General features: G+C 36.8%; 3 protein-coding genes and 2 long non-coding RNA genes across 6 annotated transcripts; 4 read left to right on the top strand and 1 right to left on the bottom strand.

Annotated features, from left to right (window-relative positions):
* Positions 1–25,083: 25,083 nt before the first annotated feature.
* Positions 25,084–25,637, bottom strand: LOC133682241 (uncharacterized). Its single transcript, XR_009836644.1, has 2 exons — positions 25,497–25,637; positions 25,084–25,406 (listed from the first exon to the last, which is right to left on the bottom strand). It is a non-coding gene; the product is annotated as an uncharacterized LOC133682241 (long non-coding RNA).
* Positions 25,638–25,831: 194 nt separating this feature from the next.
* LOC133682240 (uncharacterized) lies at positions 25,832–32,149 on the top strand. Of its 2 annotated transcripts, none has more exons than XR_009836643.1 (2): positions 25,832–27,970; positions 28,758–32,149. XR_009836643.1 is itself a non-coding variant. In XM_062105527.1 (2 exons), the coding sequence occupies exon 1, from the start codon at positions 27,020–27,022 to the stop codon at positions 27,944–27,946; it is 927 nt and encodes a 308-aa protein (XP_061961511.1). In that variant the 5' UTR covers positions 26,051–27,019; the 3' UTR covers positions 27,947–27,970; positions 28,758–32,149. The 2 variants fall into 2 exon arrangements, 1 of the variants encoding a protein (XP_061961511.1); XM_062105527.1 differs by having other exon boundaries at positions 26,051–27,970.
* On the top strand, positions 27,973–29,424 carry LOC133682442 (uncharacterized). The gene has a single exon (XM_062105787.1). It carries the CDS (start codon positions 27,973–27,975, stop codon positions 29,422–29,424), a length of 1,452 nt encoding a protein of 483 aa, XP_061961771.1.
* A 1,537-nt stretch (positions 32,150–33,686) lies between the features above and the next one.
* LOC133682716 (desmethyl-deoxy-podophyllotoxin synthase-like) lies at positions 33,687–35,664 on the top strand. Its single transcript, XM_062106204.1, has 2 exons — positions 33,687–34,830; positions 34,932–35,664. The coding sequence occupies exons 1-2, from the start codon at positions 33,922–33,924 to the stop codon at positions 35,553–35,555; spliced, it is 1,533 nt and encodes a 510-aa protein (XP_061962188.1). The 5' UTR covers positions 33,687–33,921; the 3' UTR covers positions 35,556–35,664.
* A 27,425-nt stretch (positions 35,665–63,089) lies between these two features.
* On the top strand, positions 63,090–66,109 carry LOC133681849 (uncharacterized). The gene is made up of 3 exons (XR_009836570.1): positions 63,090–63,337; positions 65,115–65,171; positions 65,955–66,109. It is a non-coding gene; the product is annotated as an uncharacterized LOC133681849 (long non-coding RNA).
* The last annotated feature ends 5,980 nt before the right edge of the window (positions 66,110–72,089 follow it).

Raw genomic sequence — 72,089 nt, 5'->3', positions numbered from 1 at the left:
GTGTCGGGACCAGTTCTGTGACAGCATGAACAGTGGTGGCGCGTCTTCCCACGCGCCGCCGCAAGAAATTATGGGCAGCAAGGGGGTCTAGAGCAGCTTCTTCTCCTCTTCCTTTCCCTGTCGGCGGTGACAACCACCGTCACCTGTAAAAGAAGAAAAACACAAGCAAAGTTTCGGTTCTTCCTCACCCTTTTTAGATCTACTCTCCTTCTATTTTCTCTCTTCCTCCCGGTCTGATTTTTTTTGTCTTCTCTCTTCCTTAGGTGGCAGATCAGTCGACTGTGTCTCTGTGGCGGCAGTCGTGGCGGTGGACGGATCTGCTAGTGCTTGAGGGTCTCGGCCTTGGAGGAGAAGGAAGTGTTTCCTGGGTGCAGGGAGCTGCTGCGGGCACAGCCGTGTGCGGGCTGCTGTTGGTGGCCGGTTCTGTGGAGCTGCTGGTGAAAGAAAGAGGACCGATTTGGGTCTATGAGCGCCACTGTGTTCGGGCTGGTCTGGGTCGCTTATGGTGGAGACCGGTGGCGGTGCTGAGGTGTAGCGGCAGCTGACTTCTGTTAATGAAGAAGAAAGAGAACAAGCCGGCTGTGAGAGGAGAGGATAGAGAGAGTGTTGGTTGTTATTGGGGGAAAGACTGTTCTGTGTTGAGAGGGCGAAGGTGAAGAGCTGAAATGGCAGGGTGTCCTTGGCTCTGTTCTGAAAACAACCAAGGAACCGAGGGGACGTCAGCTTTTCTGTTGGCTGGAAGAGGGGAGCCTGGTGAGGGGGGCGCCTAGTTTCTGTGAGGGAGCGGTCTGGTTAGGTGAGGTGAGGTGAGGGGCAGCTGTGTTTGGGGGAAGGAACGGTTGAGGATGCTGGTTTGGTGTTGATGAGAGGGAGATCTGCTGCCGGTTTAGGCGAGAAGAAGGGAAAGGTGCTGAGAAGGGGAACACAGTCCCCAAAGAGCCAAGCTCTAGGCTGGCGAGAAGAATAGCCAAAAAATCCTCCGGAGGGGCGGCTGGGGAAGAAGCCAGAAGAGAATCAGCTCCCTCTCCTCCTTTCTCCCCCTTTTGCCTGTGAGGTCTGGTCCTAATGAAGGAAAAGGGGGGCAGCGAGGAAGGAAGAGGGACCGGGGACCATCAGTCTTGTTGCCAGCTGCTATGGGGAAGAAGAAAAGCCAAAGGGAGGGGCCTCCTGTCGGCTGGAAAATGGAAAAGAAGGTGGGGCTGCTGTCTAGGCTCCTCCCCTGATTTTCAGCCGAAAGAGAGGGATGAAAAATGGTGTTGGACCCGGGGGGAGCGGCTGGTTTTGGGTGAGGAAAAAGAAAAGTTAAGTTTAACCCTCTTTTTTTGTGTTGCCTCTCCCAATTTACAATATCCCCCTTTGAAAATTCAATATAGCATGGTATTTATAGGAAAAGTTTTGCTAGGTTTCCAAACTAGTCCCTCAACCTTTCCTTTCCTTCTCTTTTCCTCTTTTTTTTTGTAAATTTTGATTTTTTTTTATTTTTTTTATTTTTGAAAGCGAGCAATATCAACGTCAACTCAACAAGGAAAATCAGTGATCATAAAATTTACGCGTTAAAAGTTGAACGCGTTCCAAATACCTTTGAAAATTTAAATTCTTTTGAGATGACGTTGAAAATGCTAAAAAGGATGCAAATATATCAAAAATATATATTTTTTGAATTTTCAATGTTTTTTCGCTATTTTTGGATTTTTTCTGAAAATTTACCGAAAACATGGGTCAAAAATTGGGTAGCAACAGATGACCTGACTAGGCAAAATAATTGAGGTTTCTCAATTGAGAGTCATCTTCTGATTCAACACTCATAATTGTTCTAGAATTCATGGCAGAACCTTCAATCTTTCACTTCTTCATGACTCATTCAATTCTTTCGACAATCCACACAACTTCATGTCAATATTTCAATGTTGTTGTGGTTGGTTGAGGGTTGTCGGAAACCTTTCAATAGCTTGGTAATCTTGGCAGTGCCCAGAAACATGTGGCATCGCCATTACCGACGTGTGGAATAACACATTGTCAAAACTGGAAGAGAACCTAATGAATCTAAAACTCCTTTGTCTCCTCTTTGATTCCTCACTGACAGTGCAGCAAACAGACACCTGTAGAGGGAGCTCTGCTCTATTGAAGTTTCAATCTTCTTTCTATTTTTCAGCCGAGGCCTGTCTCTTTTCCCTACTTTTGCATTTTCAAGCTAACACCGATGAGAGAAAATTATAGATGATCAGAAACTACTACATCCCTTCTTGGATTCTCCACTTGCAGATCTACAAACAGATTTCTGCAGAGAGAACTCTGCCACGATGAAGTTCTATATTTGCTCCTGTTTTCTAGCTCAAGTTTGGCTTTTCTGCCTACTACAGTGTTTCGATGCTGAAACTGGTGGGGTAACTTTTCATATCGTTTGAAACTACTACATCCCCTCTTGCATTCCCCACTTGCAGAGCCATAAACAGGTTTTTGTAGAGAGAGCTCTGCCACGTCAAAGTTCGACGACTGCTCATGTTTTCAGACTAGGTCTAACTCTTCGGCCTACTCCAGTGTTTCAGTTCTGAAACTGATGAGCCAAAGTTTTGTAGCGTTTGAAAGTACTGCATCCTCTCTTGCATTCCCCACTTGCAGAGCCATAAACAGGTTTTTGTAGAGAGAGCTCTGCCATGTCAAAGTTCGATGACTACTCATGTTTTCAGACTAGGTCTGACTCTTTGGCCTACTCCAGTGTTTCAATGCTGAAACTGATGAGACAAAGTTTTATAGCGTATGAAAGTATTGCATCCCCTCTTGCATTCCCCACCTGCAGAGCCATAAATGGATTTTTGTAGAGAGCTCTGCCACGTCAAAGTTCGACGACTACTCATGTTCTCAGACTATATCTGACTCTTCTGCCTACTACAATGTTTTGCTGGTGCCACTGGCGGGAGAAAGTTTCGAAGCATATGAAACTAATACATACCCTCTTGCATTCTCCACTGGCAGATCCACAAACAAATCTCTATAGAAAGGGCTCTGCCACATAGAGGTTTAGTGCCTAATCATGTGTTACTGAACTGGAATTGGGCTCACAGTGGGGGTAACTTCAAAGAAGGCTAATGCACCATGCACAAAAGGCTAGCAATTATTTGGTGCCATTGGAAAATGTGGAGGCGATGAATAATTATCAGTGCAACTGAACAAGAACAAAGGTTGTCATTAGCTGATGACTGAAGGCATTGCTGCAGTTATTCATGACTGAAAAGGATATGTGCAGCTTCAATTGGACGTGGAAAAGCAATGTTTCTACAGAAGACTGTGCAGACATTCCCTTTCCATTTGAAGCTCAACACTTGTTCAAGCAGATCTGAGTCTAGCTACTTCACCTTTAATGCTCTCAACTTTCTTTTGACAATGAGCCTCTCTCTGACCTCTTTCTTCATTTCCCGTCATCTTTGTTCAATCAGGTGTAGCAAAGCTCGGACGGGGAACCTATTTTTATCCCGGTACATGCATGATAAATGTATGACATGTAATCTATATGATGAACTCGCCCTTCGAGGGGTGACATATGGTCGTAACTCTTGTATGATGAAACAAGAATCTTCATTCTTGCCCCAAACTCTACAATGAAAATTTTCTGAGTGACGACCATTGGGTCACCCAAAAGTCTTGAGTTCAAGATGCTTCAAGAAGGGTTTGCCCTGATGCAAAACAATGTATACGAAGCATGCATCCTAAAGGCAGGTTCTAATTTTTTTACGTGAGACAAAGGGTAGGTTTACTACTTGGTCTCTAAACAAGGGTCTCTCGCTGTCCTAGTGATCGCCCTTGTAAAGGCAATATGGGGGTTCAACAGATAGTGGGATGGCACATGTACCAATCACTATCAGTCTAAACACTCAGCAAAGAGTTGGGGTTTACACAAACTTAAACCTTGACTCAAGTCATAAGGCAAGCTGCTAGTCCCCCACCTAACCTGAAGCTTGTGTGTGCTTTCAAAAATTAAAACATGTGATGCATGAGACAATTCTACATAATGCATGAATAAAAAAATAAGACAAAAAGCAAAAAATTTAAACACATCAAAAACACAAAGCTTAGTCCAATAAAGTTGAAAACAATACCTGTCCCCAGTGGAGTCGCCATTCTGTCGCACGTCTGAAAAATCCGCACGGTGTCGGCTTGGTGATTTAACTGTTGTGTTTTGCTTTGATTACATCGTTGGGAGTCGCCACCTAGTAATTTATTGAAGGCTACTAGGAAACCCGGGTACTGGTCTTATCAGAGATTCACGGGTAAGAGACTGGTTGTGGTTAGGGAAGGTATTAGTACCCCTAACGCACCCTACCTAAGGTAAACTGCTTCATGGACTTGATGTGTTAAAGAAGTTTTAAAAAATTATGTTCTTTCATCGAATTTTAGAAATACGACTTACATGTAAGTTCATAATGAGCAAATCAAAATCTTAAATTCTTCTTTATTCTTGCAATTTTATCATACAAAAAAACGTTCATAAAAAAATACAAACAAACACATACATTTTCACTGTATTTTTTCTTCTTTTTCTTTACTGTATCTTGTCTTTTCTTACAAATTCCAAAAACTCAAAACTAAACAAATATTACATTAAACAAAAATTACATTAAACAATTCTAAAATTACAAAACAACCATTCAAAAATCCATAACAGTGCCGGGACCAGTTCGGTGACAACATGAACAGTGGTGGCGCGTCTTCCCACGCGCTTCCGCAAGAAATTCTGGGCAGCAGGGGGGTCTAGAGCAGCTTCTTCTCCTCTTCCTTTCCCTGTCGGCGGTGACAACCACCGTCACCTGTAAAAGAAGAAAAATGCAAGCAAAGTTTCGGTTCTTCCTCCCCCTTTTTAGATCTGCTCTCCTTCTGTTTTCTCTCTTCCTCCCGTTCTGATTTTTTTGTCTTCTCTCTTCCTTAGGTGGCAGATCAGTCGACTGTGTCTCTGTGGCAGCAGTCGTGGCGGTGGACGGATCTGCCAGTGCTTGAGGGTCTCGGCCTTGGAGGAGAAGGAAGTGTTTCCTGGGTGCAGGGAGCTGCTGCGGGCACAGCCGTGTGCGGGCTGTTGTTGGTGGCCGTTTCTGTGGAGCTGCTGGTGAAAGAAAGCGGACCGATTTGGGTCTATGAGCGCCACTGTGTTCGGGCTGGTCTGAGTCGCTTATGGTGGAGACCGGTGGCGGTGCTGAGGTGCAGCGGCGACTGACTTCTGTTAATGAAGAAGAAAGAGAACAAGCCGGCTGTGAGAGGAGAGGATAGAGAGAGTGTTGGTTGTTATTGGGGGAAAGACTACTCTGTGTTGAGAGGGCGACGGTGAAGAGCTGAAATGGCAGGGGGTCCTTGGCTCTGTTCTGAAAACAACAACCAAGGACCCCGGGGGACGTCAGCTTTTCTGTTGGCTGGAAGAGGGGAGCCTGGTGAGGGGGGCGCCTAGTTTCTGTGAGGGAGCGGTCTGGTTAGGTGAGATGAGGTGAGGGGCAGCTGTGTTTGGGGGAAGGAACGGTTGAGGATGCTGGTTTGGTGTTGATGAGAGGGAGATCTGCTGCCGGTTTAGGCGAGAAGAAGGGAAAGGTGCTGAGAAGGGGAACACAGTCCCCAAAGAGCCAAGCTCTAGGGTGGCAAGAAGAAGAGCCAAAAAATCCTCCGGAGGGGCGGCTGGGGAAGAAGCCAGAAGAGAATCAGCTCCCTCTCCTCCTTTCTCCCCCTTTTGCCTGTGAGGTCTGGTCCTAATGAAGGAAAAGGGGGGCAGCGGGGAAGGCAGAGGGACCGGGGACCATCAGTCTTGTTGCCAGCTGTTGTGGGGAAGAAGAAAAGCCAAAGGGAGGGGCCTCCTGTCGGCTGGAAAATGAAAAAGAAGGTGGGGCTGCTATCTAGGCTCCTCCCCTGATTTTCAGCCGAAAGAGAGGGATGAAAAATGGTGTTGGACCCGGGGGGAGCGGCTGGATTTGGGTGAGGAAAAAGAAGTGTTGCCTCTCCCAATTTACAATATTGTATTTATAGGAAAAGTTTTGCTAGGTTTCCAAACTAGTCCCTTAACCTTTCCTTTCCTTCTCTTTTCCTCTTTTTTTTTGTAAATTTTGATTTTTCTTATTTTTTTATTTTTGAAAGCGAGCAATATCAACGTCAACTCAACAAGAAAAATCAGTGATCATAAAATTTACGCGTTAAAAGTTGAACGCGTTCCAAATACCTTTGAAAATTTAAATTCTTTTGAGATGACGTTGAAAATGCTAAAACGATGCAAATATATCAAAAATGTATATTTTTTGGATTTTCAATGTTTTTTCGCTATTTTTGAATTTTTTCTGAAAGTTTACCGAAAACATGGGTCAAAAATTGGGTAGCAACAACATGCATAATCTTTTTTAAAAAAACAAAAAGTAATTGTGCTTAAAATATGTATACAACCAACCATGATTCAACTTAATAATAACAACATCATAAATTACATCATACATATGTTAATAAGTCAAACATTACAATTCTTAAAAATAAAAGTGTATGACAACAAAATATTAGTTCTTCCAACCACGTCAATCACTTAACAAAATTATTTATCCATGCATCTACTTTCCGGTTCAAGGGTGCGATGAATCTGAAAACATGATCCTATTAAACATAATTAAAATTGCACATTTTGACAAATAATTGATTAAGGACTCACTATTTATGTACATTGAAATAATTCTCGTATCATTAAACGAATTATCTTATCTTTAGTAATTTAATAATTTCATAAAGTCTTTTCCAGATAAAAAGATAAATTTTCAAAAAAATACCTAAAGTATTTACAATAATCCCACATATTTAACTTCACTTCAAATCAATTAAATTTTACTATTTATCTATTACACCAAGTAATTATCCCATTAACCCAGAAGTTAATTCTCTTACATGTCCATTCAACAGGAAATTATTTCCAGTAACCAGGAAATAATCTCCTCGACTCGCCCATTCAACGGGGTATACTAAAATTACAATCTATCAAAATTTCTTCTACAATCATTTAAAAATAAGCTATTAAATTACTTCAAGGTATCAAACATCTACCTGGTGTTTGTGCGTATGAAGAAGTCTCTTGTTGCTGATTAGGTCATGCGACATTGTTCATTCATTTGAACTAGTAAAATTCTAATACCAATTACATATTTATTGATTAAATCCAACACTCTTAATTAAGTTCAATTAAACTTTTAATTCGAGGAGAATAAAACCCCCTTTTAAATTAATTAATTATCTATTTTTTTACAAAAATCATTATTCAATTTAACCTATCAACATCAATTATCTTCAATGTGACAAGATTTCTCAATAATATTATCAAAACTCAAATTTCTAATTTTCTTCTTCTTTTAGCCGAAATTAACTTAAGGAAGAAAGTGAAGAATTTTCTTTTCTCTTTGAAAAATTCTTACTTATTTCACTTAATAACAATTATAAACCTATATCTTCCTATATGTTCCAAACAATTGCATTAAAACCTTAAATTCCCTAAATGTTTCCTCTTTTGGCTGAAAGTTCAATGAAAAAGGGGGGAAATAATTTTGTTTCTTTTATTTAAAATAAACACTTACCCAATTATAATTCATGCTTTCTAACATGGTTTAATCATAATTTGTATTATTCCAATAATTTATAACATAAACCCACAATTTCACATAATCACAATTTTACATAATCCTTCATCAAATATAAAATTAGAGGAATAAATCACCTGGAGCATGTTATTTACCTCACTTTGATAAGGATTTAAGGAAAGAATGCAAGAAAAATCACGTTTTCTTTTCCTCCCTCTTCAAATCCTAGCTTGAATTTCTTCTTCCAAAACACTCATCACCTTAAAATCATCCTTTCTTGATGTTTAACTAATTAATCACTCTAATTACTCATTTTTATTGGTGAAACCAACAAGAACTTAAGTAGAAAAATCACACAATTTCTCCCCCTTTCTTTGATTCAAACTATTGGCCAAGAGAGAAAAAAATGGAGCATTTATAGTCTAGTTATTTATATATTTACACATTGACTCTCATTACCTCTTATTTCTATTTTTGTCTCTCAATTTTTTTTACTTAATTTACACCATGACATCTTATCTTTTATTCTATTGTATAATACCTGAAATCCTTTTATTTAATATATTCGGTACTTTTTTTATTTTGTTTAAATTATAATTTATTGGATTTTCACAATATTATGTGTTTTTAGTTTTCAAGATGATGTTTTCAATAAAAAATTTCTTTTAAGAATTGATTGTCAAACCGCAAAATATGTTTTAGAAAAAGATGTTAAAAATATGATTTCAAAATAAATATTTGTAAGATAGGAAGCTATTCCTTCAAACTTTGATTTTGGCATAGAATTTATTAGAGGAAAAAATAACTCTTAAACTTATTTTCTTTCCATGGAATTTCTTCTGAGTCACTACAAGAAAACCAAAGAATCATATGCAAAGGTTCCTGCAAGCCTTTCAAACCAATCCATTATTATGAGATCTCCAAATCCAAGAGTCAAAGCCCTTTCAAATAAACCTCCTTTACATGCAAACCATAGATTTACTCCTCTCTCAGAATCAAACTTTCCTCCTTTCAATTCTCCATCAAAATCTTATTGTCAAGCTACAAAATTTCCTGCCTTTGCAGTGTTTCCTTCGTAACCTCAAACTCATTAAAAAACTCGTCCAAATCCCATCTTTGTACCATATTTATAGCCAGAGTTTATCTCAGACAACATACCTACCATCACGAAAAAACTTTTCCCTCCAACTTTCAAATTTAAATAGAGATCCTCCATAAGACCCAAGAATTCTATGAGATTATACTCATTGATATGGACTCAATCAAAATAACTCATACTCCTGCAAAAAATGATCTCTCAAAAATCACCTTTTCAAAAATCAAAATCCTCCGTGTACTTTCTCTTACAAACTGGAATCAATCCATCTACACCGATAAACAATTCTCTCAACCCTACAATCCACCTTCATATAATCATCTCGATTACCAAGAAGCTTGGTTTAGAGTCCTTTTCCTTCAACCCTTCAATCACTCAAGGTTTATTCATTTTGACAATTTTTCTCATGATATCCCAGCCTGGTTCTATGATTGGTGGGTTAACTTTTCTCCAGTAGAATTTTTTCTAGAGCCAATCTCTCAAGGATACACCTTTTTCAAAACAAAATTGAAAAGTTCCCAACTTCCAAAAATGTTGATGTTTATTCTCCTATTCAGAATCCCATGGATCATGTGTTGGCATTTTACACTTCAACAAAGACTTCCAGATCCTTTTCCACCAACAATCATTAAGAATGTCAAATTAAAATTGAAATGACCCGGCTTTTTCAAGGCCAAAACTAATGGTTTTTTTTTTCTCTCGATATTTCTCGAAATGATATTTTATGAATTAGTAATTATGTTCCTTCCTTATCATGGCATCATAGGGATGTAGTTCTCGTAAAACAATATTCTCATACAGCAAATACTCAATACACATGTCCATAATATTATATTTTCATATTCATACATTTACATTACGTCATATTGGCATACCCGTGTGTTTGCATTCATGTTCTAATCTCATTATCAACACGAGTTTATAATCGACAATCTTACACAACTAGTATTTTCTTTCATATGATCCTCATAAAAGAAAATACCACATAAATGTATTCATAGCATCGTATCTACATGTTCGCACATCCCCATCCGTGCTCCATTACAAGTCCTTACAAAAGTGCTGAATGACAAATATTCAACAAAACAGCTAAATCATACTATTACATAGCACATTTCAAAATATGTGAACATGTGGAATTAGCTTTCCTACGCACCTTGATTGTGTGATGTCCTTGTTACAAAACAACATAGATACAAGAATTGTAAATAATCTAATATAATAATAAACATCTAGAAGTACATTGTCGTTGCTTTTTGTTATTAACTTAGAATGGGAAGATTCCTTCTTATACTTCTTATATACATTGTACATCTCTTATTATTTCGTTAACTGTACTTTTCTCACTCACACACCCCAACCTCTCTACTTATATACTTAGGTTGTGGGGGCAAAGTTTAACATCGATCGAGGTTAAATACTTCGCCTTAACCCAGTCATCCACATTGGATACTTTTAGTCGTAGCTAATCGCAACATTTGAACTCGGCCATCCATCCTGGATGCCATTAACAAAAACTAATCATGAAATCAACCCCCGTCATTCCTATGGATACCATTAACTAAAGCCAATTTTCACAATCAATTCAGTCATCCACCATGGATACCATTAGCCAAAGCTAATCAATAAACGCAATCTGGTCATCCATCATGGATGTCATTAGCTGAAGCTAATTATCAATCACAACCTGGTGATCCGTCTCGAATGTCATTAGCCAAAACTAATCAACAATCACAACCCAGTCATCCATCTCGGATGCCATTAACCGAAGCTAATCATCATTTATCTCGATCATCCATTAATGGATGCCATTTGCCGAAGCTAATCAACATTCACAACTCGGTCATCCATCTCGGATGCCATTAGCCAAAGCTAATCATCATTTATAACGGTCATCTACTTAGGATGTCATTAGCCGAAGCTAATCAATCATTTGTTCTGGTCATCCATCTCGGATATCATTAGCCGAAGCTAATCATCATTTATCTCGGTCATCTACTTAGGATGTCATTAGCCGAAGCTAATCAATCATTTGTCCTAGTTATCCTTATTTTTCCCGGTCATCCATTTCGGATGCCATTAGCCGAAACTAATCAATCATTTGTTAAGATCATCCATTCGGATGCCATTAGCTGAAGCTAATCAACAATCATAACCCGATCATCCATCTCGAATGCCATTAGCCGAAGCTAATCAATCATTTATCCTAGTCATCCACTTAGAATGTCATTAGCCAAAGCTAATCAATCATTTGTCTTGGTCATCCATTTGAATGCCACTAGCCGAAGCTAATCAATCATTTGTCATGGTCATCCATTCTAGTGCTATTAGCCGAAGCTAATCAACAATCACAACCCGGTCATCCATCTTGGATGTCATTAGCCAAAGCTAATCAATCATTTTTCTTGGTCATCCATTGAGATGCTATTAGTTGAAACTAATCAATCATTTATCTCGGTCATCCACTTAGGATGCCATTAGTCGAAGCTAATCAATCATTTGTCCCGGTCATCCTTTTAGATGCCATTAACCAAAGCTAATCATCAATCACAATCAATATCCTATAATCAGTTTGACATTCATTACCAGCCCATTTTCATAACAACTCAATCAACATCTCATAGTCGGTTTAATATTCATCGCAATGCAATAATATATTCATTTCAAAATATTAGCATTTTCTTCATCATTTCAACATTCATAAAGAACTTCATCAAACATTTCATCATCGTTACATCATTCATAAGGGATTCAATAATAGATCATCCATAAGTAAATCATTTCAAAACACTGATATCATACGAGAAAAAGGTGGAAACCACCTACATGCTCCACCTAGGGGTTGTCCTTGTCCTAACAAAGGTCCAATCCCAGCCACACCAACTAAGACATCAATGGCCACAAGTTAGGACATTCGTATTCAGTGATCACCTAATTTGTCACCATGCATATTTAAACATATACAAGTTCATATTTCAGTGTTACACATATCACAATCACACAGTGCAACCATCTTAACCATTGGCCTAATTCAAATATGTAAAACTTTTGCAGCAATTATTAGCGAAACCTGGTTCATTGATGACGCAGATTCGCTAGCGGCAGATTCACTGAACGCAGAATCATCAGCGACTAGATAGCTGGTGTCACCCTGATTTGGCAGTGAAGCAGGTTTGTTACAAATAATACGATTCGACAACAAAAACTGATTCATTACGGACAACATAATTCGACAGCGAAAACAGATTCGCTGCTGGCACCCTAATTTGGCAGTGAAACTGTCTAGTTGCAATTTGGCGCCAAAAATTGATTCGCTGTGGACAACACTATTCGGCAGCGAAATTTGATTCGCTACTCACACCACAATTCGGCAGCGACACTGTCTCGCTGAAAATTCAGCAGCGAAAGCTAATTCACTACTGGTAATAAAATTTAGTAGCGAAAACTGATTCGTCGTAAACAACACTATTCGGTAGCGAAAGTTGATTCACTGTAATTCGGCAGCGAAAACTGATTTGCTGCGGACAACACTATTTAACAACGAAAGCTGATTCGATGCTGGCTCCATAATTTGGCAGCGAAAATTGATTCGCTGCAGACAACTTAATTTCAGTAGTGAATGCTAATTCGCTACAGACAACTCCATTTCAGTATCAAAATTTTGATTCACTGTAGACAACAACCTTTCGGTAGCAAATGCTGATTCACTGCAAACAACACAATTTCGACAGCGAATCATATATTCGCTGCAGAGAACACCCTTTCGGCATCAAATCACAAATTAGTTATAGAGAACACCCTTTTGGCATCAAATCAAAAATTCGCTGCAGACAACACCCCTGTCAGCAGCAAACACTGATTCGCTTCAGACAACTTAATTTTGACAGCGAATGTTGATTCACTATGAACAACACAATTTCAACAGCGAATATTAATTCATTGCAGACTACACAATTTTGACAAGGAACACTAATTCACTATAGACAACATAATACTGATTCGTTGTAAACAACGCAATTTCAGGAGCGAATGCTAATTCGCTGTAGACAACACGATTCGGCACCAAAAACTGATTTGCTACAAGCAACACCATTCAACAATGAAACCTAATTCGCTACAGACAATATAATTCGGCAGCGAAAATTCCTTCACTGCAGATAACAGAAATCAACACCGAAGCTAATTCGCTGCAGACCACACAATTTGGCCGCGAAACTCATTCGCTGCATACAACACAATTCGACTGCAAAACAGGTTCGCTGTAGGCAACATAACTCGGTAAGACAACTAATTCGCTCCAGGCCACACAATTCAACATCGAAAACTGGTTCCTAGAGGCCACATAATTCGGCATCGAAAACTGGTTCGCTGTAGGCCACACAATTCGGTAGCGAAAGCTAGTTTGTTGCAAGCCACATAGTTCGTTGCAGGCCACACAATTTAACATTGAAAACTGGTTCCTACAGGCCATATAATTCAGCATCGAAAACTGGTTTGCTGCAGGCCATACAGTTCACTACAGGCCACACAATTCGGCAGAAAAACCTAGTTCGCTGCAAACACCACCATTAGGCAGCGAAAATTGATTAGCTGTAAGCAACATCATTTCAGCAACGAATGTTGATTCGCTTCGGACAACACTATTTTTGCAGCGAATTCTAATTCACTACAGACCATATAATTTCAACAGCGAATGCTAATTCACTGCAGACTGTAATTCGGCAACAAAAATTGATTCATTGTAGGCAACACCATTCGACAGTGAAACCTAATTCGCTGCAAAAACCACCTTTCAGCAGCGAAAACTAATTCAATGCAGACAACACAAATTGACAGTGAAAACAAATTCACTGTAGACAACACGATTCGACAGCGAAAATTCCTTCGCTGTAGATAACACAAATCAACAGCCAAACTAATTTGCTGCAAACCACATAATTCCATAGTGAAACAAATTCGCTACAGACAACACAATTCGGCAGCGAAAATTCCTTCGCTGTAGACCACACAATTCAGCAGCGAAACAAATTCCTTCGCTGCACATAATTAGGGGTGTTCATTTTTCAGTTTGGTTCGGTTTTTATAAAAAAAAGTAACGAAGCTGAATTTTAAAAAAAAACCACAACCGAATCGAAACCGGTTCAAACCGACCGATATCGGTTTAGTTTTTTAGAGCAAAAACTAGTCCAAACTGGTTTGGCTCAGTTTTTTCTGTTTGGCTCGGTTTCGGCTCAGTTTGGCTCGATTTTTTTGGTTTGGCTCGGTTTTTTATCTGGCTTTTTTCGGTTCGGGTTTGGTTCGGTTCGGTTTTTTTAGTTCCAGGCATAAAAACCTAAACTGAATCGAACCGGTTGGTTTTTTCAAAATTTTAATTGGTTTAATCAGTTTTTTTTCAGGGTTCAGTTTTTTCGGTTATTTTTTTTTCTAGTTTTCTCGATTTAATCGGTTTTTCGGTTTTTTCGAACACCCCTACACATAACACAAATCGGTAGCGAAACTAATTAACTGCAGACCACATAGTTTCAGCAACGAATGCTAATTTGCTATAGATAACACAACTCAGCATAAAAAACTAATTTGTTATAGGCAGCACCATTTGGCAGCGAAACCTGATTCGCTGTAGACACCACCTTTCGATAGTGAAAACTAATTAGCTGCATACCACACATTTCGGCAGCAAAACTATTTCATTGCAGACAGCACAATTCGATACTGAAAATTCCTTCGCTACGAAGATAACACAAATCAGTAGCAAAACTAATTCGCTGCAGACCACACAATTCGGTAGAGAAACTAATTCGCTGCATACCACACAATTCGGCAGCAAAAAAAATTCCTTCGCTGCAGATAATACAAACAACAATGAAACTAATTCGATCCAGACCACACAATTTCAGCAACGAACGCTAATTCACAGTAAACAACACAATTCGACATCAAAACTTGATTTGTTGTAGGCAACACCATTCAACAACGAAACTTGATTCGCTGCAGACACCACCTTTCAACAGCGAAAACAAAGTTGTTGTAGACCACACAATTCAATAGTGAAACCACTTCGCTGTAGACAACACAATTCGGCAATGAAAATTCCTTCGCTGCGGAGATAACACAAATCAGCAGCAAAACTAATTCACTGCAAACCACACAATTCAGTAGCAAAACAAATTCGTTGTAGACAACACAATTCGGAAATGAAAATTCCTTTGCTGTAGATAACAAAAATCGACAGCGAAACTAATTCGCTGCAGACCACACAATTCGACAATGAAAAAAATTCCTTCCCTGCAGATAACATAAATTGATAGTGAAACGAATTCGCTACAGACCACATGATTTAGCAGCGAAACTAATTCGCGGAAGACAACACAATTCGGCATAAAAAATTCCTTCGTTGTAGATCATACAAATCTGCAGCAAAACTAATTCGCTGCAAACCACACAATTCAACAGTGAAAAAAATTCCTTCGCTGCAGATAACACAATTCGACAACGAAACTAATTCGCTGCAGACAACACAATTTGAAAAAGAAAATTCCTTCGCTATAGAACACAAATTAGCAGCGAAACTAATTCACTGCAAACCACACAATTCAGGAACGAAACTAATTTGCCATATAGAACTCAATTCAACAGCGAAACTGATTAACTGAAGACAATATAATTCGGCAGCGAAACTAGTCCGCTACAAGTAACACAAATCAACAATGAAACTAATTCTATATATAACATCATCCTAACATATTATCATGCCATTTAATCAAACATAAGTAGGATTTTTTATGTTATAATAACAACATTGTTCCAGATTTGACTCCAGGTTTCATATAATCACAATCCATGTTTTCTAGCACTTTATTGTGCATTCATTTTAACTCTTTCCACAGTCAGCCCTCCCCTTCAGTTTGTGTAACCAAAACTATCCATTTCCTTCCTTCTCTTGCTATACAGTCGGCCTTTAGGCTCCTCTCTCCTTTTTTTTTTGTCTACTTCTCCTTACTCACTTCTCTCTCAATGCTTAGGGAAAGTTGCATACAGGCTGCTTGGGTTTGGTTTTCTGCTTGGAGGAGGGATGTGTGTGCTACAGTTATCGCTTCTTCCAGTTCTAGAGGAAGGTCTAGGCTCTAGCTTCCACCATGTTTTCGGTCACTTCTCCTCCCCTCTAGCTCTTTTCTCACGCTGCACCCTAGGAGATCTGTATGCAGCTGGTCAGTTTTAGTCTTCTCTTTGGGAGAGAGGAATGTTCCCAATAGAGTTACAACTGGATCTTGGGGAAAGGAAGAAGGCAAGAGCATGCAGCCCGTTTTGGAAAAAGTGCCCTTTCTCTCTCCTTGCTGCATTTATACCTGTCTTAAATGTAAATGGGTGTTTGGAGGGCTGGATAAGGTTGTTCCCATCCCTTTTTTGGGTTAATCTAAGGCTGGTCATGTCCTCTATTATTCTCACCTACAATAGCCTGGTCCAACATGAATTTTATTGGGTTTTACAGCGTCGCTGCCGATTCAAAAATCAACAGTAAAACTGTGTTGCTGCCGATTCAGAAATCAGTAGCTAAAAATTATATCGCTGCCGATTTAGAAATCGGTAGCCAAAGGCTACATTACTGCCGATTCAGAAATTGGGAGTAAAGACTATGTCGTAGCCGATTTAAAAATCAGCAGCCAAGTACTATACCACTGCCAATCCAGAAATCAACAGCAAAACTGTGCCGTCGTTAATCCAAAAATTGACAGCAAGATTGTGCTGCTGCCGATCCAGAAATTAGTAGCGATAGTGGAGCTGTTTTTAGCTTAACTCTTTTTTTAAAGTGTTTACACATCATTCTACTCATGCTACTCCTCATAACTTGGTTCGGAAAGCTCATCCTCCTCCACACATTCATCGACATCTTCCTCCTCACATTCACACACTTTAGCATCTTCAACTCATCTTCTTTTCTTGGGTGGTAAAGGCATCAAAAGATCTTTCCTAACAGTTCTAACACAAAAACAAGTAGGAAAAATTGGAGGTTTGTGTGGAAAGTATAAGTGGGGATAAGTAGGGGGTTTGACATCATATGAAAAAGTAGGACTGGTTAAACTTTCACAATTACTTCATTCTTCACTATTATCCTATAAAAGAGAAGGAGCAATATAATCCATCCAAAGGTCACGCCTCATTCAGCAACTGAGCTCAAAATTTAAGGTTCGCGACTTGGGTTCTATTCACTATTTTTTGAGTATTGAGGTTCAATCTACTAGTATGGATCTTATGCTTCGCCAACATAAATATATACTTGACATCCTCACTCGGACTGGTATGTTATCTTGCAAACCTGTTAATATTCCTATCTCTACATCCAAAGCTACCATTCTGCCTGATCCATTGTTTTCTGATGCTACCCGCTTTCGTCAAATTATAGGTGGTCTTTAATATCTCACTTTTACGCGCCCGGATATTGGCTTTGCTGTTAACAGAGTCTGTCAGTTTATGCATGCTCCTATAGATTCTCATTGGGCTGTCGTGCAACGCATCTTGCGTTATCTTCAGGGTACGACATCACATGGCTTACATATTACTCACAGTTCTTCTTTTACCTTACATGGTTTTACAGATGCAGATTGGGCAACCAGTGTTGAGGACAAAAAATCTACAGGTGGTTACCTTATGTTTTTTGGTCAGACACCGATTTCATGGAAATCCGGTAAGCAACGCACAACTGATCGCTCTGCTACTGAAGCTGAGTACAAAGCCTTAGCCGATGGCACTACTGAGGTTATTTGGTTTCAGTACTTATTAACAGATCTCTAGATCCCATCTGCTTCTGCTCCTATTATCTGGTGTGACAACCTTGGTGCCACTTATTTGTCTACGAATCCTGTTTTTCATGCTCGCACAAAACATGTTGAGGTCGATTATCATTTTGTTCGAGATAGAGTTGCAAAGAAGGAGATTCATATTCGTTTTATTTCCTCTCAGGATCAACTTGCCGATGTCTTCACTAAGCCACTTCCTACTTCTTCGTTTACTGCTTCTCGTTTCAAGCTTCGGGTTGATCCTCCACCATTACTATTATATATTGCCCTACATATATATATATAAAGGGTTGGCTAACCATTAGGTTAAGCGTCCTAATTATTCTCAACTTGCTCCATATTCTCCTTCATCTAATGATATTGTGAAAGAAAAATAGAACTTTGGTTGATTTGGTTAATTGCGTGCTTATTAGTTTTTCTATGCCAAAATGTTTTGAGGTGAAGCTGTTTTATTTGCAAATTTTGTCTTGAATAGAGTTCCACACAAAAGCACTCTTTTAACATCTTATGAATTATGGAAAGGTTTTAAACCTGATTTAGATTTTTTAAAAGTTTGGGGTTGTTTAGCTTTTGTAAAATTACTTGTCCTAAAAGATCAAACCTTGGTAAGAAAGCTTCCACATGTGCTTTTTGGGATATTATTTGAATAGTAAAGCTTATAGATTTTTTTTATCTTGTTAATAATACTATGATTGAAACTTTATATGCAATTTTTCATGAGGACAAATTTACTTTGAAATTAAAAAATAGTGGGGGTATAAGTTTACAATAAAATTTTCAACCAAGTTTTGAGCTAGCTCCTTCTAGATTTGGAAATGAAATGATTTTAAACCTAGAAGAAGTAAAAGAGTTGGATTTGAAAAAGATTTTGAACCTGATTATGTTGTTTTTAATGTTCAAGGTGATCCTACATCTTTAGAAGAAGTTTTATCTTCTCCTACTATAGATTTTTGGAGAGAAGCCATTAATGATGAAATGGATTCTCTTTTATCTAATAGAACTTGAAAACTTGTTGATATGCCTCCTAGTCGTAAAACAATTGGTTGTAAATGGGTGCTTAGAAGAAATTTGAAACCTAATGGTTATGTTGATAATTTTAAAGCTAGAATTGTTGCTAAAGGTTTTAAGCAAAAAGAAATATATTGATTTCTTTGATACTTTTTCTCCTGTCACCAAGGTAACATTTATTAGATTGCTTGTTGCTATTCAAAATTTGTTTATTCATCAAATGGATGTCAAGATAACTTTTCTAAATGGTGACTTGGAAGAAGAAATATACATAGATCAACCTGAGGGATTCATTATTTAAGGTAATGAGAATAAGGTATGTAAATTGCTTAGATCCTTGTATGGTTTGAAACGAGCACCTAAACAATGACATGAAATATTTAATATTTGTTTGCTTGTTAATGGTTATAAGGCAAATGAAAATGAGAAATTTATATATTATAAATCAATTGACCATGCTCATGTGATTATATGCTTGTATGTTGATGATTTTTTAATTTTTGCTTTCAACATGAATATTATTAACGCTATAAAATTATTGCTTAAAAATAATTTTGACATGAAAGATTTGAGTGAATCAAATATAATACTTGGCATGAGTTACTAGAACTTTGAAAGGCATTTTAATGATCAATCTCATTAAGCTATGGATGTACATTGAACAAATTCTAAAAAATTATCAATTTTTTTTATTGGAAACATGTTGCAACTCCTTTTGATCCTAATATACATCTATTTCCTACAAAAAATAACAATAGTATTTGTTATCAAAAGGAGCATGCCAAAAGGAGCATGCTAGCATTATTGGTAGCCTTAGATATGCTACTGATTGTGCAAGGCCTAATAATGCCTACATTGTGGGAGTGCTAGCAAGATTTGCTAATAGGCCTAATGCTCAACGTTGGGATGCTATGTCTTGTTTGATGAGATTTTTGAAAGGAACTGTGCACTATGGAAAAAGCTATTACTACACGTTTTAATACACTGTGATAGCAATGTTGTTATTGGATATGTGTGCAACAAATATTATAATAGAAAATCCAATCTATTAGAATAAAACATAGTGTTGTAAGATCTCATATAAGTAATGGTACCAGTTAAGATTAGAGAGATAGTCTTTTGTATAATTGTGATGAATGATTGATAAACCAACCATCCTTTTGTATTTATACCTTTAGGGTTGTATACAATACAATGGTGGAATGTATTACACATGATAACTATCCATATAATGTATTTACATATAAACTGGACTCTTTCCTTAATACACCCAGTCAAGCTGAAGGTGGAGATTCCACCCGAAGCTTGGTTTAAAATAAGCAAATGAGACTAGAGGGAGAGGCTTGGTAAGAACATCCGCGAGTTGATCCTTTGAAGAGATGAACCGTACCTGAATTTCTATCTTAGCAACGCGATCACGGACAAAATGATAATCAACTTCAACATGTTTAGTACGAGTGTGGAACACCGGATTGGCAGATAAGAAAGTAGCCCCTAAGTTATCACACCATAATGTGGTCATGGGTGAAGTGGAAATCCAAAGTTCTGCCAATAAAGAACGAATCCATAAAATTTCAGCAGTACCATCAGCCAAGGCTTTGTATTCTGCTTTTGTAAAAGATCTAGCAACAGTGCATTGTTTCCCAGATTTCTATGAGATAAGTGTAGAACCAAGGTACACAAGATACCCACCTGTTGATTTTCGATCGTCAATACTACCTACCCAATCAGCATCTGTGAAACCATGAAGAGTAAAGAGAGTCTCGAGTAATGTGCAGACCACAGGTTGCTGTAGCCTATAGGTAACCTAGGATACGTTTAACAACAGCCCAGTGATCATTAATAGGGACATGCATAAATTGACATACTTTGTTGACTGCATAGCAAATATCAGGTCTAGTGAAAGTAAGATATTGCAGTGCTCTAACAATCTGTCGATACCGTGTCGGATCAGAGTGAAGAGTACTAGGCACAATTCCTAGTTTAGAGGAGGTAGACAGAGGAGTATCAACAGGTTTGCAGGAAGCCATATCTGCTCGTTGGATAATATCGAGTGCATACTTGTGTTGACTTAATAAGAGACCCATAGTTGTAGGTTTAATTTCAATGCCTAAGAAGAAATGAACATAGCCTAAATCCCGAAGCTTAAATTCTGTTTGCAGTAAAGTAATCAATCTATAAAGCAAGGCTGAGTTATTCCCGGTCAGTAAAATATCATCCACATACACAAGTAGATAAATCATGGCACCATTAAAAGAGAGAATAAACAGAGAAGTGTCAACCTTGGATGCCTGAAATCCAATGGAAAAGAGGAGCTCACTCAACCTGTTGTACCAAGCTCGAGGTGCTTGTTTCAAGCCATACAAAGATTTATGAAGACAACACACATGAGATGATTTAGCAGAATTAGCAAACCCCGGGTGGTTGTGCCATGTATACCTCCTCTTAAAGAATGCCATTCAAGAAAGCATTATGAACATCCAACTGGTGAATATTCCAACCATACGACACAACAATAGTGAGCATAAGATGTACCGTTGTAGGCTTAACCATCGAGCTAAACGTCTTCAAATAATCAATCCCCTCTTGCTGAGAGAAGCCGCGGGCAACCAACTGTGCTTTATATCGGTCAATCTGACCATCGGCATGGTGTTTAATCTTGTACACCCACCTACTACCAATTTCATTCATAGACGGATGAGAGGGCACCAATGACCAAGTGTGATTAGAGTGAAGTGCCCGAATTTCCTCCTGCATGGCATTATGCCAAACCAAATACCTGTTGGCATCCTTAAAAGACAGTGGCTCCTGTTGAGGTAATGTTGCAACCCAGGAGGAAGTTGCAACACTGAAGTTAGCATCCTTGGGTGGATGTGGTCGAAGCACCATAGGATGGAGGCGGGCCGGCTGAGAGAAGTTGTTATCAACACTGGCCGGTATCTGCTGAAGCTGGAATTTGGACAAATCAACACATAGATTAATTCCATAAGAGGAATCAGAGGAAGAACCTGATGAGGAGCTCAATATATATGCAGGTCGTGGGGTAGAAACAGTTGTAGAATCTACTGGAGTCACTGCTAGAACAGGGGAACCAGCAGGGGAGCTGGCAGGAGCAAGCTAAACCTGTACTGCATGCGAGGGTGGCGAATCTTAACCTGTATCTACAACCTGATCATGATAATAACATGCAGATAATGGTAAGGGAGCCAAATGAGATGTAGGTGGTGTGGGGGGTAATGGTGGAAGGGTTAGAGATGGTGGCTTTGGATGATATAAAGTAACCAGTATAATGGTGGTAGTAGAATTTGTAGGTGGGACTACAATCTATTCAGATTTACCTAGAGGAAAAACACATTCATGAAACCGGACATGACGAGCAAGATAAATACGTTTGGATGACAAGTCAAGACATTGATAACCTTAATGAGAGTTACTATATCCTAGAAAAACACAAGTAGATGAATGGAAATCTAACTTATGAGTATTGTATGGACAGAGGAATGGAAAACAAAGACACCCAAATGTTCGAAGAAAAACATAATCAAGAGATGATTTTAAAAGACATTCGAAAGGACTCTTATAATTAAGAACCGGAGTTGGCATGCGATTAATCAAGTAAACAGAACTTTCAAAAGCATAACTTCAATATTTAAGGGGAGCGTGACGTTGCCCAAAAAGGGTAAGTCCAGTTTCGACAATATGTCTATGACGACGTTCATCCATGCCATTTTGTTCATGGGTGTGCGGGCAAATCACATGGTGATGAATACCAATTGTTTTAAAATATGTATTGAGTTTTCAGTATTCACCACCCCAATTTGTTTGAACAAATTTTATTTTTAAAGCAAATTGGCGCTCAACAAGTGCCTGAAATTGATGAAAAATATTAAAAATATCAAACTTAGCAACCATCGGATAAAACCAGATAAACTTTGTATGAGCATCCATAAAAATAACAAAATACCAAAAACCGTCTGATGACAACATAGGAGAGGGACCCCAGACATCACAAAAAATTAAATCAAGAGGAGCTAGAGTTTGATGACCCGTAGTTTTTAGAGTCAGACGACACGACTTGCCCAGAGGACATGCAGGACAATTAAAATTAAAATTTTTTGACGTACAGGACACTTTTTTATTTTTCACCAACAAATGCAAAATGCGTGTGGCTTGGATGCCTAAGTCGACGATGCCAGATATTAGCGGAAGTAGAGAGACATGTAGATGAGAAAGCCTGAGGCAATGACATGACAGACGACTCAGACAAAACATATAGACCATCTCTACTCTGACCGGAAAAAAGCACTTCCTTTGTCATGAGGTCCTTAACATAAAATAGATAGGAATGAAATTCAAAAAACACGTTATTCTCAAGGAAAAAATTTTGAACAGATAGCAGAGGTTTTTTAATGGCAGGAACATGTAAAATATTGGATAAAGTAAAGGTCCGTTTTGGGGAATGAATTTTAGAATGAGCAATATTGGAAATAACAAGGCCCTTACCATCACTAACATGCAGATGATCATTACCAAAGTAAGGTTCTAAACTCGTCACAGTAGCAGTATCTGGCGTTACATGATGATTTGCTCCCGTATCAGGAAACCATGTGATAGGTGATGTTGCAGGAGCATTATTGAATGCAAGATTGGCATTGGCTTAGAGAAGATAATTAACCAACTGAGAGCACTATTGGACAGTATGCCCATATTCATAACACAACTTACATTTTACACTGCGATTATACCCACCAAAATGATTATCTTGCCGTCCAAATTGTCCTAATAGCCGAAAGGGAGATCCAGAAAACTGTCCTGAGGAGAATCGATGTCCCTGTTGCCCAAATTGTTGACCTGAAGTATAGCTACTGTTTTCATTATTTCCATGATAAGCGTTGTTGGGATTAGTATTATTTCTCCAGCCCCCATGAAAACGGCCTCGTCTAGCATTATTAAAGCCATAGTGATTCTGCACAAAGAAAGCAGCTGGTTGCTGCGTTGGGGTTGGTAACAGAGGTGCTGTTATGGTTGGTTGGAAAGCAGTTTTGTGGAGAAATTCATGTGTAAGTAGACTGCTATAGAGATCAGTGTTGGAGATGGGATCAGCCTTGGTGGACAAGCTGGTGACAAGATCTTTAAATTCACTACGTAACCCCCGAAACACATATAGGTTGAATTCTGCCAAGGAGATTGGTCTGCCAGCCGCAACAAGTTCATCAAAAAATGCTTTTGCCTTCTGCAAGTAGGTACTGACAGAATCATCATGCTGTCGTAACTCTTGGAAGGAACCGTGAAGTTGCATGATACAAGACCTATAATGCTGCCCAATAATCCTAGGAACTAAAGAAGTTGCATGATCCTAGAATTTAAAGGAGACGCAAGAGTTGTTTCCAGCGTTCTCCAGATATCATGGGAGGTGTTACAATCCACAACTAAATGCAAAACTTCCATCGAGAGAGAGGATAAGAGGGCACTCATGATTAAGTGATCTTGTTGCTTCCATGTCAAGTATGCAGGATTGAAAGAGGATGAAGATACCACAACAGATTCCAGATAAGAAGGAGGACATGTTGATGTGCCATCAACAAACGAGTATACGCCTTGGCCCAAGAGGAATGACTTCATCTACATCCTCCAATATAGAAAGTTTGTATTGGAGAGTTTTAAAGACATTACCCGTTGTGTGTTAGGGAGAGATATGATGGCAGGAGCAGGGGGCACACCATAGGTGGCTTTCGGCGCCATAATGGAGAAAGAAGATTGGGGTGCAGATGCAGCAGAATAATGAAGTTCTTGATTGTCCATAAGGGAAAGAAGTTTGTTCTTGATATTTAAGAAGGGAAGAAAGTTGCAGATGACGTTCTTGATATTTGCTGGAAGAAGAGAACCGGATATAAGGAAGGAGTCTTTAAAGAAGACTGCTGGGAAAGAATGGAAGAAGAGAACCGGATGTAAGGAAAAAGTTTTTAAAGAAGGCTACTGGGAAAGAAGGCTGCTAGATGATTGTTTTACTCTAATACCAAGTTAAGAATAGAGAGATAGTCTTTTGTATAATTGTGATGAATGATTGATAAACCAACCATCCCTTTGTATTTATACCTTTAGGGTTGTATACAAGGAGTGTATTATACATGATAACTATCCCTATAATGTATTTACATATAAACTGGACTCTTTCCTTAATAGTACCATAAATGTTGATTATGTCAGAGCAAAAGATAATATAGCTAATCTTTTTGCAAAAGCATTGGCTAAAGAAAAGATCTGGATAACATCAAGGGGGAACGTGCTTAAAGCCCAAAGAAATATAAACTGTTTATGAGGATGTTCTATTTCGATGATTGGAGATCTAGGTTCAAATGAAAGAACGAATCATAAAGAGTAGTTGATTCCCATGTACATGTATCCTGTGACAGAATAAAGGTTAAGTTTTTCACTTAAAATTAATTTTTAAAGTGGTGTATAGTTCTTGTTGAATGGGATATTATAGTCATGAGAGCATCCTTGAGAGACCCTCCTGTATGCGCTTGAAAATGGGGTCGCTTTCTTTTACAATCAGGCTAATTTAATTTCTAAAAAACTCATGAACGAGATCAAGCAAACGGCTGAAATGTGCGTTTAAGATTATTTCAAGATATCAAATTTCCATCCATGGCCTTTAACAACCAGAGAGACAAACGATGAAGAATATGTTCAAACATTGTATTCCAAACTGGCATGATGTCTTAAAAATCAGTTTGTTTCTTACACTCCAAGTGTTCCACAAAATCCTGCAAAGAGTCAATTCCGATCTCTAAGCTGTAGTATATCCTCCTCACTGTTAAAGAGTCAAGTGCAGCTCTGCCGGAGAAATAGTACTAGTTGTGGTCGGAATTCTATTCTGTCACTTTGATTTTGGTTTGCATAGACTTCCGTAATCCACGGTCGTCCCCAAGCCTGCAAGATCCACATAGAGAGGTGAGTGTTAGCTCATCGTGAATACCTCAATCTTCTGCAATCAAAGAAGTTGCTGATATGAAGACATACCTCGATCCAGACGGAGATCTTTAAGTGGAGATCCAGATGGAGATCTTTACGTGGTACTAGTGTCGACATCTTTAAGAAAGTGATAAGGGAGTGGAGATCTCATCACAGACGGAGATCCAGACGGAGATTTAGGTTCAATATGCATTACCGGATCCTGCAGAAGATGATCCTCTGTTGATTCCCCTTCTCTCAAGCCTCAAATGAGCCTTCAACCTTCAACAGCTCTACAGATCTACCTTCAACCTTCACCCCCGGATCTACCTCATCAACATCGATTGAGAGATCTGTGTGCAGAGTAAAAGTTGATTTACTAGAAATGATCTAATTCTCCCAAAATGACACCCTCTGCACCCTCTGCACCTTCCACCAAAAACCAGCCTCCCATCATCACACCATCAATCTTACACCTCCACAATCAGACCCTACCTCCACCACTTGAAATAACACCTCCTTTCCTAAATCCAACAGATTATCCTGTCACTTTTCCTTCAACCCAGACAGCCTCCCCTGTCCTTCCATCTGAACCCCCCACAAAAACTTTTACCCCGACATCTTTTGTCAATTCCCCTGCTGGTACAGACCAACTTAAGCTGTTCTTTGAGAGATTCCCCTCGTGGGTGGAATATCAAGACCTGAAAGAGACTTTCGGGAAGTTTGGTCGGGTTGTCAAACTGTTTTTGTCCAAACGAAAAATAGTTCTTGGCCGACGTTTTGGTTTTGTGGAAATACTATTACCCCTGCCTGTGTCTGATCTTTGTAACCAAGCCAGTAACGTTTGGTTTGATTCCTATAAGTTGAGAGTGAACCCAGCTAACCTTCAATTCTCTAAACCTCCCCTGCCAACACCACCTCATAAACCCTTACCCAAACCTGCATCACATCATAAACCCCAACTTATGTTAAGAAATAACAGATCCTATGCTGAGGTACTCACATCCAAACCACAACAGATGGTCACAAAGACGAGGAGAATAATACAGTACAACTCCACGGATGAGGATAAGGAATGGTTGCATAGGAGCTTAGTGGGAAATATCTTGCCAAATGTGGATGTAGCAACACTGGAGGCAACGGTTTTAAAATCAAGTGTCAAAGCTGTGAGCTTTCGTTTTTTAGGAGCTAGCCAGGTGATTATTACCTATGTGGATCAGTTAGCCTCAGTGCAAGAACAAAGGAATAAAGTATTTGTGCTGCATTCTCTATTCAGCAATCTCAGACAGTGGGAAACAAGGACTAGAGCATATGACAGATTTGCTTGGATCTCCATATTTGGTTTGCCAATGGAAGGGTGGAACAGAAACTGTATCAATATTTTGCTTCAGAACTGGGGAAATATTGTAGGATACGACACTTCCTGTGTTAGTTAGGGGTCCATATCAGGTATTAGGGTTCTTATTCGAACCACAAAGCTGGAACCTTTACATGATCAAGTGTTGCTCCAGCTTGATGGAGTGCAGGTTGAGGTCAGTTTGAAAGAAATCAAAGGTGAGTTTATCCCCTCTCTCACAACAGTCAAACACTCCATGGATGTATCATTGTGCTCAACATTTGTGCTATCTAATGACGATGAAGATGATTTTTTTGAGGAAACTAATAGAGCAGCAACGACTCACGAAGAGACAAAACAAAGACCCGAATTTGAATCCGATTTCACTGGTTTGTTGGGCACCCAAACTCAGCTTGCTAGCACACTCACCACGTCTGAAGTTTCACCGTGGTACCTCTACCCAGAAATTATTGAAATCTGCAAACATGCGGCTTTATCTGATGAGAGTACGCATGAAGGCGATAACCAGTTAGCCTTGGTACCTTACGTATATGTCGAGGTGGATTCAGTTGCATGCAGAGGGGTGGCTACGCAAAAAATTTCTTGCTTTACTGCTAAGGATGGGCTGAATCAACATATAAATTATGACAGTGGACTCCAACAGCAGATGGGCCATAAGAAAAAGCAGAAATCAACGGGCATTGGGCCATCTTTTACAACCTTCATCACTCCTATTGCTGATCCATATGAGCTTAGTGCTCTGGAAGTAGGAAACAAGAAATCTCACAGAAAAAAAGCAACGAAGCTCACACGCAGATCACACTCTCTTAGGAGGAGGAAATCACGTCAAATGGGAAAACAAAGTGGTAAGCAATCAGAGACCGTAATTGTTGAATACTCAATTTTTGATAATGGGATAAAGAACAGAAATGCTATTATCAAAGCTGGTAAGGAATTGATTGGTGAGGATGAGGCAAGTAGTTCAAGTTATAGACCCGACAACAATGCTGGTGATGAAGCAAATGAGCCTGCACATTTTGATAAAAGGGCAGAAGCCACTGCTTGCTGGGAAGTTGGACAAGCTATTCTCCAAGGGCATGACGATAGCACACTCATGACTCAGACACTACAGGGATTCCTAGACCGAGAGCAGGAAGAGTGGATCCTAAGGAAGAAGCCGTGATTTGCTTCCGTAAATAGTCTGAAGGTATGGTCTCTGTAATCATTTCTATGGGTAGTATAATTGTATGGAATGTATGTGGCTTAGGAGGGAGAGAAAAAAAGAGATGTTTGAGGAATCTTGGTAGAAAATTTGATCTTCATATCTTGGGTATTTTGGAAACAAAATTGGAAACTTTGAATGATTTCACTATTACTGCTATATGGGGTCGTCATCCTAGGGCTTGGTATGCAGTTCCCTCATTAGGCCTTTCGGGGGGAATATTATGTATATGGAATCCGGATCTTTTTTGTGTCTCTAGCTGTTCTGTTGCTATGAATGGCCGTATTTTGCATATTGAAGGCACCTTCACTCAGTCCAATCTAGATTGCCTAGTCTCTTTTGTATATGCTCTGAATGGTGGGAACCTGAAGAATGAGTTGTGGACTTATCTTGTTACATTCAAGGATAGTGTTAGCAAGCCATGGTGTCTTGCAGGTGATTTTAACGAAACCTTATTCCCGTCAGATAGTAAAGGCGGCTCACAAATAACATCTTCCATGACAAGATTTAAAAATTGCATTGATGGTTGTAATCTTATGGAGCTCCCCTTAAATGGGAGAAAATTTACATGGTCTCGAGGTAATGCGGCGAGCCGTATTGATAGAATATTTGTATCGGGGGATTGGTTGCAGACTTTCCCATCATCTACCTTATTCGGTCTCTCAAAATATTCATCTGATCATAGGCCTCTGCATCTGTTACTAGACTCTACAAATTGGGGCCTGAAACCTTTTCGCTTCATGAATTGCTGGTGGCTTGTGTCTGATTTCAGGAATATGATTCAGAGCTTTTGGAGTTCAATCATGGTTTCAAAATCTGGCACAAGGAAAATGGTCCCAGCTTTAAAGATGTTGAAAGAGAGATGTCGGCAATGGAGTAAAGCTAATGTGGGAAGCATGAATAACAGAATTGCAGAACTGGAACTTGAAGCTGACTCAATGGATCGTAAAAATGAGTGCAGGGTCTTGAGTGCTGATGAACTGATTAGAAGTAATTCCATTGCCTCCCGGCTCAAAATCCTGTATAAAGCTCAAGAGTCTGCCTGGCATCAGAAGTCAAGAATTCAGTGGTGTAAGCTTGGAGATAAAAATACTCGATTCTTTCATTTAGCTGCAACAACAAGACATAAAAAGAATCAGCTTGCATGCCTGGAGGTTGATGGTCAGATCCTATCTAAACCAATTGATGTGAAGCTAGCTGTCTTTAACTTTTTTCGCAACCTATACTCCCACCAGAACAGACCTAGAGCTTCATGTTCAAACCTGGAATTCTCAAGGCTGAAGCCTTCATCCTCGGCTGCTCTTGAATTGCCTTTTTCTGCAGATGAGATTAAAACAGCTGTGTGGGATTGTGATGGAAATAAAGCTCCAGGTCCTGATGGTATTAACTTCCTTTTCATCAAGAAAGCATGGAACATTATAGGTGAGGACATTATCTAGATGGTTGATGAATTCTATCGGACTAATCTCCTTCCTGCTAGTATCAATAGCACCTTTGTTACTCTTATTCCGAAGATTAAAGGTGCTAACAAGCTATCAGATTTCAGACCTATTAGTTTGGTTGGCAGCCTATACAAGATCATCTCAAAGATTCTAGCAACCAGGTTGAAACATGTTATGCCAGAGGTCATCTCTCATCATCAAAATGCTTTCATCAAAGGGAGGCAAATTTTAGACAGCGTCTTGATTGCAAATGAGGTCCTTTCTTTCATTAAGAAGAAAAAGGGTAAAGCTTATCTCTTCAAATTAGATTTTCATAAAGCCTTCGATTCGGTGTTATGGGAATATATTAATGAAATCATGGCTAGTATGGGCTTTGGTAATAGATGGCGAGGGTGGATTATGCAATGCATATCAATGGCAAAAATGTCTGTGCTTGTTAATGGGTCTCCCACCGAGGAATTCTGCTTAGCTAAAGGCCTTCGCCAAGGAGACCCTCTCTCCCCATTTCTCTTCAACATTGCAGTCCAGGGGTTGAGTTGTATGTTACAGCGTGGCTGTGATTTGGGTTTGACTTCAGGTATAGACATTGGCAATACAAGGCTTGTCATATCTACAGTTTGCGGACGACACCCTTATATTCAGTTCAGACTCTTTACATAGCATGCAGAACATTAAACGTATCCTATTATGCTTTGAACTTGTCTCGGGATTGAAGGTCAATTTTTATAAAAGCAGCATTGTGGGTGTGGGTGTAGGTGTAGCAGCTCATACATGTAACTTCACGGCTCAGCTTCTCAGATGCAAGCAGGATCAGTTGCCTCTCATATATCTTGGACTCCCCATCGGTGGAAACCTGGGCAGAGCTACAATGTGGAATCCTATTTTACGCAATATCAGTTTCCGGTTGGCTTCGTGGAAATGCAGGTTCTTATCAATTGGGGGCCGTTTGTGCTTGATTAAATCTGTGCTCAACAATCTCCCCATCTACTACCTATCTATGTTCCCCATGCCTGCTTCGGTTGCCTCCATAATTGATCAGAAACTTCGATCCTTCCTCTGGTCTGGAAATGAGGAAAGACACAAAATATGCAATGTCAGTTAGGCCACTGTTACTCTTCCAAAACAAGCGGGTGGTCTTGGGATTGGTCCCTTAAGGGATAAAAACACAGCTCTGCTCTTTAAATGGTTATGGAGGTTTGGGTCGGAGGAATCAAGCTTGTGGAAGGATGTGATCAAAAGCATCCACAACACCAATTGCTCTAAACTGCTGCTGCAAGCTCCTATTCCAGGAGCTGCAACTACATGGTCCCGGATTGTCAATCATTGTGTGAGAAATAATAAGCTGCAGGATATTGTGAATGAGCAATCTCTGGTTCTTATCGTAAATGGCAAGAAGACTAAGTTTTGGCTTGACTGCTGGCTTAATAACCACTGTTTAGCAGAGCACTTCCCTACTCTTTTCCAATTATCCAATGACAAAGCAGCTAACATTGCTAAGATGGGAATGTGGGAAGGGTATGAGTGGATTTGGGTTTTTTCCTGGATACGTTCACTACGGGGGCGCAACATTGGCTTGCTCGATCAGCTTTATACAATCCTATCGACTGTACTCATGGACAAAGATGGAGAGGATAGACTAATATGGAAGGACAATAATTCAGGAAGATTTTCAGTTAAATCTCTCTATGGATTGTTAAGCTCAAAGCCTTCCACAAACAATGCCTTCTCGTTTGCTGGAATTTGGAAAGGTATTGTCCCTCCTAAGGTAGAGATCTTTTGCTGGATGGCTATCATTAACAGAATCAACACCCGATGTATGCTAGTTCGAAGAGGTATATTGGGTAGCTCAGAATCAAATTGCCCAATCTGCCTAGTGGAGGCAGAATCGGTGGACCATATCCTGCTACACTGCCATAAGCATTGACTCATTTGGTCCAAAATCATTAAGTGGTGGGGTTTATTTTGGTGTTGCCCAAAGAGCTTCTCATATTTGTGGTCTCAATGGACTTCCATGGTGCATGGTCATTTTCAGAGGAAGGTGTGGCTGATGTTGTTCTTCTTAGTGGCATGGTCTCTTTGGCTACTTCAAAATGATCTGATCTTCCAACAGCAGACACCTGACTATGATTCAATATTCTTTCTTATTATCACCCGTCTATGTCTATGGCTAAAAGCTATCCATTCTGATTTCCCATACTCCCCTTCAGATCGGCAGATGGCTTACTACGGTGGTCCAATGCCCACTCTTTCAGGATTAATAATATGTGGTCTCCTCCTATGATTAATAGCCTCAAATGGAACGTTGATGGCTCGTCTCTTGGTAAGCCAGGCCCCTCTGGAATAGGTGGTGTACTGTGAAATCATCATGGACATCTTCTCGGTATGTTCTCTGTTCCAGTTGGTATTTTAGACTCTAATATTGCTGAGTTAAGGGCTATTGTCAAAGCCATTGAACTTTCAACATCTAATTGTCTCTTCCACCATCAACACCTCATCATAGAATCTGACTCTGTCAATGCTATTAGCTAGATGAATAAGCCTCACAGCCGTCCCTAGAAGCATCATAATCTGTTCTCCTCTGTTAATAGGCTGAAAGCATATTTTGGTTCAATCACCTTCTCCCATATTTTTTGTGAAAGTAATTGCATGGCAGACTGCATGGCTAAACAAGGAGTGCAAAGATCCAGTGAATTTGTTGCCTGGCTTTGACTCCACCTTTTTCTATGGCTTGCTCTTGTGTCTTCTCCCACTATGTCTTTGAGTTATTTTCGTTTTTGTTTTGTAGAGGAATGTTTAGCTTTGAGCTCATTCGGATGGCTATTCTAAGGTTTTCTTTGCTTTTGTTTTTCTTATACTGCGCTTTATCCTATTTATGGCTTTTTGCCGTAGTAAAATATTATGTAGTTTTTGTACTACTCCCGCCAGGCTTTGACGTTTAAATAATATACACATCTTAAAAAAAAACGGCTGAAATGTGCTGGCTGTGAAGATCGTGGCAGAGTACATGGATGTGTAATGTGTGTGATACAATATTTGTCTCCCACGTTAAAGCATTAGTTCAAGACGTTGTTATTGGCTTAAGAGCAATATTGTTGAAACACTAAGGGTTCAAGCTTGTAGCATCCTTATTACACATACTATATTAGTTTCCTTATCCGAATAATTGACTTTTTTTTAATTAAAATATATATATGGGGTATTTTTGGAGTATTTTTATATAAAAAGAAATGAAAAATGTTTTGTTTTGCTTAGCTGCATGCATGAGGTCTAACCGTCATGCATGAGTTATGGATTTCTATAGTATATAATGTATCTATTACAATCCTGGCAGCTAAAAACGTTCATTGTTTATTATACACGTTGCCATGTTAATTGTTTTTTATACACGTTTCACATAACAGCTCATCTTCTTTGTCTGCATATTTCTTTGTCATGGTCACACGTTTAACATTCCTCATAATATCTCATCTTCCTTGTCAAGGTAGCAAGCTGTTTGTATTACTTAAATTTTGTGCACCCTTTGCCTACCGTTGTAATTGAAAGCAATTTAATTTTTTTTATACCGTTTGGTCTATAAATGGCCTTGTAACTTACGAAATTTTTAAGTGTCTAGCAGCTCTTCCAAGCCTATATATACAACAAGTTTTGTGCAATAGTATTCACAACAACATTTACTAGCTCTCATTACATATTCCAACATCCTCTCCCATTTTATTTAGTCATAAAATCGTCACTTTCTTATTTCTCATTCGAATAAGAGCGGTGCTAAATTTTTATGTTGAGCTTCACATCTTATAAGGAGTGCAGGCTTATAAGACACGGCAAAGTGGCTGGGCTTAATGTATTTTAAAGACAATGTGCTCCAACATATTTTGAATCGCTTCGCCAAATTTACATGCGATAGGCATTTATCATCTTAAGAAAGCGACATAATCATGCCTCAGCCGCCTAATTATTCGGTAATAAACAAATTTGTGTTTTCCTCGTTATTTTTAAGTAAAATCCTGCCTTGTATTCCCAACACATTGTCTTCACGGTATTATTTTCACGAGTCTTTTCCATCAAGAATTTGTTAATTGCTACTATTTTTTTATCTTAAAAAAAAAAAAGCTGTCTTCACGGTATTGTTTTGAGTGGCTGGAATTTAAGTTTTGAGATTTCGTAATCGTAAAACATTATCTTCACCGTAGTGTCCACTGTTGACGAAAGAGGGAGATGTAACCACGCTAGCATGTCGCAGCCAATGACATTAATTCTTGACGATATTCAGTCCATTTCTGTACTCTTGAAAGTTTAATCTTTTGCGTCCTTCCACTTTCATTGGAATCAATTCAAATAAATGGAGTTTAGCCACTAAATTGACTTTAAATAACACTCGAAGGCTACTGAGCGCAAATACTTTAGAACAGAACGAAATCATAACCCAACAGCGCGCCCCCCCCCCCCCCCCCCCCCAATTGCCCTGTCAAAATCTCTTCCTGAATCCTTCCTATCATGGAGCACCAATTTGCATCTACAATTTTAGTCACCATTCTGGTCACCAGCATTAGCTACGTGATATTGTGGATATGGAAGAAATCAAAAGTCAGAAACTCAAATCTGAATCTGCCACCAGGTCCTTCACAGCTACCTCTAATCGGAAACATGCACAATTTAGTTGGCTCTTTACCTCATCACCGCTTCCGAGATATGGCCAAGAAATATGGACCTGTTATCCACCTCCGACTCGGTGAAGTTACTCATGTTCTTATCTCTTCAGCTGAAACTGCTAAAGAAGTGATGAAGACCCATGATCTCATTTTTGCTCAAAGGCCAGCTCTGCTTGCGGTGAAAATTCTAAGCTATAATTGCATAGATATTGCATTTGCACCATATGGAGATTACTGGAGGATGCTGCGAAAATTGTGTGTCTTGGAGCTGCTAAGTGCTAAACGTGTGCGATCTTTCAGATCAATCAGGGAAGAAGAGGTATGGAGGGTTGTTAGATCTATTTCTTCTAGTGCATGGTCTCCCGTCAATTTCAGTAGAATGATAAGTTCTCTTACATATTGCATCACTTCAAGAGCAGCCTTTGGTAAGATATGCAAGGGAGAGGATGTGTTCATACCAGCTGTCAAGGAAGCTAATAAGGCAGCAGGAGGTTATAGCCTTGCTGATGTATATCCTTCAATTAAGTTTCTCTCTGTGATCAGTGGGATGAGACTTACCCTCGAGAAGATTCATGCGCGATTGGATAAGATCTTGCAAGACATCATCAATGAACATAGGTCTAAGAAGGAGATGGCCGCAAAAACAGGCGCTGATGAAGAAGAGCATGACCTTGTCGATGTTCTTTTAGGTATTCAGGACCAAGGAGACACTGAATTTTCATTGACCGACAACAACATCAAAGCAATCATCCTGGTTAGTATGTTTTCTAATTTCAAGTAAACGAAGATTATAACCTGACATTGGAAAATCAGCGAGTTTATCTGGTGTTACTTATCCTAGAGTTTGTGTTGCAGGACCTGTTCGTTGCTGGCACTGACACATCGTCTACTACGGTAGTATGGGCAATGTCGGAAATGGTAAAACATCCAAGAGTAATGAAAAAGGCACAAGAAGAGGTGAGACAAGTATTTGGTGAAAAAGGAACTGTTGATGAAGCAGGCCTTCATGAATTAAACTACTTAAAGTTGGCCATCAAAGAAACTTTCAGATTACACCCTCCAGTTCCTCTGCTACTTCCAAGAGAAAGTAGAGAGGATTGCCAGATAAATGGTTATGACATACCTATCAAATCCAAAGTCATTGTGAACGTAAGTGCGATCGGAAGGGACCCAACTTATTGGAATGAACCTGAGAGATTTTATCCAGAGAGGTTCCTTGATAATTCAATTGATTACAAGGGAACCGATTTCGAACTCCTCCCATTTGGTGCTGGAAGAAAGATGTGCCCTGGAATCTTGTTTGGTACGGTTAACGTGGAGCTTCCACTAGCACAATTGCTATTCCATTTTGATTGGAATCTCCCCAAGGGGCTGAAACCAGAAGACCTGGACATGTCCGAGGTTTTTGGAGCAGTAGTAACAAGGAAGAATGATCTCTGCTTAATTCCAATTCCACGCCATCCTCTACCTGGAAATTAAAGCTTCAGAAGATCCATGCAATGTACTGTTTTTAGTTTCTACACATCCTCTATTCTCTGGTTGGCATTACTAATTTCTTTTCTAAGTAAATAATTTCGTTTGTTGTTTATTTTTAATTAATATGAATATTCATACTAGTATATATATATTTTAACTAATTTTATTAATTTTAAAATTAATAATTATATAAATTTTTAGTGATCTAAAATTTATAATACTCCAACTAGTTTTTTCTTTTTATTCACACTTCACGTATATCGGATTTCCATGTGGTTTATGAGAATAATCGATCATTTTCTGCCCCAACATTTTTTTCTTGCACTGTACAAACCTTATTTATTCATAGTAGCCAGTCAGTTTAATGATGGAATGCCCATTTCAACTGACATGAGTTGACACATGTCAAGATATCATTCGCTATGTCTGCACATCATCATTATCAGCTGTAGGCTCAAAATCAATTCCATGTTCTTTGTTCAACACTCCTCCGTATGTGGCAATCTCCTTGGCAAAAGTACTGTGAGGATTTATAATATCTCAAGACAAGCAAATGAGAGATTAGCCACTACAAAACTTCACAGTTTTTTACTGTCGGATATATTTTATCGTTGTGTGATTAGAAGTTCGTCAGTGATTTATTTACCGACTCACTGATAGATTACGTCTATAGACGATTTACCGTTCCGTCGCTATATCAGTCAAAACAACAAAAAAATCATTTGCCGATGGTTTTACAGATGGAATTTGCGTGTAAAAAAAAAAGATTCCCGCTTAAAATATACTGATGGATTTTTATTCCATCGGTGATATCGTGATTTACCGACGGCTACATACCGTCAGTAAATTTATCGGTGAGTGTATGAAATACCGACCGAATATATCCGTCTGTAAATTCGTTGGTAAGTGCGGCAGCTACTGTCAAATGCCGACGAATTAATTCTGTCGGTAAGGCTGTCGGTGAATGCTACTATCAGATGCCGACGGATTAATTCCGTCGGTAAAATCCTTGGTAATAGTTTTTTCTAAATTTGTTTTTAAAAAATTATTTAGAATATATAATATAAAACTATATAAATTAATGGTAATAAAAACCAATTATGCAAATAAAATTTATATTAAACATAAAAAAAAATTCAAAGTTAAATAATATTCATTACAAACTGAATATGTTTCAAAAAAAATATTAAATGAAATTTTAAAGGTAAATAATGTTTATTACAAATTAATATAAAGATGGAGCTGGACGAGGAGGAGGAGGCTGGTGGTTGTACGACCAAAAAGGATTAGGCGCACATGTTCCACTATGTGTTGCCATGTTCATGACCATTTCACGAAGCTGTTCATAAGCCGCTTTTTGTTGTTCATAAGCCTCTTTTTATTGTTCATACTCCACTGTTTGTTGTGCTTGAGACGTTTTGATTTGCTCAGACTCCGCTCTTTGTGTGCATGAGACGCTTTGAGTTATGCGTAATCCGCTGTAGGTGGTCGTATTTCTCGGTGAGTTGAGCCGTGTGTCGCTGCAAGGCCACGAACTCCTTAGATTGGGAGCTCGATATTGATTGGGAGCTCCCAACGGTTAAAATTCTATGGGTCGACCGCAAGTTGTCGGCCGTAGTGTTGGAGAGCCCGTAAACCCAATTTTTATCGGGTTCATCTGACGATCCAACCTCCATCCACAAATCCAGATTGAATTCCAGATGGGTCAAAATATCGTCCCCATATCTCTCCTTCAACCGATTATTATAGGTCTCCTGAAAATAAAAAAAAGTAATCATAATATTCAATTCAATAAACATAATAACTTGGTTGAACAAACATACCATGAAATGTTGAGCACGGTTATCAACGAACTGTTGTGCCCCCTTTTGGCGATCTTCACTCCGCACGTGCGTCTCCACAAACAGCTCCATTGGGCTCAGCTCACGTCCAAGAGACGCAGCCTATAATGAAAAAAGATATATTAAAAACAACTTAATTTAATGATATATTTCATTTAAATTAATCTTACTATCCATTTCGCATGTGCAGCAAACGGAATGGAGCCGCCAGTGTGCGTTGTCATCGAGCCATGAATTGGCCGATTCCGGTTGCCAGCACCTGACTGTGAGCGTCGTGTAAACCGCTCAGACATCACGTGCTCAAGATAGTGCAGCCATATATCTTCCGGGATGTATATCGGTTTGAAATCCCTCCAAACTGCAACATCGTTCCAGCCTTGGAAACCCCTATCCCTCACGGTTTTTTTTGCCCGTTTTTGTGCTTCATACCAAAAATCACGCAACCTACTTCACGCAACCAAAAATTACATTTTGAAACATAAATTTCTGTCAAAACAAAATCTTGTATTGTTTTCGATCTTACCTAGTTGCCCGTTATTTTCCCACACCCTCCTCACAACAGTGTTATACTCACTGTCCCAGCAGAATTTGTGTTGTGTATAAATAAACAAGTTTAAATAAAAATAATAATTTATTTACAATTATATTAATAATTTATTAGAAATAAGCTGAAAATTATAAATTAACACCAACCTGAAATCTGCCAAACCATGCATTGATTTGAGGCATCCATTCAGGATGCCTAGATATCTGACTCCATTGAAACAATGGAATCTCCATCGACGATTTAAATGCTGATGATATTACTCAGGTGGCCTCAATGTTTGTGAACCTGAAAAGAAATTAAATAAATTAAATAGTGATTACTTCATAAATTATGTTGTAATTTTTTTAAAAAAAAAATTAAAACCTTAACAAACCTACATTGAAAGGTCGTCCTTCCATTGTGCCTCATACTTGCGGGAAAATTGATTCCGCTGCGAAGGCACCCTGGCTCTACGCTGTGAAATAGCGCTGGAAGAGGCAGCATCGGTTGACGACGCAGGTGGTGTAGGTGCCTCTTCTTGAGAGGCACCTAAGGAAATATCATCATCGCTGTTAGACGAATTAGCTGCGACTGTACGTGAGCGACCAGTTTTGGTTTTCATTCTACGCATCTACACAATTTTATACAAATAATTATATAATTAAATTCAAATGTTAAAAAAATTTGACAACACCTCCCTATACTGGATACTACCCAAATCCACAAACCTGCACATATTAACAAAAGCCTTAACCAATTGACCCAATCTATACTAATTATTCCAACATATTTAATTACTAATTCTAAGGTAAATTCAACATTAAGAATTACAATTTAACAAATTATTCAATAATTATGCCAACACAACAAAACAATAAATTAAAAAAAACTCTAGAATAACAATCAAAATAAATAGAAAAAAATAAATACAAATCATGCAATAATAGAGTAAAATTAATAATTATTCCAACATATTCAATTACTAATTCTATGGTAAATTCAATATTAACAATAAATATTCAATAAATTAACTAATAATAATTATGCCAATATAATAATAAAATATATTCAATAAATAAATAAAAAATTGTAGACTAACAATTAAAATTAATGGAAAAAATTAAACATAAATCATGCAATAATAGAGTAAAATTAACAATTATTCCAAAATATTCAATTACTAATACTAAGGTAAATTCAACAATAACAATTACAATTCAAAAAATTATTCAATAATTATGCCAATACAGCAAAACAATAAATTAAAAAAAATCTAGAATAACAATCAAAATAAATGGCAAAAATTAAACACAAATCATGCAATAATAGAGTAAAATTAATAATTATTCCAACATATTCAATTACTAATTCTGTGGTAAATTCAACATTAACAATAAATATTCAACAAATTAACTAATAATAATTATGCCAATACAACAATAAAAAATATTCAAAAAATTCAAAAAAAAATAATTATCCCACTAGGATGCCATTAACTGAGACTAATCATCCGTGTAACTCGACCATCCATCTGAGATGCCTTTAGTCGAAGCTAATCATCAACGTAGCCCGACCATCCGTCTAGGATGCCATTAGCCATCACCACAACCTAACCATCCATCTAGGATGTCATTATCTGAAGCTAATCATCAACGCAACTCTGTCATCCATCTAGGATGCCCTTAACCAAAGCTAATAATCTATTATTAGCTTGATTAAACTTGAAAGAAAATTAATCATGAATGTAATTAGTTGATTAAACTTGCCGAAAATGAACTGACATATCAATTTGTATTGAATTTTTGTATGATTTGTTTGTTTGTATAATATTACTCCAATAAAAAACGGAGAAATATAAAGAAAATATTGAGCAAGCCCACTACGATTTCAGCAAGGGATAATACCAATGTGCACCAACGCAAACATCATGATATCAAGATGCTTTTCGCCTTTGTCTCCACTGGTCTCCAAGTATACCAAGTATATGAAAGAACTACGATTGTTATGCTTTGAACAGAGAATAACATTAGTTCGGTTAACGGTAATCTAGATGGATGATCGGGTTTAAGTATTGTAATTAGCCTCGGTAATTGACGAATTATTAAGGGTGGTATTTACATAAGTAAGGAGAAATGAAAAAATTATGCTCTTTAGGTCCATGAATTAAATGTTACGTTAATATTGCTTTATTATGTTTTTAAATTGCCTGTAATGCTTGAAATTACCTTGTGTTGTAACAGGGACATCATACTAACATGGTGTGTAAGGAAATCTGTTTTGCGGCTCATACATTTTGGAAAGAACCATATATTTGCATGTTATGGGTAATATGAGCTCTATATGAATATATGTATTAATCGCTCAAGTAGTTGTCTGACCCCTTTTATAAAGACTTGTAACGTAAAAATTGAAATGGAACACGAATGTGTATGTGCGAACATGTAGATATGATGTGTATAATATACGAATGTGGTATTCTTCTTATGAGGATATTATTTTGTGAAATTACATGAGGTTAAGATAACGAAAGTACTAGTTGTGTAACTTGTCGTTCGACACTTTTATATGAACTTGTGATGATAACGAGACTAGAACATGAATGTGAATTTATGAGTATGTCAATATATTGTAGTGTAAACGTATGAGTATAAAAATATAAAATTATAGGCATGTGTATTGAGAATTCATCTTATGAGAATGTTGATTTACGTTATCCTAGATGGACTATGTCTTGTTTATGAATGAAATGCAATTATAAATCTGTAGAATGATATGGTGGAAAAGATTCTAAACCTGATGACTTGTAAAAAAAAAAAATATCTATCGATTTTTGGCTTTGAAAAAGCTGGGCCGTTACATTGTCCATCTTGGATGCTTTTAGCCATAACTAATTGCAACGTCCAAACTTGATCATTTGTCTCAGATGTCATTAACTAAAACTAATCACAAAAGCAACCCATCATCTCTTACAGATATGGTTAGCCGAAGCCAATCATCATAATCAACTCTATTATCTATCTAGGATGTCATTAGCCAAATCTAGTTGTCATATTTAACCCGACCATTCCACTAGGATGCCATTAACCGAGACTAATCATCCGCGCAACCCAGTCATCCATCTGAGATGCCATTAGTCAAAGCTAATCATCAATGCAACATGGCCATCTGTCTAGGATGTCATTAGCCATCAACACAACCCAACCATCCGTCTAGGATATCATTAGTTGAAGCTAATCATCAATGCAACTCTGTCATCCATCTAGGATACCATTAGCCAAAACTAGTTAGTTGATTAAACTTGCCGAAAATAAAATGACATATCAATTTGAATAGAATTTTTGTATGATTTGTTTGTTTGTATAATATTACTCCAATAAAAAATGAAGAAATATAAAGAAAATATTAAGCAAGCCCACCACGATTCCAGCAAGGGATAATACCAATGTGCACCAACGCAAACATCATGATATCAAGATGCTATACAATTTGCTATTAATAATTAGTCTTTCCTTGTCTATCTTCTTCCCGCTCCCTTCTTTTTTCTCTTTATTTATTTATTTATTGAGTTTCAAATTTTAAACACATAAACATAACCTAAAAGAAAGCTTCCGGCACTTTCATTCAATTCTAACGATAATTTTTTCGTGAACAAGAACACATCATGGCAGGACCACTACCATTTCTCATTTCTCATTCACATATTCATCCATTGATTTTACGTTCACGTGGGTCTTATCTTTTCATTTTTTGGGTCTCTTTTATCTATTTATTTTCAGTTTTTCTATGATTTTATAAAATAAAAAATTCAAAAAATAACAAAATAAAAAATTTATTTCTTTAACATTTTATCCTCGCATCTCACTTTTATTTTGGCATGCATTTCATTTTATGTTTTGAAATTATTAAGAAAAAAGACAAATGAAGCCTGTAAATATTCACTAACAAATACACGCGCAGTCATCATCATACTAGTCCCACTCCCACGATTTTTTTTTTTTTTTTTGGTAAACCAGGATACATCATGGCTGGACCACTGCCATTTCTAATGGCAGTTGCACTAACAATTTTGGCTAATGAAAATGAGCTGTGATAACCATGGGACCAGCAGCCGAATGAAGCCTGAAAATATCTACTGCCATTTTGTGAACCAGAATAGCCATGGACTTACAATGATTTTCCCCAATGAAAATGAGTTGTGGTATCTAGGGAACTGGTAGACGAATGAAGTTCGGAAATATCCACTGCTATTTCGTGAACCAGAACCGAAGTGTAATCACAATCACTTATGCTGAACTGGGCAAGCACGGCTCCTAACCATGATCAATTGTTCGATTTGATGAATTTGTATAGCATGGTCATGTAAGCAGCTTGTAAGTGACCAAGGCCGCCTCGAGCTAAAAGTTTCGTTGTGAATACTTGTGCTGCTGCTTATTACAAGGATTAATTTTCTTAATGGTTCTTCTGGGTATGACAAGGAATTTGTCTGCGAATTATTTTTATAAAACAATCATCAACACATTTCTTTTTCTTCGTTATGATAACCTTTTGCTGCATTTTTTTTTTTGAGATTTTGATTGTCGATTCGTAGGGAATAGAAAATTCAGAGAATGGAGATGATAAAACGCAATTTTGCATTCTTAGTAATGTTTTTAGTAATTTCTTCCTTTTTTGTTACTCAAATTATGCAATAAGATAACGGATTTTCGTTGTAGTGATTTTCATGTTTTCCTCTGGGATATTTTATTTTTAATCTCTCTTCCCTAAATCCCTTCTGCTAACTGATTTTATTAGCTAATTTAGGTGGGGAGGTGATTATCAATTACGAAGAAAAGAATCTGCTAATAAGATATGTTAGTGTAAAACCATGTGAAATTTCAATTGAACTCATTTACATGCAAGTATTCGATGAAGAAATTGGATTTTACAATCAGGGGCTTCAATTTTTTTTTCTCGGCTTCTTGTTGGGTTTTTGTTGTGGTTGGTAAGCCCAATTAGACCCAATAAAGCCCATTATGTAATCCAAGAGATTATCAAAATGCCCTTGCTCAGCCCATAAGCAAACCAGCTAGGATAATAACCTATTATACAAGAAATATGGTATAACTCAAATACCTGACTTCTAAATGCGTAGCTAAATCACCAAGGAAGGTAACAGATCATTCACTAATACTATTCTTATAAAACCCTAAATCTAATCATTTTTTTGCTAACTTAAACATCAGAGGAGCCTTCCGGCGATTAACCCCTAGTGTGGCTTTCCTCTTTGTGTCCAGGTAACTTGAAACCGAAGGCATGTGAGGCTATACAATCCGTTGAAGATGGCAGAACCAAATGGCGTCCATCGTGAGGCCTGAGATATGGGTGCCATGTCAAGAAATACAAGGGCTAGCTGTGCGGTAGTGATTGTTGCCGCATTCGCCGCTATGGCGACCCTCGCCAAGGAATGTCTGGGATTACCTATCATCTAAGATGAGTAACCAAATCTAGACAATCAAAACATACCAGAGGAGCATAGCAGCACGAGTAACCATGCAGAAGATCTGGCTGAGAATCCACTAGCCAATAATCAGAACGCAGTAGTGTCAGCTAGCTATTCAATTCTATCCACGCTAAAAGGTCTCAACATATACTCTTAATTTGAGGGTAATTGTTTTGTGTGTAGGTATTGCAAACATTTCCATCTACTCGAAGAATTAAAATGGAGTCCATTCAATGCAAACAAGGGTCTAAATAAATCATAACATTCATGGATTAATAAATAGTAAATTATTATAAGAAACCATTCATGTTATATATATACATCAACTAGAAATATATACAATAGTGTTTACACAAAATAACATGCTTCAAGTCTAGCTAAGAGTTTTATATACATTAAAGTTTACACAAAATAGCATACTGCATATTCTAGCTAATACTATTATGCTTACGAATCAGCTTTGTCGATCATTCCTGGACGTTCAAACATGTACGCCATTAGTTGTAGCTAATCTTATTGATCATTTCCCAGCAGTCCCAACACGGATGCCATTAGTCAAAACTAATTTTATAATTCATTTCCCAACAATCTTATCACGAATGCCATTAGCCGAAGCTAATATCATAATCATTTCCTGGCAGTCCTAACACGGATGTCATTAGCTGAAGCTAATCCTATCATGGATGTTATTAGCTGAAGCTAATCTTATAATTCATTTCTCGGCAATCATATCATGGATGTCATTAGTCGAATCTAATCATATCATGGAAGTCTAGCTAACACGCACTTGCTTAGCCTATCTCGTGACCTCCTCCAATAGAAGATCCAATCCCTGTCACTCCTCCTGAACAAAGAAGTCTTTGGTCATGTTTCCTTCAAGCCAAATGTTATAGTAAATCTATATTCATTCATTATACATATGATACTTTCCATGCATGTTTATTTTCTCATCATAGCATACACATACATATCAAGTATATTTTCAAGGATGGTATATCAATGTGCAAGTGTCCACATGACTCAATTTTCATCAATGAAATTTCGGTGTCTTTGACTTAATTTTTGCGTCAATGAAATTTCAATGTCAATGACTTAAATTTTACGTCAATGTAAATCAGTGTCCTATTACTTAGTTTTTGCGTCAATGAAATTATGTGTCCTACGACTCAGTTTTGTGTCAACAAAAATCAGTGTCGTATGACTCAGTTTTTGCGTGAACGAAATTCAGTGTCGTATGACTCAATTTTGCGTCAACATAAATCAATGTCCAATGACCCATAACTGAAGTCTCATAACTCTAAATACAGTGTCAATAGAAATATAAAACATTTATCCACAATCTTATGAAGGATCATGCATCATAATCTGTCAATATTAAATCTCAAACCAAACTAGAAGTTAGACAACAAATTTGTCCAGCAGGTTCCAATCTGACCTCCTCTCAATATTTTGCTCATATATGGAGTTCTATAACTCCAAATAAAGAGAAATTTATGCCAATTGAAAGGTAAGACATTTACATATAACCTTATGAAGGAAATGCATCATAATCTATAAATATCAAATCCCAAACCGAACTAGAAGTTAGACAGCAAATATATCCAGTAGGTTCCAGCCTGACCTCCTCTTAGTATTTTGCTCATATATGGAAATTTATAACTCTAATTGAGGCGAGAATAGTGCAAAATGTTAGCTAACACATTTATCTATAGCTTTCATGTGAAAAGTTATAACAATTTCAATTGTCTTCTATGCCTAACATTTGTTGTGATTCTAATCCCCAAAAATATCTAGACTTTAACTCATGTAGGTAGTTATCAATTTATCTTCTCTCAAGAACTTTTAACGTCTTATGACTCCACTACATACAAAATTTAATAGGGACCAGCAACTCAATTACATTCCTCATCAAGACATCAATTTCTTTTTAGATTTTCATGGTGGTAATATTTCATACAACTTCAAGAATCAACACAATTATTTATATGCAATAAGAAATTGGAAAGAGTTGCTCAAAATAATTCTATTTACTACACCATCCATCAACTCACATCATGGAGTATAAGACACTCACATAATAGCATAAAATAAGATTGAAAGACTCCCCTGAAATTTCTTCTCCTCTAGGCCAAAACATGTAGCTCATAATTTCCCCCAATTTCATTCATGCAAATCAACACATTAACTCATCATATTTATATGTTGATATGAAATCAATACACATCAATCTCTTAAGCTAACACTAGCATAATTTCTATACTTGCATATTTGTAATAAAAGTAACATGCTAACATGTTTAGGTTTTTGTTTCAGCCCTTGATTTAACCTTTGGATAACTATGTAAAGTCATAATTAGCAAGGATTAATATCAAATTTCTATTCTCTTTCTTTCTCTTTTCATGGACCCTAAAGGTTTGTTCCCTTAATTTCTATCACTTTCTTTTGTCATAGAATCTGAAAACGTTTAACTTCTTATCTCAACCTTCTAATTTCATCACTTGGTCTTTCAAAATCATGAAGTTCTAGGAACCCTAGATTATTTCTTTTAGGGTTTTCTCCCTTTGGATTCAAATTGAACCAAATCAACAGTAGAAGAACAAGGATTTATCCTTACCTCATGATTTTATCCAAAGATTAAGGGTGTTTTCTTAATGGTTTTCTTCTTCTCCTTTTTCATTTTTCTTCTCCTCTTTATCACTGTTTCAGGTGGCCCTTATGCCCTCCAAACCTCAAGATTTTATGGCTCTACACTTCCTAATTACTCTCCTCTCATGTAGGTGTTTAAGGTATATACATGCAAGGTGTTTTTGGGTAAGAAATGTGTGCAAGAAGATGGAGGCCAATCCTTTCTCTTCCTCTTGATGTTCTGGCCAAATGTGAGGGAGAAGAAAGGTCATGAATTTTTTTTCTCAATGTATTTATACTCCTTAATAAATACCCTAGGTCTTGTTTGGCAATTGTCCAAATTTGTTCTTAATATTGATTTTCTCCTTTTTGTGTGCTTTAGTCCTTCATTTCATAATTTTTTTAACATCTCTCCCTCATCCTTTCCTTCACACATTTTAGTCCTTAAACATTTATTAGTTTTCATACCCATATTTTCGTAAAATATTTGACTTCATAATTTATTTACTTATTTTGAATTCACCTTATAAGTATTAAAACATTTTTATTTTTTAATAAATTTCAACTTGGGGTTTACATTCTCCCTTCCTAATAAGAAATTTTGTCCTCGAAATTTGGATATCATACATGGGTTTAAGAGCAAATTGGGATCTTTTTGCTTCATCTCAGATTCTCTTTCCCATCTTTCTTCCTCAAATTACGAGTTTCGCTATAAAACTCTAATGATGAGAATTTTCTTATTGCAGAGCTCCTTTTCTCTCCAGTTGAGTATCCTTATTGGTTTCACCTCAAATGTTATGTCTTCTTTAACCTTTACTGGAACTTGAGGTAATACTCGTGAAGGGTTTATATCTACTTTTCACAGCAAAGAAATATGAAATACATTGTGAAACTTGGCCAATTGTGAGAGCAAGTTTATTTTATATGCTACGGGCCCAATACGTCTCAGGATCTCAAATGGTTCGATGTACCTCGGAGCTAACTTCCCCTTCATCCCAAATCGTAACATATCCTTCCAGGGAGCTACATTCAGAAACACTTTATCCCCAGGACAAACTCGAGGGGTCTCCTATGAATATCCGCATATTTCTTTTGTCTATCTTGAGCTGCCTTCATTCGATCTTTAATAACCCTCACTTTTTCAGTGATAACCTGCACCCAGGGGCAGAGCTAGGATTATTTGTTAGGGGGGCCAAAATTAATATAACAATATATAATATTTGTTTTAATTTATTGTACATGAGTTGTAAAAAAAAACATGCATAATTTAGTTTTATTCAAATAACTTACTACAAACATATAATGATTTTTGTATATGGTAAAAGGTTTGAAGCAATACCAAATTAACTCAAAGCAATGAAGTTAATTTCATCTTCATAATATATCCATCACTTTAATATTGTTGGTCTTTATACCTATTAAATATAAACATACAAAGTATATAAGAAACATTACCTAAAGCGAAGCATTATTTATGTTTGATAAACTTTGAAATAAAGCAAAAAATAATAAAGAATGATTCTTAACAATATCGATTCTAGTAAGAGGTTGCTCACTAATCAACGCAAATTCTTTGTAAACTGAAGTATATTGGGGTTGCTCAACCATAACATCAACATTACACATTGGAATTGGTTTACTAGGCTATGAGTTATCAATTTTTTTTTAAAAAAAAGAATCAATTCTTCTTATTTTGTTCATGGTTCAACTTAAAATCAAAACATATATTGTGAGAAAAAATTGATAATTTTGGCAGCTCTAATAAAAACAAAACATAACAAAAATCCAAGTATAATCAAGACAAACCAATAAAATATATTTAATTAATTAGAAAAAAAAATCACTATAACAAGAATTTGAAAAACAATTGGTAGAACTAGCAGATCTGAGAACAAAAAAGAGCAAAAATGGTAGAATTATAAAAAAAACCTTATCAAATTATTAAAAAACATCTCAAAACAAAAATAGATTTTAAATTTAAATTACCTTATTTTGTTTGATGAAAGATAAATTAATTGGTGACTCTGCTTCAATCTTTCTGCAGAAAAATTTTACTTGCGATTTGTATTTGTATTTTTATTTTTGACTAGCTACAGGATTTATATTAGGGTTGCGCAAAATAACAACTTTATATTTGCAGAATATATACCAGGGTTGCGCAAAGTAATTCAAAGGAAATTAAAAATAAAATCACGCTTCATTACTATAAGAAGACCCATCTGTTTAAAATAAAAAACAACTTCCTCACATTTAATTATCCAATAATAAAAAAATTAAAATGTTTTGCAGGGGGGCCAGGGCCCCTGCTTGCCCCCCCTTGCTTCCGTCCCTTCCTACACCAGTTCTGCTCCATACAACCTTTTGTCCCCTACTTCCCAACACAAGGGTGCCTTACATTTTTAGCCATAAAAGGCTTCAAAGGGAGTCATCCTAATTGTTGCCTGATAACTGTTGTTATACGTAAATTCTACCAGTGATAGATGTTCCTCCTAGTTTCCACAAAATTCCAAAGCACATGCCTTTAGTAAATCCTCTAAGATTTGGATAATTCTCTCATATTGGCCATCAGTCTGAGGATGGAAGGCCATGCTGATGTTCAAATTTGTTCCCATGGCACGATGTATATTTAGCCAAAGGCGTGAGGTAAACCTTGGATCTCGATCTAAAATGATTGATACAGGAACTGCATGTAGCCTCACAACTTCATTCACATAAATCTTGGCTAACTTATCAATTGGGTTTGTCATTTTCACTAGTAGGAAAAGGGCGAACTTAGTTAACCGGTCTATAATGACCCAAATTGCATCATTTCCCTTCTTCCCCCTAGGTAGTCTCGACACAAAGTCCATTATGATCATCTCCCACTTCCATTCAGGGATTGGTAATGGCTGCAACAACCTTGCTGGCTTTCGGTGCTCCACTTTTACTTGGTAGATACCACATTTCACCACAAAATCAGCCACTTCTTTTCTTATATTTGGCCACCAACAGTATTGTTTCAGATCCTGGTACATCTTATAATACACAAACAAAACATTCTATAACAGTTTAGCATTCAGTAACACAACAGTACACCCTTCGTATTACCCATCCAACCATTCAATGAACACAATAATAGATCCTTTATAATACACAAACAAAACATTCTATAACAGTTTAGCATTCAGTAACACAACAGTACACCCTTCGTATTACTCATCCAACCATTCATGACAATTAATGTTCAATACAATACAACAATAGATCCCCTATAATACTTATACAACCATTCGTGATAATTAACATTCAGTATAATGTAACGGTGGATCTTTCGTAATACTCATACAACCATTCATGACAATTTCATTCGATATAATACAACGGTATATCGTTCGTAATATTCATACAACCATTCATCACAATTACATTCAATAAAATACAATAGTAGATCCTTCTTAATATTCATACAACCATTCATCACAATTACATTCAATAAGACACAACAGTAGATCCTTCGTAATACTTATACTACCATTCATCAGCAACCCAAATTCATAATAGCCCAATCAACATCTCATAGTCGGTTTAATATTCATCACAACACAATAATATATCCACATCTAACAGGTCATTTCAGAACATTAACATTTTCATCATTGTTTCAACTTTCAACAACCTGATCGACATTTCATAGTCGTTTTGACAATCATCAAGACTTCAATCAAACATTTCATCGTCATTTCTTCATTCAATAAGGATTTAATAAAATATCATCATAAGTAAATTATTTCAAAACATAAACATTATACGAGAAAAAGGTGGAAACCACCTACCCATTCCTTCTATGGGGTATCCTTGCAAGGTCGAAGGTTCGATCATGGTTGCTCCACCTAACATGTCAATGGTCACAAATCAGCACATTTGCATTCTGAAACCATTGTCATCACCATACCTATTTCAAGAATCCATATGTTCACATGCAAATGTTCCACATTTTAAACAATCATACATGAAATCGTTGCAAGCATTTAAGTCAGTTTAGATCGGGGAGTCTATTGTAGAAAATCAGCAGCGAAAACTAGTTCGTTGTTGGTTGCACAATTCGGTAGCGCAACTGATTCGTTGTAGGCACTTTAATTTCGGCAGCGAATGCTACTTCGCTGCAGCCAGCACACTTTCAGCAACTAATGCTATTTCGTTGCAGGCAACTCAATTTCAGCAGCAAATCACAATTTCACTACAGTCAATATATTTTCGACAGCGAATGCTAATTCACTACTGACAGATCAATTTCGGCAGCGAATCACAAATTCACTGCAGAACACACACTTCAGCGAATGCTAATTCACTGCAGACAACTCAATTTCAGTAATGAATGCTAATCTGCTGCAGACAGCTCAATTCCAACAGCGAATCACAAAGTCACTGCAAAACACACACTTTCAGCAGCAAATGCTAATTTGCTGCAGACAACTCAATTTTAGCAGCGAATCACATATTCATAGGAGAACATCCACTTTCGGGAACGAACGCTAATTCACTGCAGACAAACACAATTTTGGGCAGCAAATGTTGATTCGCTATAAACACACAATTTCGACAGCGAGCACAGATTCACTGTAGAAAATGCAATTTCGGTAATGAATGTTGATTCGTTACAGACAATGTAATTCGACAACAAAAATTCCTTCTCTGTAGGCAACACCATTCGGCAGCGAAACCTAATTCGATGTAGACAACACAGTTTGGCAGCGAAGCTGGTTCGCTGCAAGAAACACAAATCAGCAGTGAAACTGCTTCGCTGTAGCCACCACAATTCGGCAGCGAAAACTGATTCGCTGCAACCACCATAATTCAGTAGCGAAAACTGATTCGTTGCCGGCACCATAATTTAGTAGCGAAAACTGGTTCGTTACAGGCCACACAATTCGACTGCGAAAGCAAATTCGCTACGGACAAGACAATTCGATAGCAAAAGTAGATTCACTACGAACGACATAATTCGACAGCGAAAGTAGATTCGCTGCTGACAACGCAATTTGACGGTGAAAATTGACTTGCTGCTGACACAAAAATTATTGATGAGAACTGAGTCGCTGTTGACTCAAAAATTATCAACACAACCCCTGTCGCTGCCAATTCACAAATCGACAGTAGCGGCAGAATCGTTTCTGATTCGACTTCTTCCCTTTGGCCAAGCGTAAAGCTTATGCTAGGCTTTTCTCCTTTTTAGCACTTCCTAGCCAGAACTTGTACACATAAAGACAACATTCATACTCCAATTCGTATCACAAAAGCATGAACAACGCACCATCAAATCTCGACATGCATATTTGATTTAGGTTCTTCTAACTACTAGCTCAAGTTATACAAATCCATTCATCACACAACAAAATCAATGCATTATCAAGGGGCAATTTTCGTTTCAGTTGCAGCATGTTTCTTCAAGATTTATTATCAACATATTTTCATATATTACATCAACCAAATTTGTTGAATCACACCATTAACACAAGTATAATTTTGTTTCAGTTTCATATGATCTAACATATCTAACAAGGTTGTCATTTATGCATTTTATTCCTTTAATCCCTATTATGTCCAACCCTCACTAAGGCCGACCAACTTTCCAAGTGCAATATTTCTTTGTTAAATATTCTGGAATTAGGTCCCCCATTCAGCCCCGTTTTTTATCCCTCCTTTTAGCTTAGTTCTTTCCATAACAGTTGGAGTAAAATTCCTAGGCCATGCATCTATAGTTTTCTTCTTCCTTTCGGTTTCAAGGCCTTAAGAACAGGTGGAGAAAGACATGGTTCATACCTCATGAATTTAGTATTTTTAGGACGGGTTTGAAAGCATTTCTCCCTTTCTAAAAACTCTCCCTTCTCTCTCTCACACCTGAGACACATGCAACAGAGTTGTTTAGCTCTCTTTAGGAGGGAGGAAAGAACAAGAGCATGCAACTTATTTTGGGAAGAGGGAAGGGGGCAAGAGCATGCAGCTCATTTTGGGAAGAAGGAAGGGGGCAAGAACATGAAGCTCATTTTAGGAAGAATGGGGAGTCACCCTTTCTCTCTCCTTGTATTTATAGCCCCTAAAGTGTGCTGAGGTGTTTGGGACCAAGGTTGTCCTTACCCCCCTTTTAGGTTATCTTGGGCTGGTTTATATTCCCATTTTCTCCTAGGATAGGCTGGTCCAATTCTATTTTTTATTAGGTCTTATATTGTCGCTGTCAATTCAAAAATTGGTAATAAAAACTACGCCGCTACCGATTCAAAAATCAGCAGCAAAATTGTGCTGCTGTCGATTCAGAAATCAGCAGCAAAAAACTATGCCCCTACCAATTCAGAAAGTGGCAGCGATGGTGGAGTTATTGCGGCTTTAGTTCTCTCTTCTTCTTTTTCTTTTTTTAGGTTTTTACAACAAGAGTGCAATGTCATCAAAGAAAATTTAAGGACTCAAAATCATCATGGATCTAAGTCAGAGAGTTGCAATAAAAAGCCCATGCGCCCATGCAGACACAACTTCATCCCTCCCTCTCTTTTTTGTTTTAATTAAATAATAGAATTATCCTCTATAACCTCTTACTTAAAATAAGAGTTATGCATCACTTATCCCAAATAAGATAATTAGCACCCCTATAATATTTTACATAAAATAATAATTATGTACAAGTTATTACTGTAATTGAGCCTTCTTTTCTGATTATATTAATCAATACCAACATTATAACAATATATTCAAAACTAAATGAAACATGCTTCCTTGTTCCAAATTAAATATCTTAGTTTGACTTTTTAGTCACGACTTAACTTTGAACTTGTGAATATAAAACAGGACAAAACTTTCCTATCAAAAATTATTTATACATTTAATAAATAAGTTGTTGTTTTTTAGTAATATATAAAAAATAGGTAATTAGGAAAATATCATATATAAATTAATCTAAAGGAAATATATTAGGTAAAATTAATATATTTGATGTGGAAAGCCACACCGTGGTTGGTTCCCAACTGGCTAGTATTTATATGTTAGGTTTTTTAGTCATACTATGTTACTTATTCCCTAAGCCTTTAACCTAGTTAGCCGGACTTCGGTTTAAGTAAGGGCATATTGGTAATCTCTTGGATTCCCTATTAGGCTTACCCAACCATAAGCCCCGTCACTCCACAAGTTCGAGCGACAGGTGGGCTTGATGGAGTAGCTTACGTGGGTTTTTGATATAGACATATCTACCAACAGTGTTATATATATATATATATATATATATATATATAAAATAACTACTAGAAGAATAGACATATGTACTAAAAGTATTTTTATGAAATACACACATCTTGAAAACAACAATTAAAACCATAGCTATTAAACCCAAACCGGACCGGCCCGAGAGGTCGACCCGATGGTTGGACCAGTCAGGGTAAGTAAAAATACCAGGATGAGCAAAAGCCCAGCAAAACCTGATTGACCTGCTAGGTTGACTCATGACTCGGGCTACCTGGTAAAACTCGATTGAGACCATGATTTTTTTTCTCCTAGCTAAAGACCCTTCTTTTTTATTTTTTTAGTTGATTATTAACCCTTTTCAAAGTTCACTATATAAATACTAGAAGAATATTTTATTTTTTCAATGTGAGATTTGAAACCCTTTAGTATATATACTCTATGTTCACGAGAAAAAAATTATTTTTTCAATGTGGGATTTGAAGCCCTTTTGTATATATACTCTATATACTCCATGTTCACAATAAAAAATTATGTTTTTTCAATGTGGGATAAAAAAGCTTTTTGGTTTAAATATTTCAACTTAAAAGGATAAAATACTAACGTAGTATCTTTTTAATGTGGGATAAAAAACCTTTTAAAATAATCTTTTAAACTTCATTATTTATAACATGTATAGCCTATATTCACATTGATTATTTCTTAATGTTTTCATATGAAATATTAAAACTTCAATTTATTTAATTTTTCTAGGTTGATTCGGGTAGACCCGGGTCACCCGTGTAACCCAGGACTCGGTTCCTTGGCCAGATCAACCCCCAGGTCGGGTTTGATAACTATGATTAAAACCAAAAAGGAAATACATTATCGTAGGCATTTAAATTGTGAAAATATAGGGTATATCCTTGTAATTACTCTAGGACTTGTGGAACGATTTGAATCGAACGATACGATTATGTAAACTTCACTAAGTAATAATCCTAAACTCCAATTTTTATATTTTTTTTTGTAATTATGTAAAGTCCATGGCTATTCTAGTTTACGAAATGGTTGTGGTCAAAGAAGTGCGAAGAGAACTTTCAAGAATTGAAGAGAAGGCTTACTACTGCCCCCGTACTAATCCTTCCATTAGGAACAGAAGGCTTTATAGTCTACAATGATGCCTCAAGGAAAGGACTGGGTTGTGTCTTAATGCAGCATGAAAGAGTAGTTGCCTATGCATTGAGACAACTAAAGATTCATGAAATCAACTACCTAGTTCATGACCTATAATTGGCAGTAGTAGTTTTTGCCTTACGAGTATGGAGACACTACTTATATGGATCCCGAGTTCAAATCTTTTGAAATCACAAGAGTTTAAAGTATGTGATGTCACAAAAAGAGTTGAACATGCAACAACAAAGATGGGTAGTGTAACATCCCCCTATCCGGGATGAAACAACAATCTCATGTCAACCGAAAAAAATAGAGTAATTAATTTTATATATATATACATGGTGTTCATATTAAAGTCTACAGAAATTTTGACGGAGTCTCCCCCATCCTAGAAAAATGATCGAGTTGTGTTTGATGATTAGCTTTGGCTAATGGCATTCAAGATGGAAGGGCGAGTTGTGATTGTTGATTAGCTTCAGTTAATGGCATCCTAGAAGGATGATCGAGTTGCATTTGATGATTAGCTTCGGCTAATGGCATCCTAGAAGGATGACTGGGTTGCGTTTGATGATTAGCTTCGACTAATGGCATCCAAGACGGATGGGCAAGTTGTGATTATTGATTATCTTCGTCTAATGGCATCCCAGAAGGATGGTCGGGTTGTGTTTGATGATGAGCTTCAGCTAATGGCATCTGAGATGAATGGTCGGGTTATGTTTGATGATTATATTCGGTTAATGGCATCCTAGAAGGATGACCGAGTTGCGTTTGATAATTAGCTTCAGCTAATGGCATATGAGATGGATGGTCGGGTTGTGATTTTTTATTAGCTTCGACTAATGGCATCCTAGAAGGATGACTGAGTTGCGTTTGATGATTAGCTTTGGCTAATGGCATCCAAAACAGATGGTCGGGTTGTGATTGTTGATAAACTTCGGCTAAATGTTGCATTTGATGATTAGCTTCGGCTAATGGCATCCAAGACGGATAGCTGAGTTGTGATTGTTGATCAGCTTTGGCTAATGGCATCCTAGAAGGATGCCCGGGTTGTGTTTATTGATTAGCTTTGGCTAATGGCATTCGAGACGGATGGTCGGGTTGTGATTATTAATCAGCTTTGGCTAATGGCATCCTAGAAGGATGACTAGATTGTGTTTGGTGATTAGCTTTGGCTAATGGCATCTGGGATGGATGGTTGGGTGATGATTGTTGATTAGCTTCGGCTAATGGCATCCTAGGAGGATGACCGGGTTGTGTTTGATGATTAGCTTTGGCTAAAGACATCCTAGAGTGACGACCGATTTGAATTTAAGGGTTAGTTCCAGTTAATGGTATTCGAAATGGATGACCAAGTTTGATTATTGTAATTAACCTCTGTAATATATGAATTATTAAGGGTGGTGTTACATAAGTAAGGAGAAATGAAATAATTGTACTCTTCTAGACCGTTAATGAAAAGTAACATTAATATTCCTTTAATTATCCATTTCTATGTTTTTAAATTAGTTATAATGCTTCAAACTATCTTGTGTCGTAGCAAGGACGTCACACCAATAACGTACGTAAGGAAATCTGGTCCATGGCTCACACCTTTTGAAAAGAACTATATTCGCTTGTTATTAGTGTTATGTATTTTGTAGGAATGAATGTACTAGTTGTATAGTTACCATTTGACACCTTTGGAATGAGTGGTATCGATAGCTGTAATGGAACACTGACATGAATGTATGGACGTGTAAACATGATGCTATAAGTTCATGTATGTGGTATTATCTTTTATGAGAATGTTGTATGGTGAAATCACTTGAGTATTGTACTACACTAAGAAATAAATTCTATTACGATAAACCCCTGAATACCATTGCAAGAATGTGTATTGTCATTATTTATGGGATGTTGATTTACATTACCCTATGTAGGTTGTGTCTTACTAATGAATGGAATGCATTTATTAATTTACAGAATGATATTGTGAAAGAATCAATAATCTGATGACCAAAAAAAAACATCACCACTGATTTTGGCTTTGATAAAACCGGTTTTTATAAAATCACTATAACATGGTAATATATATCCTTTGTAATGCTCATTCGAGCGATTCATAACAATTTGACATTCACTGTATCATAAGAGTAGATCCTTCGTAATACTCATACAGACATTCGGTAACAATTTAACATTTAATATAACACAATAATAGATCTTTTGTAATACTTAAACAAACATTTCATAACAATTTTGCATTCAATTTAATGCAACAATAGATCCTTCGTAATACTCATATAACTACTTGTGACAATTAACATTCAATATAATATAACGATAGATCTTTCATAACACTCATACAACATTCATAATAATTTAGAATTCTATATAACACAACAATAGATTCTTTGTAATACTCATACAACCACTCGTGACAATTAATGTTCAGTATAATATAATGATAGATCCTTCGTAACATTCATACAATATTCATAACAATTTAGCATTTTGTATAACACAATAGATTCTTCGTAATACTCATACAAACATTTCGTGACAATTTAGCATTCAGTTTAACGCAACAATAGATTCTTCATAATACTCATACAATCATTCATGATAGTTAACGTTCAATATAATACAATAATAGATCCTTCGTAACAATTTCACTTTAGAAACTAATGTTACGCTAGGAGGGGGTGGAAGTCACCTACTTGTTCCTCCTGTGGGGTGTCCTTGCCTAGTCGAAGGTCCAATCCCAATCGCACCACCTAAACATATCAATGATCACAAGCAGCTCATTTGCATTCGGTAATTACATAACTCATCACCATATATATTTCAAGAATACTCATATTCACAATCAAGAGTTCCACATATTATGCAACCATACAATGAAATTGTTACAAACATTTAAGGAAATTTTGTTATAGAGGTCTGTTGCAGAACATCGACAAGGAAAGCTAGTTCGCTGGTGGCACAGAATTCGACAGCAAAAACTATTTTGTTGCTGCCACACAATTCAGCAGTGAAAATTGGTTCACTACTGACATAGAATTTGGCAACGAAAACTAATTCGTTGTTAATACATAATTCAACAGTGAACACTAGTTTGCTGGTGAAACAGAAATCAACAGCGAAAATTGATTCTCTGATGACATAGAAATCAACATAAATAACAAGTGCATTTAGGCTTCAGCTGAATCAAAAACCGTTGAAAATTGAGCCACTATCAACTCAAAAATAATTAATACAACACAGTTTCACGGCTGACGTTGAAATCATCAGTGTATATAGTTCACAGTTGACACAGAAATCATTAATGAAAACTGAGTCACTGCTGACTCAGAAATCATCAACGTAACACAGCTTCATAGCTGACACTAACATCGTTAGCTTACATATTCTATTGTTAAGGTAGATATCGTTGATGAAAACTAAGTCGTAACTGACCCAGAATTCGTTAACATAATCCATGTTGAATCGGCAGCGGCGATGGAGTTACTTATGGTTCTACTTCTTTCTTTCAAACAAGTGTAAGGTTTATACTAGGCTTTTCCCCTTACCAACATTTCTCAACCTATTTGAATGTGGAACCTCACTGAACCACACTCTATTCATCATACATTATCAAGTAACACAAAACGTCTATGTATATTCATCTACTAAGATTTTCTTTTTCCTAATCATCTCTTTCAATATTAGCCCCAAACATTATCACAACCATGCATTCTTACATTCACATTTGTATCATGGCAATGTATTTACATAAGTAATAACAGTTTTAACATACATATCCTTATTCTTGGCCAAAACATATTTACCTCTCTTTTTATCAATCTTTTGCATGCATTTCGTCAAGTCTAACACACTAATATTCCCAACAACGTGTCATGCTCATACATATAACCATTTGATTCTTAAATGAATAAGCTCATCCATTACACACACAATTTCAAGGTATTAACATGATGTGGTTTCAGTTTTAGTTTTCACATGTTTCTAAGGTTCAAATGACTATACAATTCTATATATACACTTTTCAAACACAAGTTCTTCTATCATACATGCAAGAATCAAGACAATAATGCCATCATGCATTCTGTTTTAGTTCAAGTATGTCCTTAAGAGTTCAACAAGATCATAATTTCTGCATTTCTTCATCTCATTTCACATTTCATTCAAGTTTATCAATCATTCATGGAAAGTCAAGACATTAAGATCAATACAAATTCTACCTTAGATCACCGATTTAGTCAACCCTTTTTTTAGGTTTACACCCTCAAAATCACTCATACTCACTTAGATTTCTTTGGTAAGAGTTTGCACATGAGTTCTTATATTCATCATTCCACTTAGATCTTCCATTTAATTATTTTCGAAAATATGAGTGCATGAACACTAAACCTTCTATTTTGGGGGTTTCATCCCCTCTTTGTTCTAAAATCATGAGGCAGCAACTAGCCAAGGATGAATATTTTTCTTACCTCATGTTTTTGACAACTTTAGCGCGAGTTTTGGTGATATGGTTCTTTCCTCAATCTTGGTTTTTCCTTCTCTTCTATCTTTGTTGTACAGCGGGTCTGTTACACTCCCTCTCCTCTCATGGTTTCAGTCATCAACCTATCTCCCTAGCTTTATTCTTTTTTAAACACTCAAGGCGGGACATGCAACTGGTGTAGGGGGTCTTTTTCTTTGAGATGGTGGTTGTTGTTGTAGTCAAAGCTGCTAGCTGGTTGTGGGGAAGGGGCTTAGACTTCTTCTCTTTCCATGGCTTCGACCACTTCTATTTTTCTCTTGGTCACCCTTCTTCTTCAGCGTTCAAAGGTGGTGCATGCAATTGGGTTGTAGGGTTTTGCTTTGAGAAAGAGGGAGATTGTTGCAGCCAAGGATGCTGGTTGGCAGTTTTTGGGGAGAGCAAAGGTCATTCTCTCTACTCTGCTGCATTTATACCCCCTAAATATGGAGGGGTGTTTGGAAGGCTGGTTACCCTTGTTTTTATCCTTATTTGGTTCATCCTGGTCATATCCTTCATAGTTCCCATTTAGAGTAAGCCGGTTTTGTTCCCCTACACTTCCCCTTAGAGCAAGTCAGTCCATACTCCTCAATCCTTCCTAACATTAGTCGGCCCAAGACTAAATTCTCCTCGGGATTTTACAAAACGCATGGATTCGTCAGCACACCCAGCTGTCATTGACTCAGAAATCATCAACAAAAACTGTGTCGCTGCCAATCCAAAAATCGGCAACAATGATCAACGAAAACTATGTCGTTTCTAGCTTTACTTTTTTTGTGTTGGGTGTTTACAGATGTGGTGATACGTATGCTTCAAATGAACAGATATCAAATGCATGTTTTGTTTGATTCTAGTGCTCGTCACTCCTTTATAGCTAATAAAAATGTAACCAAATTGAGTAAGGAAACAAAAATAGTAGAAAAGGGTTTATTATTGGGACACCTTTGGGTGAAACTGTGGAGATAAATGTTGTATTTAAAGGGGTGAGAATTAACATTAACGGCTGTGAACTAGAAGTAGATTTAATACCTTTAGAATTAAGTGATTTTGACATAATTTTAGGCATAAAATGGATGGGTAGAAATAAGGCTCGACTAGACTGCTTCACAAAAACAGTAACCTTCCAAAGGGCTATGGGTGAAACAATAGTCTTTAAGGGGGAGAGAATTTCCAACTCAACAAACATAATCTCGATTATGGATGCAAAAAAACTACTAAAGAAGGGTTGTACAACATACCTTGCTTATGTGATAAACTTGGAGAAGGGTAAGATAGGATTGTCTAACATTCCGATTGTGAGGGAATTTTCAGATGTATTTCCAAAATAATTGTCGGGACTACTCCTAGAAAGAGAAGTTGAAGTCGCAATTGATATATTGTTGGGGTGTCTCCTATAGCTCAACCACCATATAGAATGGCTTCTAAGGAATTAGATGAGTTGAAAATTCAATTACAAGAAATTTTAGATAAAGGGTTTATACGACCAAGCAACTCACCTTGGGGGGCGCTTGTGCTATTTGTGAAGAAAAAGGATGAAACCCTTAGGCTTTGCATAGATTACTGCCAACTTAATAAAGTGACGGTAAAGAATAGATATCCACCTTCATGGTTAAATGATTTATTTGATCAGTTGAAAGGGGTTAGAGTATTCTCAAAGATTGATTTGAGGTCAAGATACTACCAGATGTGAATAAAAAGGCAAAATGTGCCAAAAAATGCCTTCAAAACTCCCTACGGACCCTTCGAGTTCTTAGTGCTACCATTCGGATTAACTAATGCTCTAGCATTTTTTATGGATTTAATGAACTGATTATTCCAACCGTACCTTGATAAGTTTGTCGCCGTATACATTGATGACACTTTGGTTTACTCCAAATCCTATGAGAAGAATGAACAACACCTGAGACAGACACTACAAACTCCGAGGAGTCGTTAGTTGTATGCCAAGTTGGACAAATGTGACTTCTGGTTAAAAAAAGTAAACTTTTTAAGGTATGTAGTGTCTTCGGAAGGCATTTTTATGGACCCTCAGAAGGTGAAAGCAGTTCTGAGATAGGAAAGACCTACTATGGTAACTAAAATCCATAGTTTTCTTGGATTGGTAGGATATTATAGAAGGTTTATTAAAGGGTTTTCAACAGTAGCAACTCTATTGACATAACTCACTAGAAAGAATATAAGATAGGAGTGGTCAAAGGAGTGTGAAAAGAGCTTTCAAGAATTGAAGAGAAGGTTTACTACTGCCCCCGTACTAATCCTTCCATCAGGAACAAAAGGCTTTGTAGTCTACAGCGATGCCTCAAGGAAAGGACTGGGTTGTGCCTTAATGCAGCATGGAAGAGTAGTTGCTTATGCATCGAGACAACTAAAGATTCATGAAATCAACTACCCAATTCATGACCTAGAATTGGCAGCGGTAGTTTTTTCCTTACGAGTATGAAGACACTACTTGTATGGATCTCAGGTTCAAATCTTTACAGATCATAAGAGTTTAAAGTATGTGATGTTGCAAAAGGAGTTGAACATGTGGCAACAAAGATGTGTAGAATTAATAAAAGACTACAACTGTAGTATAGAATACCATTCGGGAAAACCAAATGCAGTCTCTAATGCCCTCAGCCGTAAAAGTAAGGTAGTTATGGATGAACCATTAATCTGGGATGAGAAAACCTTGATTGAGCTAAGGAGATTTGGGGCAATATTAAATGTGAGTCCGGAAGGATCTTTGATGGCTCAACTAAGGGTGAAGTCAGGGTATCGAGAGCAAATATTAAAGGCACAATAGACTGATGATGAAGTGTCAAAAGTAAGAAGTAAATTGGAATCGGGGAGTGAATCTCTTTTTTGAATAGGGGATAATGGAATTGTGATGTTGGGGCGATACATGTATGTGCTTGACAACGAAGTCCTTAAACAAAAGTTATTATAAGAGGCTCACGAGTCGAAACTCATGGTGCATCCAGGTAGTACTAATTTGAAACTCATGCCTTTGGCCAAATATACAACATGCCATGGGAACAAATTTGAACATTAGCATGGCTTTCCATTCTCAGATTGATGGCCAATATGAGAGAATTATCCAAATCCTAGAGGATTTACTAAGGGCATATGCTTTGAAATTTGGTGGAAACTAGGAGGAACATCTATCACTAGTAGAATTTACGTATAACAACAGTCATCAGGCAACAATTAGGATGGCTCCCTTTGAAGCCTTTTATGGTTGAAAATATAGGACACCCTTGTGTTGGGAAGAAGTAGGGGATAAAAGGTTGTATGGAGAAGAATTGGTGCAGGTTATCACTAAAAAAGTGAGGGTTATTAAAGATTGAATGAAGGCAGCTCAGGATAGACAAAATAAATATGTGGATATTCGAACGAGACCCCTCGAGTTTAGTCCTGGGGATAAAGTGTTTTTAAAGGTAGCTCCATGGAAGCATATGTTGAGATTTGGGATGAAGAGGAAGTTAGCTCCGAGGTACATCAAACCATTTGAGATCCTGAGATGTATTAGGCCTGTAGCATATAAAATAAACTTGCCTTCACAATTAGCCAAGGTTCACAATGTATTTCATGTTTTTTTGCTGCGAAAAGCGAACATAGACCATGTACGAGTATTACCTCAAGTTCCAGTAGAGGTTAAAGAAGACGTAACACTTAAGGTGAAACCAATAAGAATACTTGACTGGGTGAAAAGGAGATTCGTAATAAGAAAATTCCTATCATTAGAGTTTTTTGGTGAAACTCCTAATTTGAGGAAGAAACATGGGAAAGAAAATTTAAGATGAAGCAAAAAGATCCCAATTTGTTCTTAAATCCAAGTATGATATCCAAATTTCAAGGTCAAAATTTCTTATTAGAAGAGGAGAATGTAAACCCCAAGTTGAAATTTATTAGAAAATGAAAGTGTTTCAATACTTATAGGGTGAATTCAAAATAAGTAAATAAATTATGAAGTCAAATATTTATGAAAATGTGGGTATGAAAACTAACAGATGTTTAAGGACTAAAATATGTGAAGGAAAGGACGAGGGAGAGATGTTAAACAAATTGTGAAATGAAGGACTAAAGCACACAAAAAGGAGAAAAGTAATATTAGGAACAAATTTGGCCAATTGCCAAACAAGACATAGGGTATTTATTAGGGAGTATAAATACATTGAGAAAAAGAATTCATGACCTTTCTTCTCCCTTATATTCGGCTAGAACATCAAGAGAAAGAGAAAGGATTGGCCTCCCTCTTCTTGCACACATTTCTCACCCAAAAACACCTTGCATGTATACACCCTACACACCTACATAAGAGGAGAGTAATTAGGAAGTGTAGAGCCATAAAATCTTGAGGTTTGGAGGGCATAAGGGCCGGCTAAAACAATGATACAGAGGAGAAGAAAAATGAAAAAGAAGAAGAAGAAAACCAGTAAGAAAACACCCTCAATCTTTGGATAAAATCGTGAGGTAAGGATAAATCCTTGCTCTTCTATAGTTAATTTGGTTCAATTTTAATCCAAAGGGAGAAAACCCTAAAGAAATAATCTAGGGTTCCTAGAACTTCATGATTTTGAAAGACCAAGTCATGAAATTAGAAGGTTGAATAAGAAGTTAAACATTTTCAGATTCTATGACAAAAGAAAGTGATAGAAATTAGGGGAACAAAGCCTCTTTAGGGGCGGCCATGAAAGGAGAAAGAAAGAGAATAGAAATTTGATATTAATCCTTGTTAATTATGACTTTACATAGTTATCTTAAGGTTAAATTAAGGGCTGAAACAAAAACCTAAACATGTTTGCATGTTACTTTCATTACAAATATGCAAGTATAGAAATTATGCTAGTGTTAGCTTAAGAGATTGATGTGTATTGATTTAATATCAACATATAAATATGATGAGTAAATATGTTGATTTGCATGAATGAAATTGGGGGAAATTATGAGCTACATGTTTTGGCCTAGAGGAGAAGAAATTTCAAGGGAGTCTTTCGATCTTATTTTATGCTATTGTGTGAATGTCTTATACTCCATGATGTGAGTTGATGGATGGTGTAGTAAATAGAATTATTTTGAGCATCTCTTTCCAATTTCTTATTGCATATAAATAATTGTGTTGATTCTTGAAGTTGTATGAAATATTACCACCATGAAAATCTAAAAAGAAATTGATGTCTTGATAAGGAATATAATTGAGTTGCTGGTCCCTATTAAATTTTATATGTGGTGGAGTCATAAGACATTAAAAGTTCTTGATAGACGATAAATTGATAACTACGTACATGAGTTCAAGTCTAGATAGTTTTGGGGATTAGAATCACAACAAATGTTAGGCATAGAAGACAATTGAATTTGTTATAACTTTTCACATGAAAGTTGTAGATAAATGTGTTAGCTAACATTTTGCACTATTCTCGCCTCATTTAGAGTTATAAATTTCCATATATGAGCAAAATACTAAGAGGAGGTCAGGCTAAAACCTGCTGGACAGATTTGCAGTCTAACTTTTAGTTTGGTTTGGGATTTGATAGTTATAGATTATGATGCATTTTCTTCATGAGGTTATAGGTAAATGTCTTACCTTTCCATTGGCATAAATTTTGCTTTCTTTGAAATTATAGAACTCCATATATGAGCAAAATATTGAGAGGAGGTCAGACTGGAACCTACTGGATAAATTTGCTGTCTAACTTCTAGTTTGGTTTGGGATTTAATATTGATAGATTATGATGCATGATCCTTCATAAGATTGTGAATAAATGTGTTATATTTCTATTGACACTGTATTTGGAGTTATGAGACTTCAGTTATGAGTCATAGGACACTGATTTATGTTGACGCAAAACAGAGTCATAGGACACTGAATTTCGTTCACGCAAAAACTGAGTCATACGACACTGATTTTTGTTGACACAAAACTAAATCATAGGACACATAATTTCATTGATGCAAAAATTAAGTCATAGGATACTGATTTACATTGACGTAAAATTTGAGTCATTAACATTGAAATTTCATTGACTCAAAAATTGAGTCAAAGACACCGAAATTTCATTGCTGAAAACTGAGTCATGTGGACACTTGCACATTGATATACTAACCTTGAAAATATACTTGATATGTATGTGTATGTTATGATGAGAAAATGAACATGCATGGAAAGTACCATATGTATAATGAATGAATATGGATTTATTATAACATTTGGCTTGAAGGAAACATGATCAAAGACTTGTTTGTGATTCAGGAGGAGTGACAAGGATTGGATTTTCTATTGGAGGAGGTCACGAGATAGGCAAAGCAAGTGCGTAGTTTTCCCTCTCCTTTAAACTTATGCAATTTAAAATCTTTATAATGAATGCAACTACAATAATGTTATGTTCAATGTAAATAAAGTCTGACATATTAATGAGATTAGATTCGACTAATAGCATCCATGATAGGATTGCCGAGAAATGAATTATAAGATTAGCTTCAGCTAATGACATCCATGATAGGATTGCCAGGAAATGAATTATAAGATTAGCTTCGGCTAATGGCATCCGTGTTAGGACTGCCGGGAAATGATTATGACATTAGCTTCGGCTAATGGCATCCGTGATAAGATTGTCGAGAAATGAATTATAAGATTAGCTTTGGCTAATGGCATCCGTGTTGGGACTGCTGGGAAATGATCAATAAGATTAGCTGCTGGGAAATGAATTATAAGATTAGCATCCGTGTTTGAACGTCCGGGAATGATCGACAAAGCTCGATTCGTAAAGGGTATCCATGTTTGGATGACATGGGGAAATTGATAAGTATAATTACTTAAAAATGTCCAAGTTGGACCATGCAAAGTTGAAGATCTAGTAAACCTAATTAAACAAAGTTACTAGGTACATGCAAGAAAATAAGAGTATTCAATTAAGGATATGTAAAAGATGTTTAATTGGGTTTTAAATGATTCCCAGACAATTTATAAGTTGATTATTAGAATTCCTATGGAATCGATAGAAAACTTATGCTTTATTTGTATTCGTCACATGATCATTTGTACTTTAACTGTCAATATAATTGTATACTTATTAAGTTGTTATTGTAACAGGGTCATCTAATACCCAGGAGCTCATTAGTTTTTTAGGACTCTGTTTTCTTAAACTTGTGTACAAATTAAACTTAAGTATAATAGTATTAGCTAGAATATGCAGTATGCTATTTTGTGTAAACTTTAATGTATATAAAACTCTTAGCTAGACTTGAAGCATGTTATTTTGTGTAAACACTATTGTATATATTTCTAGTTGATGTATATATATAACATGAATGGTTTCTTATAATAATTTACTATTTATTAATCCATGAATGTTATGATTTATTTAGACCCTTGTTTGCATTGAATGGACTCCATTTTAATTCTTCGAGTAGATGGAAATGTTTGCAATACCTACACACAAAACAATTACCCTCAAATTAAGAGTATATGTTGAGACCTTTTAGCGTGGATAGAATTGAATAGCTAGCTGACACTACTGCGTTCTGATTATTGGCTAGTGGATTCTCAGCCAGATCTTCTGCATGGTTACTCGTGCTGCTATGCTCCTCTGGTATGTTTTGATTGTCTAGATTTGGTTACTCATCTTAGATGATAGGTAATCCCAGACATTCCTTGGCGAGGGTCGCCATAGCGGCGAATGCGGCAACAATCACTACCGCACAGCTAGCCCTTGTATTTCTTGACATGGCACCCATATCTCAGGCCTCACGATGGACGCCATTTGGTTCTGCCATCTTCAACGGATTGTATAGCCTCACATGCCTTCGGTTTCAAGTTACCTGGACACAAAGAGGAAAGCCACACTAGGGGTTAATCGCCGGAAGGCTCCTCTGATGTTTAAGTTAGCAAAAAAATGATTAGATTTAGGGTTTTATAAGAATAGTATTAGTGAATGATCTGTTACCTTCCTTGGTGATTTAGCTACGCATTTAGAAGTCAGGTATTTGAGTTATACCATATTTCTTGTATAATAGGTTATTATCCTAGCTGGTTTGCTTATGGGCTGAGCAAGGGCATTTTGATAATCTCTTGGATTACATAATGGGCTTTATTGGGTCTAATTGGGCTTACCAACCACAACAAAAACCCAACAAGAAGCCGAGAAAAAAAAATTGAAGCCCCTGATTGTAAAATCCAATTTCTTCATCGAATACTTGCATGTAAATGAGTTCAATTGAAATTTCACATGGTTTTACACTAACATATCTTATTAGCAGATTCTTTTCTTCGTAATTGATAATCACCTCCCCACCTAAATTAGCTAATAAAATCAGTTAGCAGAAGGGATTTAGGGAAGAGAGATTAAAAATAAAATATCCCAGAGGAAAACATGAAAATCACTACAACGAAAATCCGTTATCTTATTGCATAATTTGAGTAACAAAAAAGGAAGAAATTACTAAAAACATTACTAAGAATGCAAAATTGCGTTTTATCATCTCCATTCTCTGAATTTTCTATTCCCTACGAATCGACGATCAAAATCTCAAAAAAAAAAATGCAGCAAAAGGTTATCATAACGAAGAAAAAGAAATGTGTTGATGATTGTTTTATAAAAATAATTCGCAGACAAATTCCTTGTCATACCCAGAAGAACCATTAAGAAAATTAATCCTTGTAATAAGCAGCAGCACAAGTATTCACAACGAAACTTTTAGCTCGAGGCGGCCTTGGTCACTTACAAGCTGCTTACATGACCATGCTATACAAATTCATCAAATCGAACAATTGATCATGGTTAGGAGCCGTGCTTGCCCAGTTCAGCATAAGTGATTGTGATTACACTTCGGTTCTGGTTCACGAAATAGCAGTGGATATTTCCGAACTTCATTCGTCTACCAGTTCCCTAGATACCACAACTCATTTTCATTGGGGAAAATCATTGTAAGTCCATGGCTATTCTGGTTCACAAAATGGCAGTAGATATTTTCAGGCTTCATTCGGCTGCTGGTCCCATGGTTATCACAGCTCATTTTCATTAGCCAAAATTGTTAGTGCAACTGCCATTAGAAATGGCAGTGGTCCAGCCATGATGTATCCTGGTTTACCAAAAAAAAAAAAAAAAATCGTGGGAGTGGGACTAGTATGATGATGACTGCGCGTGTATTTGTTAGTGAATATTTACAGGCTTCATTTGTCTTTTTTCTTAATAATTTCAAAACATAAAATGAAATGCATGCCAAAATAAAAGTGAGATGCGAGGATAAAATGTTAAAGAAATAAATTTTTTATTTTGTTATTTTTTGAATTTTTTATTTTATAAAATCATAGAAAAACTGAAAATAAATAGATAAAAGAGACCTAAAAAATGAAAAGATAAGACCCACGTGAACGTAAAATCAATGGATGAATATGTGAATGAGAAATGAGAAATGGTAGTGGTCCTGCCATGATGTGTTCTTGTTCACGAAAAAATTATCGTTAGAATTGAATGAAAGTGCCGGAAGCTTTCTTTTAGGTTATGTTTATGTGTTTAAAATTTGAAACTCAATAAATAAATAAATAAAGAGAAAAAAGAAGGGAGCGGGAAGAAGATAGACAAGGAAAGACTAATTATTAATAGCAAATTGTATAGCATCTTGATATCATGATGTTTGCGTTGGTGCACATTGGTATTATCCCTTGCTGGAATCGTGGTGGGCTTGCTTAATATTTTCTTTATATTTCTTCATTTTTTATTGGAGTAATATTATACAAACAAACAAATCATACAAAAATTCTATTCAAATTGATATGTCATTTTATTTTCGGCAAGTTTAATCAACTAACTAGTTTTGGCTAATGGTATCCTAGATGGATGACAGAGTTGCATTGATGATTAGCTTCAACTAATGATATCCTAGACGGATGGTTGGGTTGTGTTGATGGCTAATGACATCCTAGACAGATGGCCATGTTGCATTGATGATTAGCTTTGACTAATGGCATCTCAGATGGATGACTGGGTTGCGCGGATGATTAGTCTCGGTTAATGGCATCCTAGTGGAATGGTCGGGTTAAATATGACAACTAGATTTGGCTAATGGCATCCTAGATAGATAATAGAGTTGATTATGATGATTGGCTTCGGCTAACCATATCTGTAAGAGATGATGGGTTGCTTTTGTGATTAGTTTTAGTTAATGACATCTGAGACAAATGATCAAGTTTGGACGTTGCAATTAGTTATGGCTAAAAGCATCCAAGATGGACAATGTAACGGCCCAGCTTTTTCAAAGCCAAAAATCGATAGATATTTTTTTTTTTTACAAGTCATCAGGTTTAGAATCTTTTCCACCATATCATTCTACAGATTTATAATTGCATTTCATTCATAAACAAGACATAGTCCATCTAGGATAACGTAAATCAACATTCTCATAAGATGAATTCTCAATACATATGCCTATAATTTTATATTTTTATACTCATACGTTTACACTACAACATATTGACATACTCATAAATTCACATTCATGTTCTAGTCTCGTTATCATCACAAGTTCATACAAAAGTGTCGAACGACAAGTTACACAACTAGTACTTTCGTTATCTTAACCTCATGTAATTTCACAAAATAATATCCTCATAAGAAGAATACCACATTCGTATATTATACACATCATATCTACATGTTCGCACATACACATTCGTGTTCCATTTCAATTTTTACGTTACAAGTCTTTATAAAAGGGGTCAGACAACTACTTGAGCGATTAATACATATGTTCATATAGAGCTCATATTACCCATAACATGCAAATATATGGTTCTTTCCAAAATGTATGAGCCGCAAAACAGATTTCCTTACACACCATGTTAGTATGATGTCCCTGTTACAACACAAGGTAATTTCAAGCATTACAGGCAATTTAAAAACATAATAAAGCAATATTAACGTAACATTTAATTCATGGACCTAAAGAGCATAATTTTTTCATTTCTCCTTACTTATGTAAATACCACCCTTAATAATTCGTCAATTACCGAGGCTAATTACAATACTTAAACCCGATCATCCATCTAGATTACCGTTAACCGAACTAATGTTATTCTCTGTTCAAAGCATAACAATCGTAGTTCTTTCATATACTTGGTATACTTGGAGACCAGTGGAGACAAAGGCGAAAAGCATCTTGATATCATGATGTTTGCGTTGGTGCACATTGGTATTATCCCTTGCTGAAATCGTAGTGGGCTTGCTCAATATTTTCTTTATATTTCTCCGTTTTTTATTGGAGTAATATTATACAAACAAACAAATAATACAAAAATTCAATACAAATTGATATGTCAGTTCATTTTCGGCAAGTTTAATCAACTAATTACATTCATGATTAATTTTCTTTCAAGTTTAATCAAGCTAATAATAGATTATTAGCTTTGGCTAAGGGCATCCTAGATGGATGATAGAGTTGCGTTGATGATTAGCTTCAGGTAATGGCATCCTAGATGGATGGTTGGGTTGTGGTGATGGCTAATGGCATCCTAGATGAATGGTCGGGCTACGTTGATGATTAGCTTCGACTAAAGGCATCTCAGATGGATGGTCGGGTTACGCGGATGATTAGTCTCGGTTAATGGTATCCTAGTGGGATGGGCGGGTTACATATGACGACTAGCTTTGGCCAATGGCATCCTAGATGGATGTCAGAGTTGATTATGATGATTGGTTTTGGCTAACAGTATCTATAAGAGATGATGGGTAGGTTTTTGTGATTAGTTTTGGTTAATGACATCTGAGACGAATAACCGAGTTTGGATGTTGCGATTAGCTACGACTAAAAGCATCCAAGATGGACGACCATGTTAAAGTGAAGGAATTAATCCCGATCGATGTTTAAACTTCAGCTCCACAACTCCTATGGAGAGGCTAGGGCGTATGAGTGAGAATAATACACTTAACGAAATAATAAGGATTGTACAATGCATATGAGAAGTAAAAGAAGGAATGCACCCATTTTATGTTGATACGAAAAGTAACAATAACATTCTTCTAGTTGTTTATTATTATGTTTAGATTATTTACAATTTTTGTATCCATGTTGTTTTTGTAACAAGGACATCACACAATCCAGGTGCGTAGGAAAGCTCATTCTACAGGGTCACTTACTTTGAAAGGTACTATGTAATAATATGTTTTAGGTGTTATATGTTTGAGAATAACGAATGAGCTAGTTGAATATTTGTGATTCGACACTTTTATAAAAACTTGTATCGAAAATTGTAATGGAATACAGATGTGAAAGTATGATATTGTAAACATGATGTGGTGAATGGATGTATGTGATCTTCTCTTTTATGAGAATGTTGTATTGTGAATTCTCATGAGTATTGCACTACACTAAGAGATGAATTATGTTACCATAAACCCTAAACACCGTTGCGAGAATGTCTATTGTCACTTTTTATGGGATGTTGATTTATTTTACCCATGTGGGTTGTGCCTTGCTAATGAATGAAATGTATTTATAAATTCACAGAATGATATTGTGAAAAGCATCAAGAACCTAACGACTTACAAAAAAAAAATTCACTGATTTTGTCTATGAAAAAGCCTAGTTGTTACAATCTTGGTTTCATGTCCTTCAACATTGGATTTGCTTTTTATTAGGTTCCCTCCGCCTCATAACCCGAGAATAGTACTTAACGGATTAACCCATATTGACTTGGCTTATTTTTTATGTTTTTTTTTGTAATTAAAGTTTTTATAAATTTCATCGTTCAACATTAGCTCTAAGATGATCAATTGGAAATTAAGCTTCATAATTTATTTTTATTTGCTCTTTATGAGGTTATCTCAGTCTCATGCCAAGAGTCGCAAATCTAGCAAGCAAATCCGGGTTAAATCAAGTTTTTTTTTATTTTCTTTTTACAAGGTTATCTCGGTCTCATGACTTGGGTCACAAGTTTGACGGATTGACTTGGGTTGTTTTTTATGTTTTTTTATAATTGATTTGTTTTTTTTTGTCTCATCATTCAACATTTGACTAATTAGGAATTGCACATTTGTAATTTATTTCAATTTTTTTTCTATGAGGTTATCTGGTCTCATGACTTGAAATTGCGAGTTTAACAAGTTAACTCGGGTTGCTTTTTTAGGTCCTTTTTTAATTGATTTTTTTTTCAATTTCATCCTTCAACTGGGTTGATTGGAAATTAGGCGTTTTATTTTGATTTGTTTTCTATGGGGTTATTATAGTTTCA

The sequence above is a fragment of the Populus nigra genome, chromosome 2, assembly GCF_951802175.1.
Source record: "Populus nigra chromosome 2, ddPopNigr1.1, whole genome shotgun sequence".
NCBI classification, from domain to species: Eukaryota; Viridiplantae; Streptophyta; class Magnoliopsida; order Malpighiales; family Salicaceae; genus Populus; species Populus nigra.
Note: the sequence above shows the minus strand (reverse complement) of the source record. Positions and strands in the feature narration are given on the sequence as shown.

Bases quoted from the DNA above. Each gene is read 5' to 3' on its own strand.
- LOC133682442 (XM_062105787.1), top strand. From the start codon at position 27,973: ATGGTCTCTGTAATCATTTCTATGGGTAGTATAATTGTATGGAATGTA.
- LOC133682716 (XM_062106204.1), top strand. From the start codon at position 33,922: ATGGAGCACCAATTTGCATCTACAATTTTAGTCACCATTCTGGTCACC. The intron at 34,831-34,931 runs GTTAGTATGTTT...TTTGTGTTGCAG, and splicing joins ACATCAAAGCAATCATCCTG to GACCTGTTCGTTGCTGGCAC.
- LOC133682240 (XM_062105527.1), top strand. From the start codon at position 27,020: ATGGATGTATCATTGTGCTCAACATTTGTGCTATCTAATGACGATGAA.